Below are 72,089 nucleotides of genomic sequence, written 5' to 3' on the forward strand. Positions count from 1 at the left end.
TTGACCTTTTTCTCCTTGTATCAGTGACCCATTTCTCATTTCTGCATTTCCTGGGTGCCAGTTCTTTTCAGACTAGCCAAATGAATAAGATTTTGAGAAGAGGCCCCAGTCAATGGGGAAAAGACAGCCACCACCTGAGTTAGAATAAAAACCAAGTGCACGTCCAGCCTCTGTGTACTCGCTCTTCCCTAGCACATCCTCTTTTTTGTTTTTTTTTAATTAAGAAAAACATTTTTTATTCATTTTACATACCAAAGATCCCCCTCTTCCCTCCTCCTGCCCCTCCAGCCTCCCCCTCCCAACCCACTCTCCTTTCCCTCCTACAAGAAGGTAAGGCCTCCCATGGGGAAGTACATTTAGTAGAGGCAGGTCCAAGCCCCTCCCCCTGCTTCAAGGCTGTAGCACATCCTCTTGATCAAGAGTAAAGTTTACCTTGTCCAGACACTTCAGTTGGAATGATGGTCTCTTTCTTTGCGACCCTAAGCTTATTTTTAACAACTTATAACCTCCAGGGATCCTGGATTTAACCATTTAAACATATGTCATTAACCACAAAACTCTGTCTTAGAAAACCTGGTGGCTTCTTTCTTAAATTTTTCTTTTGCCTGGCCAAAGCATCATCATTTCTGGCTCAGCCAAACTCTAGTCAGTAAATTGAAGTGGATCTGAATACCCTCCAGTGCTGAGGCAGGACCAGCATAGGCAGGTGCACATGCAAGCAGAATTCTAGAGGGTATACAAAGCACAGTGGACACTGGTTAGGTATTATGGATTATCAGTTTCTGGAGGAGCCTGCCACCCACTTCAATCCATGTAATTCAGTTTATTAATTGGTTTCAGAGGAACTACCTGAAGGAAGATAGGTTCCATCAGTTTGGCTTATTCACCACTTTGGTCACTCCTTCCCACATATGTAGATGGCATCATGGATTGTGTGCTAAGTGTGGGAGTAAGCATCACTCCTGTCTCATCTGTGAGGCCATAGGTGATGGGAGGCTTGGCAGCTGTTTTAGTATAGAATGCTCAGCAGCAGCTTGGAAACAAGGCATCAGGCGTCATTCTACCGGAAAAAGGGAGAATTCAATGAGGACTTCTGGAGAAAATGAAGCTTATCACTGGCTCACTCTCTCCTCTGCTGAGCCTCTCAGAGTTTCTCCTTTTACTCCATTGTTACAAAAGCAGTGAGTCTCACTTACTTTCCCAATCATTTTACTTTTACTGTAGAGGGCCTGGAAGAGTTGAATGAAAGGAAGCAAAGACGTATTTTCCTAGGAAAACACCTTTAGGCAATTTAATGGGAAAGATAAGAATTAGTCAGAAAGAGTCCTGGATTGTTTTACAATACCTTTTTTAACTTCCCATTCATTTTGTCCTGATCATTTGCCCAGGAAGAAACCTAAAAGAAAAGTACAATACAACCCCTTGCTGTGGATAATCACACCTTAGGAGGGTGTGTGTCACAGGAATGAGGGGCCGAGAGGCTACTCGTCCCTTAGTACGAACTATAACTAATCTCCAAACAGAACACAAGTCAACATTGAAGAGACATCTCCAAGGAGAGTCCCAAGTCTGATGTGTGGGGAGTGGGTACAGGGATCACATTCCATGTGATGTGTCCTCCCCTACGCCTGTGTGTGAGGAATCACAGGCCAGGAATGCGATATGTCTTTTAGCAGATTCTAGAGTCATTCAGCACTGCAATTTCAGCTGTTGTCCTGGGGACATGCCCTTTCCTGTCAGCATTTGTCTACGACCCAGACAGTCCTGTCAGCATTCATATTTTCATCATTTATGGCCCCACAGAGTCTGTCTTAGCTAAGTGCTACTGTTGAGGTGATCTTTCACTTCTGCCCTGATACACTGGGGCAGAAACAGCGCAGAACATACTCTCTGGTTTCAGCTGAGTCAAGGCCAGGCTCCTTTGATCAGTCAATGGGAGACTTTAAAAATGCAGTGCTTTCATTTCCATGGCAGCAAAGCAGACACACACAAGGAGGAGCAGATAGCTGTGTTTGGGGCACAAATAACAGACCAGGTTTTCCTAAAAGTCCTGTTTATCTTGTCAATTCAAAGTCCAAACAGACCCACTAAAAACATGTAAATGGGTCTGTAAAACCTTCAGCCGCTGGGGCCAGGCTTTTCAGGGCAACAAGAACACATTAGCAAACTAAAAGCTGCTTTTGAAGACTCTAACAGTGGGTTTCAATGTGGAGCTTTCCTCTCTTCATTTTGTTTCTCTTTTTATTGAGGCTGCAATGAATGGAAATCATTACTTATTTGTTCTGTTTCCAATTCTCAGTTGAAACTGCAATCCTCCCACAGGCAGCAAAAAGCAAGGGAGCTCTCTCTGAGCCACTAACACTGGCTCTTTTCCTTTCGAGCTTTATCAGAACAAGCCATCATGTATTTGATAAAGTGATGCATATAACATTTTACATCAGTTTGTATTGTATATCCAGTAACACAAGATACAAAGCCTTTTAAGAGATTCTCCTCTTTGTTCCTCCAACCTGAACTATAAAATTACCATTCACAGGCTTAGCATTGTAGCGGCTTTGAAATCTAAGCTGAGTGTAAGGAGAGACTGCTCTGTTGCAAAGGCAGCTGTTTGGTTTGGTTTTGTTGTTGTTGTTTGTTTGTTTCATTTTACCTTTTTTTGTCTTTTGTCTGTTTGCTTGTTTTCAGGCAGGCTCTTGCTAAATTGCCCAGGCTGGCCTGGTATTCATTATGTAATTTAGTCAGATCTCAGACTTGCAGTCCTCTTACCTGACTATAAGGATACAGATGTTTACCATTACATCTGACTTTTTTCTTTTTAACCCTTTAAGCCTCTGATTCGTTTCAAGCCTTGCCCTAGCCAGGGAAATTGGTTTTTCTGTTTTCCTTCCAATTGGAGAAGAGAGCAATGCAAACTTTAAATGTTCGCTTTCTTCTTGAAAGTTCTATTAAACTCTCCCTATACAGCTGTAGAGGGCATCAGCTCAGAGAAAAGCACTAGAAAAACCGGAATTGTTAAACATACTGTAAGGATTATGTTCTTAATTATGTCACCAGCCTGTGATGGAGTCCCAGCCTAAAAAGCAGGCGTGCCCTGTCTGTGCTCTCTTTCTGCTTTCTCCTTCCGTATTCTCTTCACTCCTTGTGGTTTCTCTCTGTCTCTCTCTGTCTCTCTCTGTCTCTCTCTCTCTCTCTCTCTCTCTCTCTCTCTCTCTCTCTCTCTCTCTCCCAATAAAGCTCTAGAAAGGTAACCATGGCTCACGACTCTTCTGCCACCGTAGCATCCAGTAGTCAGCATGGCCGCTGTGGGCGGTGGCCAGCCACAAGCCCCACCGCTTAACCAACACATACTGGCTTTTTTCTTTAACAGAAGTAATCAACACCTGTTTTTCATTCAGAAGGCTGTGAAGAGATGAGTTAATACCTGGTAATTTTTGCTAGTCTGTAAAGCCAGCCCTCATTGAATCCCCCAGAATCCTGAGTGTTATTTTCTCAGTCAATATGACCCATCCTCATGAAAAAGGTTCCATTGTCGAGCAGCAGCAGTGGTGGCACAGGCCTTTAATCCCAGCACTTGAGAGGCAGAGCCAGGCAGATCTCTGTGAGTTCAAAGCCAGCCTGGTCTACATAGTGAGTTCCAGGAAAGGCGTAAAGCTATACAGAGAAACCCTGTCTGGGGGGAAAAAAGTTCCATGTATTTTGCAAAAGAGTATGCTATTATGCTTATTACAAACCCTTCCTCAATAGACCCTGACTTCTGAGCCCCTGTTTCTCTGTCAATAGAACCCATTCTAGTAGAAAAGTTCACAGGAGCTTTGCTAAAGAGATGCGCCTTGCAAGGGAGTTTCAATGTAGCCATGCCTAAAGCTTTGTTGTGATAATTGTCACGTGGAAATTTTTTCCAAAGTCTTACTGTGTTTAAATGTGCTATAAAATAAATGACTTGGTGTCAGACTCCAGAAGTTTTGACCCAGTCCCGGCTAACTGAAATCCAGCTGAACCTAGTCAAGCTTACCTAGCCTAGATTGGTTCCCTGCCAGCTGTGGCACTTACAGGGACTGCTGCATGAAGCTTTCACTGGCATGGAACTTTCTTTTTTCTTTTTCTTTTTCATTTTTTTGAGACAGGGTTTCTTTGTGTAGTCGTAGCTTTCTTGTAACTAACTCACTCTGTAGACCAGGCTGGCATCAAACTCACAGAGATCCTCCTGCCTCTGCCTCCTGAGTGCTGGGATTAAAGGTGTGTGTCACCACAGCCCAGTTGGCATGGAAGTTTCTATGTAGACAAGCCTAGCTTCAAACCCACAGAGATCTCTCTATTCTGTCTCCTGAATCAGGGGACTAAAGGTGTGCACCACCACATCCAGCAACTACACAGCCATTTAGGCACCAGGAATCTTTCATCTCCTGCCTCTCTTTATTTCTTTCCCTGCCAGGTAATTCAGTCAGCATATTTCAGTGATGTAGGGGCAGTCTTTTGAATCCATTGTGTCACTGGATTTCAAATCACCCCCACATTTAGTGAATTGCTCATTACACAGACTCATAGAACTCAGGACATGGCTTATTCTTTGTTGCAAGTCTGTGTACTGACAGCCAGCTCCCAAATCACAACACAGACAGTTATTAATTATTAAAGTTTGGCTGATAGCTTAGGCTTGTTTCTAACTAGCTCTTATAACTTAAATTAACCCATTTCTATTAATCTACATTCTTTTTTAAGATTTATTTATTTATGATGTATACAGTGCTCTGTCTGCATGTATCCCCGCAGGCCAGAAGAGGGCACCAGATCTTATTACAGATGGTTGTGAGCCACCATGTGGTTACTGGGAATTAAACCCAAGGCCTCTGGAAGAGCAGCCAATGCTCTTAATCTTCAAACCATCTCTCCAGCCCCTAATCTATATTCTTTTATGTGGCTTGGTTACCTTTACTTTGGAAAGTTCATGCTGCTTCTTCTGATCCCTGGCATCTCCTCTTGACTCTACCCTTCTTCCCAGCATCCTCTCTGCCCTGAAAATTCTGCCTAGTTATTGGCCATTCAGCCTTTTATTAAGCCAATCACAGTGACATATCTCTACACAGTGTAATCAAATATCTAGCAACATTTCCCCCTTTTTGTCTAAATAAAAAGAAAAGGGTTTTAACTCTGGCATAGTAAAACTATATACAATAAGAACAATTATCAGGTAAGAATTACATTTACAGTCTCTAGTCTATTTGTATTTGGCAATTTCAAAGAAAATACTCCATTGTTTTTCCTATCTTGGTGAGTCCAAAGTTTTGCACCTAATTTACCTTCTATCATAACTAAGGAAAAATATAACTATAACTATTTAGTCTTCAACTCCATCAAAGACCTCAGAAGGACATAATATTACCTGAATAAACAAAGTGCATTGCAAGCAACTTCCAAAAATATAGAAATGACAGAGATATCTGACTACCTGGACAGTAACCCAAAGTTCCTCTGCAACTTTGGGGCATCCAATCTTTGACCTACAAGCCTAGAATATCTGACAGACTTGGCTATGAAGCAGGAATTTTGAAGGACTGTCCCACCTTATCTTGGCAGAGTTCAGCAGTCTCTTCCCTGTGTGTCCTGCGAATGTCTGGCAGACATTTTCATGAAGCAGGAATTTTGAAGAACTGTCCTGCTTTATCTTGGCAAAGTTCAACAGTCTTTTTCCTTTGTGCCATGCTTGTCTGATACTGTCAGCAGTCAAGGCAAGAGCAGTTTCTAGCTCAAATGGCTAGCTTTGCCACCATAAAAGCAAACTCCATATGGAGTTTCTTCAACACACATCATCCTTTCTGCAGTAAATTTGTACTACCAGGAGCAGAGTTTCACTGTCATGAAAAGCATTATGTTATTAAAACATTTTTTTTTTTTGGTTTTTCAAGACAAGGTTTCTCTGTGTAGCTTTGCGCCTTTCCTGGATCTCACTCTGTAGACTAGGCTGGCCTCGAACTCACAAAGATCCACCTGCCTCTGCCTACCAAGTGCTGGGATTAAAGGCGTGCACCACCACTGCCGAGCTTAAAACATTTTAAATGCTATATTTTATAGGTCTTTGAAGTGTTTGAAGATCACCTATCTAAAATATATTTCTGTATGACCTTGAAAGCATACCTAACATGACCCTAAGTTTGATTTTTTGTTTGTTTGTTTGGTAAGTTGTTTTTGGTTTTGGTATTTTTTTTTTTCTTTTTGGTTTTTTGAGACAGGGTTTCTCTGTGTAGCTTTGGAGCCTATCCTGGAACTCATTCTGTAAACAAGGTTGGCCTCAAACTCACAGAGGTCTGCCTGCCTCTGCCTCCCAAGTACTGGGATTAAAGGCGTGAGCCACCATGCCCAGCCAAACTTGATTGTTATAGATGACTAACTATTAACCTGTGTTTCTTTATTATCCTAAATAGCTTTCAAGGACTAAAACTTTACAATACATTTTTTAATTAGCTGTATAGTTACAACACCTTAAGCAAGAATAGAAACATATATGCAGTATAACAAAAATAACCTTAAATTTGTATCAATATACAAAAATGCAAACCAATGTAAAATATTTGAGACTAGTGGTTGTTCAAAAGTAGACTCAACAATCTACCCTTTTATCCCATTATTTCTATATTATAATCCCTTTTTTCCTTCAGAAAGAGATCTTTGAATCTACTCTCCTTTGTTTAGCTTTCTCCCTGACCATCACCAATACCAATTTATAATTAACTCCCCTAAATGATGACAAATATCCATAACCCACGGAATGACCAAAAACCATCCACCCTATCTCTTGAGAATGTGGGTGCTGTGTTCTCTAGACTGCTTCCTGTTGTCTGGGGGCACTAGCATCTTTGGGGAACTCTGAGAAAATTAGAATAATGGTCAAGTCCTGTCTAGAATAGTAGTCTGTGAGGCTGGACCATCTTAGCCAGCAGCCTTCCTTGAAGCTGTTCTGGATGTAGAACTCTGAGGAAACCACAACACAGGCATTCTGAGAGACTGGATCATCTGGGCCACCCATTTTTCATTGGTGTCTGTCCCCCTTGCTCTGAAAACACATAAACTTTCAAAGGTAACATACATATCTGCATTAACACTAGTAAGGATTGTGCATTGTACACAAGCCAGCCAAAGGTACTTTTTGTTTTATGTTTGAACAGGTAAAATATACATCATCTGTCTTGTAGTTTTTCTAGGTTTATTTCTTTACATCTGTAATCAAGATTTTCAGGGGGTCTCCCATGATCAAATCTGATCTCTATCAACCTTGACTGAATCCACAGACTTTAATTTTCTGTGGAAACAAAAGCATAACCTCTTCCCCAACTTAATGTATTTTTGACTTGCATTTTGAAGTTAAGACATTTTAAAGTATCTAGGATGGTTTAATTCAGCAGTTTCTGTTACAATCCCATGTCTCCTAGCAGCTGCTGTTAGCTCATCAACATTCAAAAAATTCAAAGATAACACAATACCATGCAGGATCCAGACTCTTTGAGTATTTCCCATCTCTACATGGCTTATTTTTTTAATTATTTATAAACTATTTACTTTTTTCTATGACTGTCTACATCCATTTTCTTTTCTTCCTTAAGCCTATGCACATTTTTAAACACACTGTAACCTGTTTAGAGTTTATTTCCATCTGAACCTGCTTTACTGCACATCTGTTACCTTTTCTGTCTGCATGAGCAAAATCTTAACTCACAGTGCTCTTTGGTGGCTCAAGCCCAGAGGCAGTGGCCAGGAGGTGTGTCTCTGTACCACAGCCCACATGAGAGGCTGCAGGACTAGGAAGCTTCTTTTGGCTCTATTTTTTGTGCGTTTGGAACCTTATTTTTTAAGCTTCCTTGGGTCTTATGTGGAAATATGTGCCTCCACATTGGAAACCATTTGTTGTGAGTCTTCTTTGTTCCACTAGCCAGCTCCCAAATCATGACACAGAGACTTCATCTTTTTTTTTGGTTTTTTGAGACAGGGTTTTTCTGTGTAGCCCTGGCTGTCCTGGAACTCACTCTTGTAGCCCAAGCTGTCCTCGAACTCACAGAGATCCGACTGGCTCTGCCTCCTGAGTGCTGGGATTAAAGGCATGTGCCACCAATGCCCAGCTGAGACTTCTTATGAATTATGAAAGCTCAGCCAATAGCTTAGGTTTGTTTCTAACTATTTCTTATAACTTAAATTAACCTGTATCTTTTAATCTACATTCTTTTATGTGGCTTGGTCACCTTTACTTTGTAAAGTCCATACTGCTTGTTCTGTGTACATGGTATCTCCTCTTGACTTCACCCTTCTTCTTCCCAGCATCTTCTCTGCCCCCCAAATCCTCCCTAGCTACTGGCCATTCAGTTTTTTATTAAACCAACCACAGTGTCATGTCTTTACACAGTGTAATCAAATATCTTGCAACAATTCTTTTTATATTACTTTATTCTTTCTTTAAAGACTTTACTTTAGTATTTTTGAACTATTATTTTTTTTCTATGACTGTCTATACCCATTTTCTTTCTTTAGCATCTATGTTCATTTTTAAACATACTATATCTGTTCAGAGGTTTTCCCAGTCTGAATCTGACTTTACTAAGCACCTACAGCATTTTCTGACTAAGCGGTCACTGTGTGGCTCTGACAGCTGGCTCTGCCCTCCCTTGGTTCCCTGAGGGCTTAGCCTCATGTTAGCAGTCCCAGGCAGGAACTGTGTTTACCATCCCAGCTCCGGAAATTTGCTGAGTCCAAGTAATAGGCAGTTTTTAACTAGCGCTCTGCTTAAAAGACTCATATCTGTTTTTTTTCTTTTTTAAAAAAAAAATTTTTTTTCAGCTTTCTCAGGCCCTATATAGAAATTCAAGCCCCATGTTGAGCTCCATTTGTAGATGAATTTTTCTTTAGGCTGCCAGTTCACAAATAATGACACATAGAGCTATTAATTATGAAAGCTTGGCCTTAGCCTAGGCTTGTACCACTAGCTCTTTAGCTTAAATTAACCCATTTATTTTAATCTGTGTTCTGTCATGTGGCTTGTTATGTCATCTCTCTGTACTACCCATGCTGCTTCCTTCACATCTGGCTGACGACTCTGCCTTCTTCCCAGAGTTCTCTCTGTGTCCAGAAATCCAACTTATGCCTATACCTTCTGCCTAGCTATTGATCACCCAGATGTAGATGTAACAGTCTTATTAAATAAGAAACACAGAGCCAAATGCAGAGTTAAAAGCCCAAGAGGTCAGAGCAGTAGCTAAGAGCAGAGACTAAAAACCTTTCTTACCCCTCACTGCCGCTGCTGTCCTTCCCCTGAGAATGAGGCCTACTTCTTGTGTGTCTTTATATTGACTTTCTGTTCTGCCTTCTCATTGGTTGTAAACCCAACCACATGACCTCCTCATCACTGTCTGTCTATACAGACCTCTAGGTCTCTGTGGTTGGTATTGAGATTAAAGGTGTGTGTCTCCATGCTGACTGTATCCTTGAACACACAGAGATGTGCCTAGCTCTGCCTCCCAAGTGCTGGGATTAAAGGCGTGCACCACCACCACCCAGCTTCTGCTATGGCTTGCTATTACCTCTGACCCCCAGGCAACTTTATTTATTAACATACAAATAAAATCACATTTCAGCACAAATAAAATATCACCATACTCAGCTTTTTATTACACCAATCTCAGCAACACAGTTCACACAGTGTACAAATATCCTACAACAATCCAACAGTTTTTTTTACAGTTATATAGTAGCTATTTTATCAGAGCCATTACCACACAACTTGTTTTTAGCTGGTATTGCCCATCATCAGTCCAGATGTCCTGTTCTTTAATAGGTTCTTCAGGAAGGACTTATAAAAACAACAGTTCTTGAGTTCTTGCATGTTAAGAACAGTTTGTCCAAGTCCTTTACAGTTGAAAGGTAGTTTTGCTTGATATAAATCCCTTGGCTCACATTTCACTTCCTGATATAGCCTGTGACTTCAGTGTATTCTGGTACCAAGAGTTCCTGTCAAACCTGATGATGGTCTATTTTCTAACAATTGATGAGAATAGAACTTCTTGCTGTTCACTATAGATAGATATTCTTATTCTCAGGTACATGGTATCTCAAATATTTCTTATGTCCCATACACCTCTCCAGCCAACCACTCCCTCCCCTCAACACACACTTGAATTTATCCTACAGCTGATATTCAGTTCATTTTTTGTTGTTCTTTTTCCTTCTGCATTTCAGTTTGGACAGTTTCTACTACTACATCAAGTTCTCTAAGCTTTGCATCTGTAAAATTGAATCTGTTGTTAATACTATTCAAGTCATTGCATTTTTTTCTTTCTATTTGAGCCTTTCAAAATCTCTTTTGAACTTGTGGGATGGAGTTATAGTGGCTGTTCTAATATTCCTGATTATTAATACTATGTAGCCCAGGTTGATCTCAAACTCACATAGCCTTAAACTCAGCCTCTGCTTTCTGTGTTCTGGACCACCACTCCTGGCTTGGCTATTGGTATGTGTGTACATGTGCGTGTGCATGTATATGCATGTGTGTGTTTGTGTGTGTGTGTGTGTGTGTGTGTGTGTGTGTGTGTGTTTTGAAACTCAGGGCCTCATTCATATCAGATAAGCACTTTACCACTGAGCTACATTTCTCACTCTATGCTTGCTTATTTTTGACTGGGTGTGAGCCACAGTGAATTTTACCACACTTGGGAAAAATACTCAAGTACATTTGGTCTGCGATTAATTTTGTCCCCAGTATTGAGGTAAAAGCCTTCTAAATTCTAAGTGCTATACTCAATTCCCTGTTAAGAAGGCTTTCTATTCGTCAGGCGGTGGTGGCACATGCCTTTAATCCCAGCACTCGGGAGGCAGAGCCAGGCGGATCTCTGTGAGTTCGAGGCCAGCCTGAGCTACCAAGTGAGTTCCAGGAAAGGCGCAAAGCTACACAGAGAAACCCTGTCTCAAACACCCCCCCCCCCAAAAAAAAGGCTTTCTCTTCTAGTCATAGGGAACAGAAACTGTTTCCAACCCTTAATGAACTGACTACTCTGCCTGATGATTTCTGGTAGTTCTTTGTCCAGATGGAGCTCGTGAGCTGAGGAAGACTCAGCTGAAGATTCAAGGGAACCTGCTGCAGAGCTGTCTCCATGGAGCTCTGTGTGGTGCCCTGCTCTGTGTGTGCCAGCTGCCTCACTCTCCTGGCACTCCCTTAACTCAGGAACAGCACTGGGATCCTCTCATTTCACTTGTTCTTCACTGTTCAATGTCCAATGTTCCACAGACCATTGATTCATATTTTTATCATTTTCATAATAGAGAGTAAATCTCCTCCCAGTTAGTTTTCTCAACTAAAAGCAGAAGGAAGTCTGGAGTACTATTTCAACATGTGATTGCAAATGTTTTTGTTGTACTTATTTGCTTTTGTACCCCAGAGAATGGAACCCCACATCTCACATATGCTAGGGAAATGTTCTACCATTGAACCTACATGTCCAGCCTCTTTTTTGTTCATAACTTCAGAAATTTTTAAGAAGTATAGTTCTCTTCCCATAGTCTTTGTTTGTTTTTCAAGGTTTCCTAAGATATATGAATTGTAACTTTTATTTTTAACTTTGATATTTGTAATTTGCTTTCAAACCTTTCTTTTCTGTACTAAGGATTGATTCCAGAGGCCCACACATGCTAAGCAATTGCTTTAGCAGTATCCCCAGCCCTTCTTTTTTATGTATAGTATGTGTACATGTTCATGCGTGTGCTGAATCGTTTCTCCAGCCTCTCTCCACCTTATTCTTTGAGATAGGAACTCTCACTGAACCTAAAGCTCATTGATTTGGCAAGACTGGCTGACTAGCAAATTTTAAGAGTCCTCTTGTCTATGCCTCCCCAGCTCTAGGATTATAGGCATCATGTAATACCACTTTTTACTCGGGTACGGAAAATCAATGCACATCCTCATGCTTGCACAGTGGGCACTTTACCAACTGAGCCATCTCCCCAGCCCCTTCTTCCTCGTTTTTAAAGCATATTTCTCACTGGGGTTTGGTGGCACACATCTTTAATTCCAGTACTTGAGATGCAGAGGCAGGTGGATCTCTGAGTTCCAGGACAGCCAGGGTCACACAGAAAAATCCTGTCTCAAAGTAAGTAAGTAAGTAAGTAAGTAAGTAAATAAATAAATAAATAAATAAATAAATAAATAAATAAATAAAATAAATAAATAAAAATAAAAGAAAACATACTTCTCCTTTTACCTTTCTAGTTCTCTTTTCGAGTCTTATTAGATACCTCAGGCTGGCCTTGAACTCACTTGGCAGCCCAAGCTGGCCTCAAACTTGCAATCCACCTACTTGAAGTGCTACCTTCTGTTTTTCTTAAGCCACCACATATTATGCTTATTTACTTCATGCCATTTGAAGTTTAGTCTACTCTTCTTAAATTTTTTCTTTAATTTCCAAATATGTACCATTATTTCTGAGTTTTTCTGGTAGTTCTTAAGTTTTTCCTTCATTGTCTTGAATAATTTTCATATTGTCTCTTAGCTTGTTCCAAAGAGCTGGCTGCAGTTTGATCTTTTATGAGCTAGTGTTCCTGGCATGCTTCATTGTCTATAATAATGGACTCTTATCCCTTACTCTCCCATTCTTATAGCTGCATGGGACAGCCCCTGTATATTTATGTTGCTCTTCTCTATATTAAATTAATGTTCCTGAACTTTCTGAAGAAGGTGGGGTTCAGGGTAGATTTTCAAATGCCAGAGCTCCCTCTTCTGTTGTTTTTGCATAGTGCTAAAAATTATGCAACTTGATTTCTGAGGTGTTTTTTTTTCCCTCTGTTCCACCATTTTGAAATAGACATTCTTTTCCTCCTGAGGTAATTTGAATAACCCAATATTGGTAACCCCAATAGAGATCCATGTCTTAACCCCTAGGCCAATACCATCATTTGACCAAAAGAAGATTTTTCCATTGTGATTGCATTAAGCATTTTGAGACGGAGAAATTATCCTGCATTATCCAGCTGGGCCTTAAATACACATCACAGGAAAGAAGCAGAAATAGGTGGAATAAATGGAAGAAAAGAAAATGTGACTACAGAGTGTAATGGGTCTTTCTTTAAACTGCCAACTCCTTAATAATGACACAGAGAGTTCTTATTAAGTATGAAAGCTTGGCCTTAGCTTAGGCTTGTTCCCAGCTAGCTCTTATAACTTAAACTAACACATTTATATTAATCTATATTCTGCCATGTGGCTCATTACTTCTCCTCAGTACCTTATGTCTGACTTCCTTTGTGTCTGGCTAGTGAAATTCCTGCACTTCAGATTCTTTCCCAGAGTTCCTATCTCTCCCTAGAAGTCCTGCCTATCCTCTCCTGCCTTGCTGTTGGCCATTCAGCTCTTTTTATTAAACCAGTCACAAGGTGCCTTAGGCAGGTGAGGTTAAACAGGAAACACATCTTCACACAGTGAACAAAATGATTATCCCAACAACAGAGATAAACTTTAGAGTTATGTGGTCACAAGCCAAAGAAAGCCAATAACCAGCAGAAGCTAAACAAAGCAAGAATGTCCTTAAAGCTCCTAGGGACCATGGCCTGGTCAATATTCTAATCTTGGCTGATTGGTACTGGTTTTGGATTTATGGACTCTAGTTATGAAAAAGTAAATTTCTGTTTTGTGTTTGTTTGTTTCTCCATGCTGAGGATTGACTGAATCGCCTCCTGCATGCTAGGCAAGCATTACATCCCCAGCCTTAAATTTATGATATATTGTTTAGACAGGGTCATACAATGTAACCCTAGCTAGCCTGGAACTTCCTAGGTAGACCAGGTTGGCCTTGAACTCATAGAGACTCATGTCTGTCTTTGCCTTCTGAGTGCTAGGATTACAGACATGCACTACCAGGCTCACTTTTCAAATTTCTGTTTTAAGTGGTTTGTTTTTAAAATAGGAAACTAACACAGATACCAGAAGAGAGTGTTATTGTGACAGACACCTAAAATTCAGCCTTGGAACAGGGAGAAGCTGGAAGCCTGTTGAGAGACATGACTTTTAAAATTTTAGATTGCCTAAAACAAACTGTTAGTAGAAGCATAGATATCGAAGCCATTTTGAGAGAAGAATGTGGTAGAAAAAGCCAATAGATCATGTTAGATAATTCATATATTAGAAGAAAGCTGGTATAAATATGACCATTACAGATGCTGATAAAGAGGGCCCAGAAGAAAATGAGGAACAAGTTATTAGGAACCATAGAAGGTTTTTTTTTTGTTTTGTTTTGTTTTTTTTTTTTTTGTTTTTTTTGTTTTTTTTTGTTTTTTTTGTTTTTTTGTTTTGTTTTGTTTTTTTTTGGTTTTTCGAGACAGGGTTTCTCTGTGTAGCTTTGCGCCTTTTCCTGGATCTCGCTCTGTAGACCAGGCTGGCCTCGAACTCACAAAGATCCACCTGCCTCTGCCTCCCGAGTGCTGGGATTAAAGGCGTGCGCCACCACCGCCCGCCTGGTAAAGTTCTTTCTTAACATGTACAAAACCCTGGGTTCAATTCCCAGTACTGCACAAAACTAGGTGTAGTGGCATACACCTGTAATCTCAACCCTTGTGAGGTAAAGGAAGGGAGATCAGGAGGTCAAGGCCATCCTAGACTACAGAGCAAGTCTAAACCCAGCTTGGGTTATAGGAAACCTTATCTCAAAAACAAAACAAACACAACTCCAATGTAATCAAAACAAAAGTCTCCCCCAATAATTACCCCCAAAATAAATCCAAGACCCAAAGCATCCAACAGCTGAGCATGGTGGCCAAGGCAGAAGGATCAGAAATTCAAGTATAGCTTCAACTACCAAGGGAGCTAGAGGCCAACCTGCTACATAAAACCTTGTCTCAAAAAAGTAATCCCCTAAAACCCAGACTAACTCTAAGCCCCTCCCCCCAAAAGCCCAAATAAACAAAAAAGAGGCCATGAATTTGAAGGAGAGCAAGCAGGGGTATATTTGGGAGGGTTTGGAGAAAGGAAAGGGAAGGAAGAAAAGTTGTAGTTAAATTACAGTCTCAAACAGTTTTTAAAAATCCAAGGTCAAAAGCATCCAACAGCCAGGTATGGTAAGGCATGCTTGTAATTCCAGCCAACAGAGGCTAAGGCAGAAGGATAATGGTGAGTTCAAAGCCATTCTAGGCCATATACAAGACTGTCTCAGGTTAGGTATGTACCTCAGCTGGTAGAGTGCTTGCCTAGCATGTGTAAAGCCACAGGCTATGCTTTAGCCCCCAAGGCCCTGCTGACAAAAATTCACAACTGCCTCTGACTTCAGCTCTAGCAGATCTGACATCTTCTTCTGGCATTGTGGGTACCTGCACATATGTGGCAGACACAGACACATACATTAAAAATAGATGTTTTAAAAACTACCTATCAATTCTGGTAGCTTCTTTGCACGGTTTCTTTAGTTTCTTAATTGTTCAATCATATCAAATATAGATAATATTCTCTTATCTGGTATTTGATATGTTTATTTCCTTTTTTTAAAGATTTATTTATTTATTATGTATACAGAAGAGGGTGCCAGATCTCATTACAGATGGTTGTGAGCCGCCATGTGGGTGCTGGGAATTTAACTCAGGACCTCTGGAAGAGCAATCAGTGCTCTTAACCTCTGAGCCATCTCTCCAGCCTGATTATTTTTTTTAAAGATTTATTTTTATTTTTATGTGCATGAGTATTTTGCCTGTCTGAATGTATGTGCACCACATGTTTTCCTGGTGCCCACAAAGATTAGATTGCTTGGAGCTAGAGTTGTGGGTGGCTGTGAGACACCATGTGGATGCTGGAACCGAACCTGGATCCTCTGAAAGAGCAGTAAGTGCTTCTAACCACTGAGTCATCTCTCCAGCCTCATTGTTTGTGTTTATTTTTATTTTTGAGGCAGGGTCTCTCTACATAGTCCTGTCTGTCCTGGAACTCACTATGTAGACCAGGCTGGAGTCAAACTCAGAGGTCTGCCTGCCTCTGCCAGGTTTATTTCTTCTTTTGTTATTGTATTAGTTCAATGGCATCTTAGAAATCTTCAAGCATTTCAAAACCAAATATAAAAGGCTTTATGAAAGTAAGGAAGGGCCGGGCAGTGGTGGCACACACCTTTAATCCCAGCACTTGGGAGGCAGAGCCAGGCAGATCTCTGTGAGTTCGAGGCCAGCCTGGTCTACAAAGCGAGATCCAGGACAGGCACCAAAACTACACAGACAAACCCTGTCTCAAAAAAAAAAAAAGAAAAAGAAAAAAGAAAGTAGAGTAGGGAAGGAAATCAGGTGTGGCCAGCCAGAACTACATAGTGAGACTCTGGTTCAAAAAAGGTAGTTAGCATGCAGAGATAAACCAAATATGTAGGAAGAAACTATATAAACAAGGGAAATGAATAGTGAATTCTGACAGGAAGTTATCCCTCTAAAATATATTCAGTTTTAAAGGGGTTTTGTTCTTGCAAATTTGTTTATTATTTATTTTTATTTCTTCTTATTATTTATTTATTTGGTTGTTCAAGACAGGATTTCTCTATGTAGCCTTGACTGTCGTGGAACTCACTCTGTAGACCAGGCTGGCCTTGAACTCACAGAGCTCTGCCTGCCTCTGCCTCCCGAGTGCTAGGGTTAAAAGTGTGCACCACCAGCAAATTTATTTTCTGTAAGCTCTCTGAAGTTTCAAATCATTCTCTCACATTTCAAAATGAATGTTTCTCTAAACCACAGCAAAATAAAACTATTATGATTCTATAAATGATACTACATTTATAGCTTTTCTTTCCAGTCAGTCTCTCCCTACCTAAGTCTTGACTGTTTTTATTTGCTTCAGCAAAAACAGTTCGATGTTACATGTCACACCATACACCAGACTAAATTCTAATTAGATTAAAGGTTTTAATTAAACATTGAGAAAATATTAAGACTATTTTTCTTTTCTTTTCTTTTCTTTTCTTTTTTTTTGGGGGGGGGGGTTTCGAGACAGGGTTTCTCTGTGTAGCTTTGCGCCTTTTCCTGGAACTCACTTGGTAGCCCAGGCTGGCCTCGAACTCACAGAGATCCGCCTGGCTCTGCCTCCCGAGTGCTGGGATTAAAGGCGTGCACCACCAACGCCCGGCAAGACTATTTTTCTTTTTAAAAAGTTGTCCCAAGGTTTGTTGAAAAAATTACAGAACAGCCAAAAAGATTAAAATGGCTTCGCATGGTGTTTTGAAATTCATCCCTACTGTAGGTTGAATGACTTGCATGTTGGACAAACTGCTGAAGTCCAGAAGCTTTAGTGTTTCCTTGGTGTCAGGATATATCTCAGTGATCTCCCAATCCAGGGCTGAGACCTCAGGAACATAATTATCTCTCCTCTTCTCCTGCAACTTGATAGAGCTTTCTTTCACAGAAATCTGCTTCAGATGTATAACATGCTAGCTTGTTGGGGAAGTTTTTTGCTGGGGATAATGGCAATGTCCTTGCATACTCACTTCTTGGTGTGGAAGTCCTTAACCAAGCCCATATAGTAGTATGTTGTGAAATTATCTTTTTGCACACTGTGAAGATGTGTCTTTGCCAAGGCACATTCTTATTGGTTTAATAAAAAGCTAAATGGCCATTAGCTAGGCAGGAGGTATAGGTGGGCCAGCCAGACACAGAGGACACTGGGAAGAAGAAAGGCAGGGTCACCAGGAGACGCAGAGGGAGCAAGACATGCTGGAGGACAGGTAAAGCCACGAGCCATGTGGCAATATGTAGATTAATAGAAATGGGTTAAATTTAAGTTGTAAGAGCTAGTTAGTAACAAGTCTAAGCTATGGCCAAGCTTTTATAATTAATAATAAGTCTCCCTGTCATTACTGAGGAGCCGGCAGTACCAACGAAAAGGTCCAAGTACAGTAGTAGTACTTCTAGATGATGATCATGGCCACCTTCACCACTTCGGTATGAATTAAGCCCCATGTTGTTGGGTCCTAGTAAAAGAGGCAAGACTATTTTTCTAATACTACCTGGCATCTCTGCATGCATAGTGTATATGTCTTGTTTGCAACTATAATCTTTGGACCAGATCTTTTCTGCTCAATTTTGCATGTGGACATGTTGGCCATTAAGTAAATATGTGTGGGGGACTGGTGGTACAAAATTAATATATCTCAAATTTCCCTTACCTCTTGTTTCTATCCTATGCTGATGATGCCAAAGTTAGAATAACTAAAATATTTTCAAGGCTTACAGGTATATCATGACCTTGGATTATGGCATACCAATCAACAGATTTCCCTGCGTCTCATTCCAGACCTCTGAAGCCCAAGCCATGCCTGTTAAGTCTCCAGTTCATAATCCTTTTCTATGTCTCTCTCTTTTTTTTCTTTTTTTCTATGTCTCTCTTGTTTCTCCCTTGCCTAGGGATAAAAAGAAGGTTGAAACTGTATGCTCAGTTAAGATGGTCATGGAGTGGTTGAGACAAGTTCTCACTATGTAACCCTGGTTGATTTGGTCCTCTCAAGTCTGTGGTACATTTATTTAGTAATTAAACTTCAAACTATCCAAAGCAGAAATTGACTGACACAAGGAAAATATGTCTTATCAACAATAAGGAATATATATCTGAAGCCCAACACGGGCGGCACATGCCTTTGATCTCAGTACTTGGGAGGCAGAGGTAGGTAGATCTCCCAGTTTGAGGCCAGCCTGGTCTACAGAGCAAGTTCCTGGACAGACAGGGCTACACAGAGAAACCCTGTCTCAAAAAAATAAAAGAATGTTTATCTGTACCTCATAATTAATAAGCAAACAGAAATCATTTTTTGTGGTGCTAGAGATTGAATTTAATATTTTGCACATGCTATGCAGTGCTGTACCACTGAGCTACACACCTAGGCCTTCAGCTGTTTGACATGGAGTCTTGCTATGTTGCCCAGCTGGCTTCCATATGTAATCCTGACTGTACCTGTATACTCCCAAAGCTGGCAAGATAAACTCAAGTTAAACAGCTCAACTAACACATGTACATAATGTTGAACCCAACAACTGAAAGCAGCCTTTTCAAATAAAACAAGAAATAGTTTTGAAAACTGGCCCTGTACTTGAGACCTCAAAGGAGTTTCATCAAAGTTCATATTCAGTATAATTCAAAAGAACTTTCAGTCCACAAACCAGGTTAAAAATAACTCTCATAGGATTAACTTTTCCTTTTTTTTTTTTTTCTTTCGAGACAAGGTCTTGCACTATTGTCCAGGCTGGCCTGAAACTTGTGATCCTCAGCCTCCGGAGCACTGAGAACAAAATTTATGTTTTATTTGTTTTGGAAATGAAACATTGCGTTAGGAACTGTAACATTCCTGGTACTCCCTCTACATTCCTTCTTTGGGACATTAATTCTGAGAACAGAGACTCAATAGACTGAACAAGGCTAAATCAGGAATAGCCATCATGGGCAGCGTTTTCACCTCTGGAATCAAAGACCACTGAACACATCTGCGTTTAACTGCTTTTGACTTTTCCTCTCCACCTTCCAGAAAGTACCAATTCCCTCGTCTTTTGAATCTTGGAAAATGTCTACAAGTTTTGCCCTGGGCTGCTGAATAATTCACACACACTCCATGACTTCCTCCACAGATCCTTGGTCCCCAGTGTAGAATCATCTGCAAAGGTGAAACACCCGCTGCCAGGGACTTTAGTTTCCTGGCCTAAGTCTGAGACTATGACACCTCCTCCTTTCTCCTGCCCCATTTCCCACACCCAGCAACTACAAAAGTTCCGTTACTGCCCGGATGCTAGTCGTTTCCGGCAGAAAACCCAACCTATTTGTGGCTCCAGTCAGTGTCAGAGCTTGTGACAGTGGCGCCGCCAGGTGGGCTCTGAGGGCTGTCACAGGAGCTGTGGGTGTCACAGGAGGCGTGGGTGGCGTCAGATAGGACTGGAAGTGCTGGGGGGAGGGCTGTCTAGGGCCTCCGCCCTGAGGCCTGACTGAGCCACCTCATGCCGCCCGCCATCTCCCGCACCCGAGAAACCCTACTAGGGAAGATGAGGTGCCCCGGGCGGAATGACCATCCTCCCAAGATGTCGGTTCCGGTAGAGACTCTCCCAAGGCACCAACCACCTGGTTTGACGAAAGTCACCGAAGAACCTTGGAAAGCCTGCCTCTTCTCGGACTGGCATGCCCACATAGACTCAGGGTACGTGCACCTGGTGTTATTGTTGGCGAACGATGACTTGCTCACTGACACTGCGTATATACCCAGCGAGTCCAAGGACTCAAAGGCCGCTGCAAGTAGCTTGAGGGACCTGAGTAAGTTTAACGGATTTACTGCTAGTTAAGCACTGATGTAAGATCTTTACACAGGGGTGTTGGGACATGGATTTCAAGTTTCTCAGAGGTACAGTGAGTTGACTGGGGTTTGTGGGGAAGTGATGCAATCATTTAGTGTCTGGGATGAAAGATGGGAAGGAACCCTGGAGTAAGTGACCCAAAGTCTTTAGGGTGTTGGGTATCTGTGAGCATGAGGAAGGAATCACTGCTGGGTGAGTGATAAGTCTGTGACATGTGGTCTTGGGTTCATTTTGTGTGTTTTGAAGTCTATGGAATCAGATCTGCGTCATGTAGGAGTCAGTAACAAGTGAACAAGTTTCTGAAATACTATTTAAAAATTTGTTTTAACTTGGCTGGTCCTTATGTATCTTGCCTTAATTTCTGCCCTTGATTATATCTGCCCTTTCATTATTTCTTTGGTTTTTTTCTTAATATTTTATTCTTACTTATATATTTAGAAGTGCTAAGGATTGAACCCATAGCCTTGAACATACTAGTTAGGTGCTCTCTCTTAGCAGTGTCTTGTTCTTACTTTTACTCTTTGCTTTTGTAGATTTTTGAGACAGTCTTTTTGGCCCAAATGGCTTGTAACTCTGTATAGTCCAATCTGACCTCCAACTTGGGATCCTTTGTCTCAATACCCCGAATGCTGGGATTACAGACATGTGTCCCACAACTGGCTTATGTTGCAAGTTGTCGTTATTGTTATTGTTATTGTTTGTGATGTATGTGTGAATGCTTGCATGCATGCCACTTTACATTTTGCTCCTCATCAGGGAGGCTGGCAGCATCTCTTTGACTCCACCTTTCTGTTCCCCTAATTCTCCTCTCTGCTAGTCCCACCTATACTTCCTGCCTGGCTACTGGCCAATCAGTGTTTTATTTATCAATCAATCATAGCAACATATATTTACAACATACAGGACATCCCACAACAATAATTTGTTCTTCTGATATATATATATTCCCTCTAAAGAATAAATTGACTTTGAAGATACTTTTAAGTTTTAAAATAAATAGAGCTAGTGATACTGTTATTTTTTTGGCATTTTCTTTAACATTCTTGAATATTATTTTATTTTATCTATTTAATGTTTTTTTTTTATACAGGGCTTCTCTGTGTAACAGCCCTGGCTGTCTTAGAACTTGCTTTGTAGACCATGCTGGCCTTGAACTCAAGAAATCCACCTACTTCTGCCTCCCAAGTGCTGGGATTAAAGATGTGTGCCACCACACCTGGCCAGGTTTTTTTAAGTGTGTGTGTGTGTGTGTGTGTGTGTGTGTGTGTGTGTGTGTGTGTGTGTATTATGGTAAGACACATAGAAGTCTGAGGACAACTTGCAGAAGTTGAGAGTAAAGATCATTATCCAGATTCTTTGGTCAAATTTTCTGCCAGATGGGACCCTAATGTGGGGTTTGAAAAAAATAGCTTTGAACACAGATGATATGGTATATATAGTCCAGCAAAACTGCAAGACTAGGGTGTATTCAAGGGTTGGAGGATTTCCAGAGGAATTTTGATTAGTAGGAACTTGGCTGGACATTTCAAAATTATTTGGCAGAGCATCTTATCTTATCAGGGAACATTCAAGGTGTGAGTAAAACTCCATAGAGTAGGGAGCATGTCAAATTCCAGAAACAGGTTAAAGCATGGCCAACTTGAATTTTGCAGCAAACAGAAGAACTTTCTTTGACTTTTTGGCAAAATGTCTTCCATCCTTAAGATGGAGTCAGAATGATCCATCACTCTCCTTCTACCATATGGATTCTGGTTATTGAACTATCAACTGGCTTGGTGACAAGTGTATTTACCCAGTGAGATGTCACGGGTCTTCTCACCTCCTTTTTCTTGAGACAAAGTTTTTCTACATATACTGTGATGGCTATTCTTGGTTGTCAACTTGACTACATCTGAAACTAAAACCCCAAAATGTAGGACACACCTATGAGGGATTTTTTCTTTAATTCGAAGTAGGAAGATCCACTTGTAATCTGGATCTTTGAGGTAGGAAGACATGCCTTTAATCTAGATCTTTAATTCAGATCATTAATCCAGATCTAAACTGGGCCACACCTTCTGCTGGAAGCTTATATAAGGACATGGAAGAAGAAAGATTTTGCTCTTTGCCTGCTTGCCCAAACCTTGCTAGAAAGTCCATTTCTTCATTGGCGTTAGAGCCTACTTCTTCAGGATTCCATTGTATACTGAAGACCTGCTGAGACTTCTACCCTCATGGACTGAGCAACTACTGGATCCTTAGACTTTCCATCCACATCCAGCTGTTGTTGGATTAGCTGGACCACAGTCTGTAAGTCATTCTAATAAATCCCCTTTCTGTATTTATGTAGAGATTCATTTTTTAAGTTCTGTTAGTTTAGAAAACCCTGACTAATACATATACATACATACATATATACATACATGCATACATGGTTGTTCTGTGTAGGTAAAGGTAGCCTCAAAGTCATGATTCTCCTGCCTCAGTGTCTCGAGTGCTAGGATTATAGATATATACTACAATACCTGGCCAACATTTCTTTTTTTTTCTGAACATAAAAACAAGTTATAATTTAAAAGTCCAGGGTTATTTTAAACAGTAAAATATTTTCTCTGTAGAAAATAGTATAAATGATAACATTTCCCAATAAGCCCTTTTAAGCCAGATAGCTGTATTATACATATAAATACTGATTAGATTCTGGGATACAGAAGAGACCTATCTTCATCTGTTCAGAGAGCTATGTTTTACTTAAGTTGTGTAAGTGCTATTCCTTCACCGTTTGATTTATAGCAGACATTTTTCTATAAATTAATCCATAATCTAAGAAGATTTTAGTCTCCCCTCCTGAAAGTACGGCCAGCATTTTCTTTCATCAGCTTGATATAGTACAAATTCTTTTCCTAATAGTGAAACAACATTTCTTCTTTTAAATATGATAAAACTGAGGGCTGAAGAGATTGTCCAGACTTTAGGTAAAGTGATTGCTTGAAAGTGTGATGACCTGAGTTTAGATCCCCAAATCCCATGTAAATAGATGGTTGGGAAGTTGGGTGTGGTGAACAAGCCTTTAATCCCAGCATGTGGGAGGCAGAAGCAGGGATATTTCTGTGAGTTCAAGGCCAGTCTGGTCTACATAGTGAGTTGCAGGCCAGCCAGTGCTACATAGTAAGACCCTGTCTCAAAAAGCAAACCAAAACCAATCTGCCAACCAAAATAAACAAAACAACCTCCTCAAACAAACCACAGTACATACTTTTGTTCTATTTCCATGGAGAAAATCTATTGATTTTGTAATTTTATTTCTTAATCAATCTAATTATCAAATTCTAATATGAAAGCTAGTTGCTTTTTATAGTTTGTGGCTTTTCCTGGACATTATATCACATTCTGTTAAAAGTGATACTCAGTCTTCTTTTCAAATGTTTATTCTAATTATGTCATGTTCTATTGCATTAGCTATTAGTGTTCAGAGCAATGTCGAGTAGTACTTGTAATGTCAAGTAGCACTTGTAAGAGAATATTACTATTTATTGCTGATGTTAATGAAAATAATGAACATTTTTATTTGAAAGTTAAAGGTAATTGTTTATTCATTTATTGATTTATTCATTCAACAAACATCTATTGAATATCTGCCACATGCCAAGACACCAGGTTTGAAACACTGTTCAGCCACTTACTAGCACTATTGAGTTCACCTATCATAAAATTTGTCTATCATATATCATGGAGAGGTTTTACCCTTTTCACAAATTTTTGAGTGCATTATACCAATGTTACCTATAGATAAAGTATTGTCTTGTGTAGCTGGAGAGTTTCTCTCCAGCTCCTGCCAAGCCCTGGCAGTCTCGCAGCCCACTTATAAAATAAACACACAGACGCTTATATTATTTAAACTGTTTGGCCTAATGGCTCAGGCTTCTTGCTATCTAGTTCCTATATCTCAAATTAACCCATATCTATTAGTCTATAAGTTGCCATGTGGCTCGTAGCTTACTGGTACCTTACATCTCGCTTTACATGGCGGCGGTTGGCAGCATCTCCCTGCCTCAGCATTCCACTTCCCAGAATTCTCTCTCTTTGTCCTGCCTATACTTTGTGGTGGTATTTTGTTCCCCAAAATATTGTGTACCCTAATAAACTTATCTGGGGTCAGAGAACAGAAAAGCCACTAGATACTTAGGATAGGCAGTGGTAGCACATGCCTTTAATCCTAGCATTCCAGAGGCAGAGATCCATGTGTTCAAGGATACAGCCAAGCGTGGTGACTCACACCTTTAATCCCAGAAAGCAAGCCTTTACTCCCAGGGAGTGGTGGTAGAAAACAGAAAGGTATATAAGGCGTGAGAACCAGAATCTAGAAGCTTTTAGCTGGTTAAGCTTCAGGCTTTCCAGCAGCAGTTCAGCTGAGAGCCATTGGGATGAGGACACAGAGGCTTCCAGTCTGAGGAAACAAGACCAGCTGAGAGGAATTTGCACTTAGCATTGGATTGTTGGGAGCTCCTTTCAGGTTGTTTTGAGCATATAGAAATTAACTGGCAGCCGGGCGGTGGTGGCGCACGCCTTTAATCCCAGCACTCGGGAGGCAGAGGCAGGCGGATCTCTGTGAGTTCGAGGCCTGCCTGGTCTCCAAAGCGAGTTCCAGGAAAGGCGCAAAGCTACACAGAGAAACCCTGTCTCGAAAAAAAAAAAATTAACTGGCTAAACTGTAATGGAGAAAAATAAAAATGCCCGAGGCCAAGGGAAGATGCTTCAGTCCTTCGAGGCTGAACCCCCCTGCAGCCATGAAAGACTAGATTCATTCTTAAGATGCCTCTGAATCTTCATTCCATGGATCTGCGTGAACCCATACACCTGTGTCGTGACCACACAGCTATACAAAGTAATCTCCTTGTCCTCTAGAAATTAGTAAAATGCATAAAGAAAAAGAACAAACAAATAAATCAATAAAAATAGACAGTTTTGGAATGGGCCTCCCACAATGGACAAGGTAGTGTTTTCAGCAAGTGGTGTTAGATCATCTCAAATTATAACCAATCTATAAATAAATTCATATTTCTATTTCTCTACATATTATGTCCTCTTCTCCCAAAAAGGATGAGCATTGAACTCAGAGCCAGGCTGTATGGACAGGGCTCCAGTAACAATACCACACACCAAAAACCCTTCCTAGATTTGCTTTTTTTTTTAACAATACAACTTCAAAAAATTATGTATTATCATTAGAGAAGTATGCAGATGTGTGTGATGTCAGAAGACAATTTTATGTAGTTGGTTCTCTCCTTCCATACTTAAATGGATTCAGAGGATCAAACTTAGGTCTTTAGAGTTGCACAGAAAGTACTTTTACCACTAAGACATCTTGCCAACACATTAGTAAAACATTTACAAGAAAGCATTAAACATCTTTATGACTTTGCTATAGATAAAGATTTTCAGAAAAGACATGAATACCAACCACAAAAGGAAAATAATAAAAGACTATGGTATACTTTTGCACAATTCTTTGCATTGTTATGTACACTTGATAGGAAACGATTATGTAAAAAATCGTATTTGTCACCTCCTATAGTTCATGTTGACCTTTTAAAACTTGCTTGTTTAACACATGTCCTTTTTTGTAATATTGAGGCTTGAACCTAGAACATTGTATATGCTATGCAAGTGCTCTACCATTGAGCTACATCCCCAGCTCCCATTTATCAAATTTTCAAATACACTAAAATAGTAACTGTAATCCTTCTATACATAGAAATCTACAGTTATGCATAACTACAGGCGTGTACCCTTTGACCCACAGCTCACCATTTCCTTCCTTTTACTGCCCCTTAGTCTCTACACAGCAAAAGAAAGAATGAATAAAATTAAAAATCAGCCTATGGATCAGGAAAAAGATTATAAGCCAAATATCTGATAATGGGTAAAATCCAGACTATATAAGCAACTCATGAAATACAGTATCAGAAAACCAAATAACCTGAGTGTAAAACATGTAAAAGATCTGAATTCACATTTTTCCAAAGAAGATGCAAATATGATCAAGAGGTACGTGAAAGGGTTTTTTTTGGTTTGGTTGTTTGGTTTTTTGTTTGTTTGTTTGTTTGTTTGTTTGTTTTTTGAGACAGGGTTTCTCTGTGTAGTTTTGGTGCCTGTCCTAAATCTCGCTCTGTAGACCCGGCTAGCCTTGAACTCACAGAGATCTGCTTGGCTCTGCCTCCCAAGTGCTGGGATTAAAGGTGTGCATCGCCACCGCCCAGCCGAAAGGGTATTTTTATGGTGAAAAAAAATATGGCCGGGCAGTGGTGGCGCACGCCTTTAATCCCAGCACTCGGGAGGCAGAGGCAGGTGGATCTCTATGAGTTCGAGGCCAGCCTGGGCTACCAAGTGAGTTCCAGGAAAGGCGCAAAGCTACACAGAGAAACCCTGTCTCAAAAAAACCAAAAAAAAAAAAAATATGTATTTAGAATTAGCCAGCTGAATTCAGTTTGGACGATCCCAATTTTGTTGGCAACATCCAGAGCATCATAAACAGGAGCCAACTGAATACGTGCCTTCTCCTCTGCATCAGGTCTTATAAGGATATTGACTTTGGCCACACCAGTGTCATAGAGTTTCTTCACAGCCTATTTGATCTGGTGCTTGTTGCCCTTGGCATCCACAATGAATGCGTTGATTCTATCTTCCTCACGGCTGACTCAGTAGTCAGGGAGAATTGGATGATGGCATAGTGGTCAAGCTTGTTTCTCTTGGGTGCAATCTTTCAAGGGTATTTGGGCTGCCTCTGGAGCGGCAAGGTCTTGGGCAGCCAGAAGATGGGTGACATGCAGATCATTTTGTGGCCATGGATACTTTTTGGCACTGCCTTGTTGGCATTCAAGACTTTCACATTGGCTTCGGCTTGGTGAGGGGCAGAAGCTTTCTTCTTAGCTTTTGGTACCATCTGGGCTAATTGATTATAAAAAGGTATTTAATGTCACTATTTATCTGGGAAGTACAAACCAAAAGTTTGTACTTTTGTGAGACACTATCTCACACTTGTTAGGATAGCAGTTATAAAAATGATTAGGAGAAAATAACAAATGTTGGTGAAAGTGTGAAGAAAAGAGAACATTTGTACATGCTGTTGGAATTTGGTACATAATGCAAAATAAAGAAAAACTGGGCATGGTGAACATTCCTGTAATCTCAGCACTTAAGAAGTGGAGGCAAACTCAGGCATGGTGGCACACAACTTTAACCCCAACACTTGGGAGACAGAGGCAGGCAGTTCTCTGTGAGTTTGAGGCCACCCTGGTCTACAAAGCAAGTTCCAGTACAGCAAGGGTTACAGAGAAACCTGTCTCCAAAAAAAATTTTTTTAAAAGAGGAGGAGGAAACCAGGCGGTGGTGGCGCACGTCTTTAATCCCAGCACTCGGGAGGCAGAGCCAGGCGGATCTCTGTGAGTTCGAGGCCAGCCTGAGCTACCAAGTGAGTCCCAGGAAAGGTGCAAAGCTCCACAGAGAAACCCTGTCTCGAAAAAAAAAAGGAGGAGGAGGAAAGAAGAGGAGGAGGAGGGAAAAGCTGGAGAGATGGCTCATTGGTAAGAGCACATACTGCTTTTCCAGAGGACCAGAGTTTGATTCCCAGAAACCACATTGGAGTGATTCACAACCAACTGTAACTAATTCCAGCTCCAAGGGATCTGACTCCTGTAGCCTTTGTGGGCATGTGCACACACATACACATGCTCACACAATAGACACACATAATTAGAAATAATACAAAACTGTTTTTTAAAAGTGGAAGGAAGAAGACTGGGAGTCTGAGGCCAGATGGAGCTATAGAGTGAGATGAGAACCTTGCTTACAAAAAGAAAAAAAAAGAGGAAAGAAAAGGAAGGCAAAGCAAAAGAAGAAAACAAATCCAAGGAATATGGAATAAGTTAAAAACTAGAAATACCTGCCAGGTGGTGGTGGCACACACCTTTAATCCCAGTACTCTGGAGGCAGAGGCAGGTGGATCTCTGTGAGTTTGAAGCCAGCCTGGTCTACACAGTGAGTTCCAGGACAGCCAGCACTACACAGAGAAACTCTGTCTTGAAAAACCTAAATAAATAGAAATACCTTTATATATATATATATATATATATATATATATATATATATATATAATTCCAAAGGAAATGAATCAATATATTGAAGATACTGGTGCTATCCTGTTTATCTTGGCACTATTTACAATAGCTAAGATATAGAATCAACCTGAGTATACACTACCAAATGGATAAAGAAAATCTGAGGTGTGTACCAAGTGATATGAAATAGTATTTGTGCCTGCCAAGTCTGTGTCAGGTTTAATTCATTTCTTTTTTGTTGTTGTTGTTTTTGTTTTTTATTTTTTATTTTTCAAGATAGGGTCGCTCTGTGTAACAGTCCTGGCTGTCCCAGAACTTGTTTTGTAAACTAGGCTGGCCTCAAACTCACAGAGATCTGCCTGCCTCTGCCTCCCAAGTGCCAGGATTAAAGGAATGCGCCACCGCTGCACAGCAGGTTTAACTCATTTTATGCATTCACATGGTTATCAGAATCCTCAGGAAAATAATATATTAAAAAATTAATTATGGAGTCTGGAGAGATGGCCCAGTGGTTAAGAGCACTGGCTGCTCCTCCAGAGAGTCTGAGTTCAATTACCAGCAACCACATGGTGGCTTACAACCATCTGTAATGGGATCTGATTCCCTCTTCTGGTGTGCTTCAGGTCATTCACATACATAAAATAAATATTAATAAAATAATACAAAAATTAATTATGAACAAGTCCAGCGAGGAGCCTATTTCTTACTGTATTTGTCTAATCAGGAGGGAGAAACCACACATTATTTTGAATGAAGAAAATTTAACAAAGATTTTTAGATATAGTGAGATTGCTGTAACAAAATATTAGCTAATAAAGAACCCTAAACAATAAAGAAATAGTAGACACAAGGCATAGTCAATTTCTCTAGGGCCATGTGTCAGTCAATTATCTATTAATGGACTAATATACTTCCCTAGGAGTAACATAAAGGAAAGAAGCATATTTATATGAAAGTTTTAGGGACTGAAAGTCCAAGATCAGGCTATCCCATAGATTCAACTTTTGGTGAGGGTTTCTTCGGCTCAGTTGCCATATGGCAGATGGCATCAAGGTAGGAAAATATTTGTGAGGGAGCTATCACATGGTAAATAGGAAGTGGTAAACTGGGAGAAACCAAGAAGTGATCATTCTTGCTCTTTTATAATAATCGTCTTGTGAGGACCATCCAGGGTTCCATGAGAACTACTTTAATGCCTTTCAGGATAGGTCCCCCAAGTGATCTGGTCACCTCCCACTAGGCTCCAGTTCTTTAAGGCCTACCACTTTGTAGCCTGGTGTAATGGTGCATACTTATTGTCTTAGTTGGAGTTTCTATTGCTGTGAAGAGACATCATGACCATGCAACTCTTATAAAGGAAAACATTTAATTGGGGCTGGCTTACAGTTTTAGAGGTTTAGTCCATTATCATCATGCCAAGACATGGGAGTGTGCAACAGACATGGTACTGGAGAAGGAGCTGAGAGTTCTACATCTTGATTTATAGGCAGCGGAAGGAGTCTGTGTTCCATTGGCCAGACTTGAGCTTATAAGACCTCAAAGCCCACCTCCACAGTGACACACTTCCTTCAACAAGGCCACCCTTATTCCACAAGGCCACACCTCTTAATAATGCCATTCTCTATAGGCAAAGCATTCAAATATGAGTCTGTGGGGGCCATACCTATTCAAACCACCACTCCTATAATCTCAGTACTGAGGAGTCTAAGGCAAAGGAATCATAAATGTGAGATGAGCTATATATATCAAGAGCCTCTCTCAAAAAAAATTAATGGTCTGTAACCTCAATACCATCATGCTGAGGGCCAAGCTCAAAAATACAATTCATTGGAGGATACCCTTAAACCACAGCATGCTGGACAGGGTACCCAGGGAAAAGCCTCTATTTCCTGGGGTGAAATCTAAACCTTGTTGGGCAGAGCCATGGCTCACGAGTAGCAAAAGAATTTCTGTGGTGCTATACTATCAGAACTTGCTGGAAATCTGCCCTCAGGTTCCAGAGAAAGCTCTTTATGGAGCAGTATTACACTAGAATTATTTTATTACAAATCATCTGAGAGGCACATCATAGTAAGGTGTTAGTTAGGTAGTGCTGGCTGCAGCATGATATAGAAGCTTGCTACTAGAAAAAATACTAACACCATACATACCAGCTAGGTAACTGGGAAGTCATATGAGCTGCAGTAGCTGGGTACTGGAGAAGTCACCCATGTTTGTAAAAGCTGAGCTTAACAGAGGAGCCACCCACATCACAAGACTACAATGCCAGGGATGCTATGGAAGCCAGACAGTAGGAGACTGCAGGATCTGAATGCTAGACAAGGTGTCCAGATTAGAAGAACCTGCTGAGTGAGTCACCCAAGAGCAAGGAATGACTGCAGTGTCTCCCACTGACAAAGCTTTAACACTGTGCCTTTAATCCCAGCACTCGGGAGGCAGAGCCAGGCGGATCTCTGTGAGTTCAAGGCCAGCCTGGGCTACCAAGTGAGTTCTAGGAAAGGCGCAAAGCTACACAGAGAAACCCTGTCTCGAAAAACCAAATATATATATATATATATATATATATATATATATATATATATATATATATAATGTATTGAATTTAGTAAAATGTAGGTATGTATTTTATTCTCTTTCAGAAGGATTTTTAAAGAATGTATTTAGAATTAAAGGAGTATATATATTTGGAAAAGGAAGAAAACTGCCTGAAATAGTTCTTTCTGTTGCAACACTCAACTGTGCCAAATCATATGCCAGTACGAGAGGTATAATGTCTGCTTTATAAATTTATACCCAATATTACCTACTTAGAAATATGTGGGTTGGGGATTTAGCTCAGTGGTAGAGCACTTGCCTAGCAAGCACAAGGCCCTGGGTTCGATCCTCAGCTCAAAAAAAAAGAAATATGCTGAATATTGAGGATAAAACATTTGAATATGTATATAGGAGCTAACAACAAAGTAAATATAGATATATACCCTCTACTGTATGGGAATTATGAGATGAATAGGTCCAGTTCATAAGTTAACCCTTGTTCTAGTAGGTCATTAAGGAACCATGTTTCAAGTTATTGTTCTGCCATTTCCTAGAGCATTGTTGTAGGCTGTACCATTAGTGTTGGGTCAGTCCAATGGGAACCAATAAAAGGGAAGAGTAGAGATTTGCCTACTGTATGAAGGTCTGTGTGGTGATTTAAAAGAAAATGGCCCCCAAAGGGAGTAGCAATATTAGGAAATTTGGCTTTGTTGGAGTAGGTGTGGTCTTATTGGAGGAAGTGTGTCACTGAGGAGACAGACTTTGAGGGTTCATATATGCTCAAGCCACGCCCAGTGAGACAGTCTACTTCCTGTTGCCTGCATATCAACATGTAGCAGCTCCTCTCCACCATCATGTCTGCCTGCATGCCACCATGCTCCCCACTATAATGGGGAGCTACTAAACCTCTGGAAATGTAAGCCACCCCAATTAGATATTTTTCCTTTATAAGAGTTGCCATGGTCATGGTGTTTCTTCATAGCAATAGAAACCTTAACTAAGACCGTCTGCCTGGAATAAATAGTATGTGCCACTCTGTTCACACTCCATGATTGAAAAAAAAAGTGATTGGGCAGTGGTGGCGCACACCTTTAATCCCAACACTTGGGAGGCAGAGGCAGGTGGATCTCTGTGAGTTTGAGGCCAGCCTGATCTACAGAGCGAGTTCCAGGACAGGCTCCAAAGCTACACAGAGAAACTCTGTCTTGAAAAAAGAAAAAAAAAAGTGAAACTCTTAAGTGTAGACCCAACTACATTCTGTTAGCATGAAAGAAGAGGAGAAAATATCTTGACACAAGGTTTGCAGATTCTGCCTTGCCTGCCTTTCCCTCTCTCCCCTTATTAGCATCTTGATCTTCAGCATATTATATAACTACTCTGCCCCAGTTTTCTCATCTACAAACTACAATTGATATTGACCTCCACTTCATAGGGCCCTCACTTAGCACAGTGTCTATTGTATCATATGTGAAATTAAATAATTTGCATATATTAAATGTCCCATAAAAATTGTATTATATTATTGGCATTATTACTATTAATACTATTATTATCATATTGTCTCTTCTATTTCTCTGTGCTCGTCATATCTGACTACATGGACTCCTGTCCTAATTATTCTTTGTCATTTTTACTTTTTAGTTGAGGATATTAGGGAAACAACAGAATTTTTGGAGACGTTTAATTCAGTGGAATTAAATAGTGGTGAAGGATTTGATCAGTCTACAGGAAAAGATTCATTGTGTTCCATTATAGAAGAAATGTATCAAGATAATGACCAGCTAGAAAAGATACCAGAAAAATTGGTTTAATTCTTTAAGTCATCATGTTAAGGAACTGATTAAGGACAGAGGCTGTGAATGTTAAAATATTGAGAAAAAAAAAGAATGCATGAAACTACCAAGCTTGTCCCTTCAGTTAAAAGGTTCCATAATTGTGACAAATTTGCAAAGTTTGGAGCATACATTAAACTTATATAATCCTAATGGAAGAAACCAACAAACTCTTGATTATTACTAAAACTCTTATGCATGTTTATAATGAAAAAGAGAAAGTGGGCCAGAAAAAAAGTACAAAGTTTGTAGAGAAAAGCAGCACTAGGAAGCTTAAGGTTACAGCCAAGGCTTGTACCGAAAGAGAGGCTGAAACTATTGAGAAGATTAGTCCTCCTGGTCTTCAGTGGAACAATGGAAAGGGTGTCCTCGACGAAAGACCCTACCCACCTAAACTCCAGCTTGTGAAAGGAGAAAACCTTAAAAGTTTGCTTCTAGAAAGTAGTTGCTTCAACATACAAAAACTACTGCTAATGTGGTCAAAGAGGGGGAGGGTCCATCCCAAGCTGGCAGCTGAACTAGGCAGTGCTGTCTATGTGGTACTTTGTACTATGTGGCTTTTGAGACCTAAAAGATGCAAGAGTGAATGAGTCATGCTTTCTTCCTCTACTGTTTCAGAGTTACTGGGGCCAAGCAACAGGTGGCAAGGAATCTCTGTGTGGCCCTGAAAGGGCAGGAGGCCTTTTGAAACCATGTGTGAAGCTGTGAACCTAAAGCCTGCATTGCGGTGGAGAGCTCAAGATGCTGAAGATACCAGAACCATGAGACATCTGCCAAGGACAGCTGTGTACAAGGAGTGGAACCAGCACAAGAGGGAGATGTAAATTGCAGGCAGCAAAGCTGGAGAGAGCTAGGTTATCTAACCCTTTGCACCTAAAGTTCCAGACATTAAACATGGAGCTATAGGAGTTGGTGTTTGCCCTATTGGGTTTTAGTCTTGCTTTGGTCAAGTATCTCCACAATCTGGCCCCCATTCCTCCTTTAAAGAACAGGACTATAGAAGGACACAAGGTTACTTTGGCGAGTGACAACAATGTCTACTATATTGGCTAAGATGATGTCTCACAAATGTATCTACGTAAAAAAAAAAAAGAACAGGACTATATAGTCTGCCATTTTATGTTGGAAATATATACTTGCTTTTTATTTTACAGGGAGGTACAGTTAAGAGATTGCCTTGAGTCTCAGAAGAAACTTTGCTTTTAAATAATGATTGCACTGTAAAAGACTAGAGAGACTTTTATAGTAGGACTAAGTGCATTTTGCATTATGATATGGCCATGAGACTATAGGGACAAGGAAGTGGAATGTGGTGGTTTAAATGAGAAATGTTCCCCCATGGACTCAGGTATTTGAATAATTGGTCCCCAATTGATGGTGCTGTTTGAGGGGATGTTATGAAATCTTTATATGGTGTGACCTTGGTGGAGGATGTATGTCCCTGGGGGCAGGCTTTGAGAACTTAAAGCTTCACCTGACATCCGGTTCACTCTCTGCTTTGTGTTTGCAGATGAGAATGTGATCTCTCAGCTTCCTGCTCTGGCCAATTGCTGACATGCCTTTCTCACCAGTATGGATGATCCCTCTAGAACCATAAGCTCAAATAAACTCTTCCTTCTATAAGCTTCTCCTGGTCACTGTATTTTATATGCCAACAAAAACTGACTAGCACACCTGGAAACCACAGTCAAGTCCACAACAGCTATGCCATAGTTGGAAAGAGGAGTGCCTGGTGCTGCAACCACTGTACAGGGGAAGTATGTTTAAAAGACTATGGCTTGAGCAAGAAGGCAAGCAATGCCAAGTACTCTTCAGTCAATTTGAAATACAAGTTTCAACCTCCCCACAGCTGAGATGCAGTTATGTGCACAGGGAGACCCTTTAATTTTTTTAAGTACTGGGGGTGGGACAGAGGGCTTCATGTGTGCTAGTTGGGAACTCTACCATAGAATTGCTTTTTAAAGAACTGATATATATATATATATATATATATATATATATATATATATATATATATATAATCAGTTTATATATCATATATATAAACACATATGTATACTTTCTCTTAGACATTTTCACAATATTCATAAGAGAAAAGGCATTCTAACATACAGTTGTGTTTTGGCATCTGAATATACATGAAGTACTGGGAATGGAAGCCAGTACCTTACACTTGCTAGGCAAGTACCCTACCACTAAATTACACCTTCAGCACTGAAATATTTTGATGAAATTATCATATATAGAGAGAGGGCATATATCATTAAGCATACAGCTTAACATATTCTTGTAGGTGATATCACACCTAGCAAGTGATCTTGGGTAGTATGAGAAAGCAGGCTGAACAAGCCATTGGGAGCAAGCCATTAAGCAGAGTTCCTCCATGGCCTCTACTTCAATTCTTGTTCCTGGTTTGAGTTCTTGCCTTGGCTTCCTCTGATGATGTACTGTAGCCTGTAAGTCAAATAAATCCTTTCCTCCCCATGTTGCTTTTGGTCATAGTATTTTATCACAGCAATAGAAAGTAAACTAACAACCATCCCAATGTTTGATTTTATTAGTCTTTTTTTTCTTGAATGACTAGGGATGAAACCCAGGGCCTCATGCATGCTATGTGTTTCACCACTTAACTACAGCTCTAGCTGATATCAGTCTTTAATTGTAGCTATTGTAGTACATACAGTGATACTATAATGTTGATTTACATTATCCTAATGATTGTGGGTCTCTTCTGAACTTCTTTGACAAACCATTGTTCAGATCTTTTATCTGTTATTATTTTGTTTCTTCTTTTCTCGTTGCACACCAAAGTTTCTTTACATACTTTTTGTTCATTGGTGATTTTGTTGTTGTTGTTTTTGAGATAGGATTTCCTAGTGTTTCTCTGGCTGTCCTGGAACTCACTATGTAGACCAGGCTGGCCTCAAACTCAGAGATCAGCCTAACTCTGCCCCTAGAGTGCTGGATTAAAGGTGTGCACTACCAGGCCTGGATCTTTATATACTTTCAAAGTAAGTCCATTATCCAACCTATTGTCCTGCTTCTTTTCACTACTCTTCTTTCTTTCTTTCGTTTTTCTTTTTCTTTTTCTTTTTCTTTTTCTTTTTTTTTTTTTTTTTTTTTTTGAGGCAGGGCCTGACTCTGTAGCCATGGTTATCCTGAAACTCTCTATGTAGACCAAGAGAGCTTCAAACTCACGGAGATCTGCCTCCCAAATCCTGAGATTAAAGGGCTGCACCACCACACCCAGCCTTTTATTAATCTTTCTATTTGTTCTTTTATGGGCTGCTCTTCGGTGGTTTGTATAAGAAATCTTTGTCCAACAAAGATCACAATGATTTCTCTTTTTTCAAACTTTAAAAAAAATTACTAATTTTTTCACACAATGTATTTTGATCATATTCTTTATTCTTCCCCAACTCCTTCCAGATATCTTCCAACTCCTAACCCAACCAACTTTGTGGTGCTATTTTATGTTAATAAATAAAGTTGCCTGGGGTCAGAGCTATTAGAGCCATAGCAAGTGCGTGGCAGTGGTGGTGTATGCCTTTAAGGACCTGGAGGGCGGTACATACAGGCAGTGACGAGGCAGTCACATGATTGGGTTTACAACCAATCAGAAGCCAGAACAGAGAGAATATAGAGACAGACACACAGGAAGGAGGGCTCCTCTTTCGGAGAGCTCTCTTGGCTGAGGAGGATCCCTGAATCACAACTTCATGTACTTTCTCTTTTAAAAAGCAAATAATAATGATAATAATAAACAAAAATATCAAAAAACTATAAAACACACAAAAAATGAAAATCAAAATAATCTGAATTTAAAAAGAAAACAAAATCAATAAGACAAAAAAATACACCCCCCAAAAGAACTAAAAGTACATAATAAAACATAAGGTCCATTTTGTGTTGGACAACTACTCAAAGACTTACCCAACACTGCTTGGGTGACCAAGAACCTGAGACTAGATAGCCAAGGGACCTAGGGTAAAACCAAATACTATTGGTCTAAAAAAGAAAAAAAGTAGTGATGTAATGACATTCTGCTATACTAACAGATGTACCTGGTTCAGCCATCATCAGAGAGGTTTCCTCCTTCTGCGGATGGGAACAAACATAGAGATGCACAGCCAGACATTACACAGAGAGTGAGGGACCTTGGAACACTCAGGCCTAATTGGGATGTGTCCATCAAATCTCTCCACTCAGGGTTCAGGGAACCCCATGGAAAAGGAGGCAGAAAGATCCCTGATTCTTGGTGGGTGGGTTTGACAAAGACACCCATTTAGTGCTGAGTGCTCCAAAAACTCCCACTCTCTGCACATTGTCCAGTTGTGGATCTCTTGGTTAAATACCACCTACTGCAAGAAAAAGCCTCCCTGAAAAGGGTTGAACGATGCTCAGATCCATGGGTATAGAAATATATCAGTAGAGTTATTTTGTTGCTATGTTCCATTAACAGAATAGTAGAATTTCCCCTAGGTTCATAATCTATCTATTCTCAGATTCTTGGCCACTTGAAGGTGTCAGGTATGAGTTCCTTCTCACAGAGTAGGCCTTAAATCCAATTAAAAAGTGGGTGATATAATATTTGTGCCACTATTGAAACAGAATATCTTGTAGGCAGGATTCCATTGTAGGTCACAGGATTTTCTTCTGTCTTCTCTTTTGGAATTTTAAAGTTTTAGGTTTTCTATCTAGGTCTATGAACCATTTTGAATTAATATTTTAATATGATATAAAGTATGTTTGTGGTTTGTTTCTAAAATATTTATTTAAAATTAAATGATTTCTCACATTTTGACTTTTGTCAAAAATCACTTGTTCTAAGTTAGACATGGTGTTACAAGCCCATAATCTTAACACTATAGAAACTGAAGTAGGAGGAACATGAGTTTGAGGCCAGTCTGGGCTACATAGCAAGATTCTTTAAAAGTCACTTGTCCAGAAGGAAGAAAGCAGAAAGGCAGGCATTCAGGAGACTCAACCTTTCCTAAGGGACTGATGGTGTAGACAGCTAGGGTAAAGCATCCAATTAATGGGAAATCTCACTATCAAGACAGCAATTGGATTAGCAAAGTTGAAAAGCTCTCCCTTGACAATGCTGCTTTCCCTTTTCTGGCATATTCTGGAATCCCAGCAGTTTCTTTCTGTTTTTGTGAGGATGAGCACTACTTTGGATACCTATGATCAATTGATTGACAAAGTTCCTCAGCTGAACAAAATGGTTCGTGCAGCAGCTGAAGTGGCTGGTCAGTTCATTATTAAACTTACCCATGAAATTGAACTGAAGCTGGACTATGAAATGTATAACAACAAAATACTGGCATTTGTGAAGGATCTGAACCAGTTCAGAGCAGATATCAGGGTGATGGGTTTGAGTCTACAGTGGCTGTATTCTGCTCATGGAGACTTCTTCCGTGCTACATCTAGACTAACGACTGATTTCCACAATGGTGAGAAAATAAACAGATTTGTCATGAGGGAAATCAATGACCGTATTATGAAAGTGGAATATCACTTCCTGTCACCCTATGCCTCTCCAAGAGAGTTTCCTTTCCAACACATCTTCTGGGGCTCTGGCTCTCACACTCTCCCAGCTTTAGTGGAGAACCTGAAGCTTCATCAGAGAAATATTAGCGCTTTTAATGAAACACTCTTCAGAAACCAGTTGGCCCTAGCTACTTGGACTATTCAGGGAGTTGCAAATGCCCTCTCTGGTGACATTTGGGATATTGACAATGAGTTTTAAAGAGCAGGGTAGTCTGTTTCTAGACTTGTACTGGTTGTGCTAAATTTTCATTAGAGCTCTAATCTAATGATAGAATTCTACCCAATCTTGATACTAAATGTCTTTAGGCAGCAGTTTTTAGTGCAGGGTTGGACCTACACTTCAAGTTCCAGTGGATAACACTTTCCATGTTATGATAGCGTCTCAGATTATCTTTAGAATTTTGAGTCCTTTGTAATAACTTCCTCTTTGCATTATGGTCATGAAAATGTCGGAACCAGTTGTGTGAACATTGCTCTAGTCCTGAGGGCATCTGCTAGTATCTTTTGAGGTGGGAGGAAGAGGGATGCTGAGGGTCAACGGGGTAGCTGGGTGTGAGTCCCCATCTCAATGATCCTCACTGGGATTCTCCAGATGAGCTGTGTGCCCTTAAGGATTATCTGGTTTCCATTTCCTAAATTAGACAGTTACTTTCAGAAGAGATGGGGTGTGTCTGCCAGGGAGTTGACCTAGGTTCTTCTGCTGATGAGAGAAGTTTGTCTGCTTACTGCAGGAATAGGCCTTACTGGTTAACCTTACGTTATTTGTGATGAGGAAATCAGAAGCCAAAGACTTCACATTTTCTCTCCTGGCATCTGCCCAGTAGTGTTTAGTTCTTTGTTTTGTTTTGTTTTGTTTCCCCAACATTTTCTGAAAAAGAACAAGTTTTAGACTCAGTTTGTCAGACTTTAAAGAACACACTGCCAAATTTTGGCCAAAGTGTTAGTCTTTGGGAGAAGCTTTCTATCATTTTGGCACTGAGATATTTATTGTTTATTTATCAGTGACAGAGTTCACTATAAATAGTGTTTTTTTTTAATAGATGATAATTATTGGAAGCAGTGCCTTCCATAATTATGACAGTTATACTGTTGTTTTCTTTTAATAAAGCAGCATCTGCTAATAAGACCCAACAGATACTGGAAGTTTTGCACTTATGGTCAGCACTTGCGGATTTAGGAGAAAGTCACAAGCCAGCAGGTTATAAGAAAAGAACTAGAAGAGAATTGGATGTAAGAGGGATTTCTAATCCAGTCAGACTTTTAACTGTCCAGAAAAAAAAAAAGATAGTTCTCCTAGGTGCAGTGGGTTGTGGCCAAGTTAAAGATAACTGCCATTTAAAGGCTGTGGTAGTACTTACATATGCAAATTTTTACAGCTCAGTTTATTCAAGATGTAACTCAAACTCAATTTTGCAAAATTTCCAGTACCTTTTTCACAAACTTAACTCACATTATTGGGAGCAGTGTCTTCCATAATGTATAAAGAACAAGGTAGTTTTTGCCTACCACAGTGTCTACATCGGAGACAGTGATCTCCATATGTTACACTAAGGGTGCACATAATTATCGGGAACAGTGTTTCCCATAATTTTCTTCATGCAATGACATCTTCAAAGCTTGAAGATCGTTAGTATCTAACATGAATTCCCAACTTATTGTAACTCCTTAATTTTAGTTTCAGAAACATTTGTGTCATTAAGCATTTGGTGGGTAAATTCAACTGCTGTACAACAAAATCATTATTTCCAAGATCCCTTTTCCCCCCCAATTTAATGTGGGTGTTTTGTTATCTCTGGTTTCTCAAGGTTTTCTGTTTATGGAATAGAAGTATACATTTGTAATGTATGCTGCTGATAAATGAATTGAACTATCTCTCTTTATTTGCATGTTATTTCCTAAATGTAGTTCAAGCAGGTTTGAATCCATTTTGGCTTAAAGTAAGGGAATTTTGGAAGGTAGGGAGTAGGAAATAAAGGGTGTTGGGAAACAAAAAAAAAAAGTCGCTTGTCCAGAGATAGAATTTCTAGAATGGTGGAATTAGGACCTCATCAAATTCTTTCCTCCTAAGACTAAAAAAACTATATAAACATTTGTTCAAAACAAGCATTTTGGAACACTGGAAATTCACCAAAGGCACAACTAATTAGAAAGTGTTTATTGATTGGAAAAATAAAAAGCATTAGTAAGAATTGACATTTAAACTTGAAACTGCCTTCCATTCTCTGTTCAATGGCATGAAAGCTGTTAGCTTCCCATCACCATGACAACAGCATCAGGAAGAAAGCTTTATTTTGGCTCATGGTTTCCAACCATGGTTGTTTGCCCTGTGTTTAGACCTGTGGTGAAGCAGTACACTACTGTGACATGAGTATATGAAGGAGGCTACTGACCTCATGGCAGCCATGAAGCAAAGAGAGTAATGGAGCTGGGGACTCAATATTTCCTTCAAAGGCATGCTCACAATGGTCCAAATTCTTTCTACTAGTCCCTACCTCCTAAAGGCTCCACCTCCTCCATATATCACCACAAACCTAGTACCAAGCCATCCAAAATCAAGCCACAAGGAAGGTCATGAAGCCTCAATGAAACTAGAGGGAGCTGACCAGACTTGGAGTGCCAAAAATAATAGTAATATTAGTACCAAGTATTTGAAAAGAGTAACATTACAGCTTCCTGAGACTGCAAAGCTTAATTAATCAACAGACCAGAGGAAAAAATCAGTAAAGAGCCGGGCAGTGGTGGTGCACGCCTTTAATCCCAGCACTCAGGAGGCAGAGCCAGGTGGATCTCTGTGACTTTGAGGCCAACCTGGTCTACAGAGCGAGATCCAGAACAGGCACCAAAGCTACACAGAGAAATCCTGTCTCAAAAAACAAAAACAAAAACAAAAAAAACAGTAGAGAGAAAAAGCAATAATAAGCATTGATAAGTTCCCTTATCTCTTAGGGGATGTGGTAGGTTTTGTTTATAATCACAAAATATTGAAGAAGGCCTGTTAGTGACTCACCTAGTGATAAGTTTCAGGACTTGTCTTAGTTAGGTTTACTATTGCTGTGATAAAACAAAATGACCAATGCAACTTGGAGAGGAAAGGGTTTATTTGGCTTACACTTCCACATCACTGTTCATCATTGAAGGAAGCCAGGACAGGAACTCAAACAGGGTAGGAACCTGGAGGCAGGAGCTAATGCAGAAGCCATGGAGGAGTGCTGCTTACTGGCTTGCTCCCTATGGCTTCCTCAGCCTGCTTTCTTATAGAACCAAGGACCACTAGCTAAGGGATAGCACCACCCACCATGGGCTGGGCCTTTGCTCATTGATTGGTAATTGAGAAAATGCCTTACAGCTGGATCTCATCATAGGCTCCTCCTTCATTTTTGTCAAAATAATATTTTGTCAAAATAATAGATCTGAGAAAGATTTGTAAAAACAACCAGCATGGAGCTGATATTTCCCATGAGCATTGGGGGTGCTGGCTAGACCATAACTCCACCTCCATTTCTCAAGGTAGGCCATGGTATCCCAACTCAAGCTGCTCAACATCCCCCAGAATACACTGCTGGTCTAGGAAAGGGTCCCTGGAGTTAGCCTCCTTGGGTCCTCAGCTTAGGAATATAGGGCTTGCTTTGTGGGTGGGTGGCAGAGGTCTCATGTGGTTTGAAGGAAATCTACTTCTGAAGAAAAATAAAACTGCAGTTGGGTTTGTTACTGTGGTGTGCTTTCTTATACAGTCCAGGACCATCTGCCCAGGAGTGGCTCAACCCACAGTGAGCAGGCCCCTCCCTCATCAACCATCAATCAAGAAAATGCAAGACAGGCCTACCCACAGGCATTTTCTCAATTGAGGTTCCCTCTTCCAAAGTGACTCTAGCTTATTTAAAAAAAAAAAAAAAACTAGCCGGGTGGTGGTGGCGCACGCCTTTAATCCCAGCACTCGGGAGGCAGAGCCAGGCGGATCTCTGTGAGTTCGAGGCCAGCCTGGGCTACCAAGTGAGTTCCAGGAAAGGCGCAAAGCTACACAGAGAAACCCTGTCTCGAAAAACAAAACAAAAACAAAAAACAAAAAACAAACAAAAAAACTACCCAGGACAGGGGGTAAGAGAACAAACTCAAATGAGTGGAAGGGAAAAACAGAATGAAAGGAAACAAGAAGGAAGAAAAGGCTACAAAGTTCAAGGAAGTTAGGTTAGTGGAGGGAAAGAACAGAAAGAAAGTAAAGGATGAGAAGGGAAAGGATGGAGAGTTGGAAGCAGAGAAAAGAAGAGAAGGGAAGAACATTAACAGAAGATGGAGTAAGTGAAGAGAGTGTGGGCAAATGAAAGGGATGGAAAGGAAAGTAGAATAGTTAAGGAAAGAAAGAAAGGTGAAGAACCAGGACAGGGGAGCATTGGAAAGTGGGAAGGAAAGGATAGCAGTGGAGTGGGGGAAAGAGATGGAGTGGAAAGGGAAGAGAAAGGTATAGAAAGGGAGTTTAGGAAAGAAAAGCACAGGAGAGTAAAAACAAAAGAGAAGGGCTGGAAAGATGGCTCAGAGGTTAAGAGCACTGGCTGTTCTTCCAGAGGTCCTGAGTTCAATTCCCAGCAACCACATGGTGGCTCACAACCATCTGTAATGAGATCTGGTGCCCTCTTCTGGCCTGCAGGAATGCAGGCAGAACACTGTATGCATAATAAATAAATTTTTTTTTTTAAAAAAAGAGAGGTAGAGAGAGGAAGAGAAGAAAACTAAAGAATTAGAAGTGGAGGTAAGTGAAGAGGGTTAACTGGAATAATGGAAAATAGTATAAATAAAAGAAAAGAAGTAAATAAAAATGAAGGGAAGGCTATAAAAGCAAAGAAAGTAAGTGGATGGGAGGGAAGGGCATCGAAGGGATGAGGGAAGGAAGAAGTGGGAAGAATGTACAGGAAAGAAAAGGAAGACAAGAGAAAGAAAAGGATGGGGAGGGAAGACAAAGAAAAGGAGGATGCAAGGAAAAGAGTCAAAGGCCGAGAAAAGAGGGAAAGGAAGTTAGTAAAAGAGAACTTGAAAGTGTCAGTAAATGAAGGGAAGCGACAGGGGGGAGAAGGGTGGAGGGAAGGCTGGGGAAAGAAAGTGCGAGGAAGCCTAGAAAAAAGACGGACTGAGAGGGGTCACGGAGGAGGGAGTGCACTTTATGAGAAAGGAATGGTGCGGAAGGGAAGAGAAGGAAAGGGAAGTTAAGAGAAATGTGGGGAATGAAAGGAAGAGAATAGAGGAAAGAAGTGAAAGGGAAATGAATGGAGAGAAAGGAAGAGGATAACTGAAATGAATGGAAGGCAGAACAGAATGAAAATATAGAAGGACATTAAAACTAAGTAAAGGATATAAAGGCAAATAAAGTGAGTAAATGGGAAGCAGGATATAATGAAGGGTTGGGAAGAAGGAAAAAAGACAGGAGTAGACAGGAAGGGAAGGGGGAGACCAAGGAATCAGGGAAGGGCAAGGTTAGCATCCAAGAAAGTAGAAAGGTAGTAAAGGAAATGGAATGAAAGTCAAGAACAGGAATGGAAGAGGAATGTGGGAACCAGAAAAGGTGAAGTGCAAGAAAGGAAATGGGACAGACAAGGAAGGCAAAGAAATAAAGAGAAGGATGTGGGAGAAAGGGGAGGAAAGAGGGAAAGAGGGAAGGGAAGGAAAGACAGGGTTGGAAGCTATAGGACAGGACTGGAAGGAAAGAGAATGGAAGAAAAGGGGAAGTGGAGGACATGAAGAAAGGCTTCTCAAGGGAAGAGAAGGGGAAGGAAGCCCATCTTTCAGTGTTCCATGACTTACAGCCCTTGGGTTCTTGGTTTTGTGGGGGGTTTGGTTTTTGTTTGTTTGTTTGGTTGGTTGGTTGGTTGGTTTGCTTTGGTTTTGGTTTTTTGAGACAGGGTTTCTCTGTGTAGCAGTCCTGGCTGTCCTGAAACTAGTTCTATAGACTAGGCTGGCCTTGAATTCACAGAGATTCACCTGCCTCTGCCTCCTAAATGTTGGGATCAAAGATGTGTGCCACCACTGCCCGGTCCAGTTTTGTGTTGTTTTTTAAGATTTGTTTTACTTATTATCACATATGTCCATGGAGGGATCTGAACTCTTGTCCTCTAAGTATGTGCTTTTAACCACTGTGCCATCTCTCCAGCCTTGGTTTTCTTTTTCTAAAATCAATTATTTCTTGCCTTTTATATTTTGTATGTGTATGGATATTTGGTCTGCATATGGGTCTGCGCATCACATGTGTGCCTGGTGGGTGCTTGCTGAGGCCATCAAAGGTGGTCCAGTCCTCTGGGACCGGAGTTACAGGTTGTTGTTAGATCTGAATGAAAATCCCAAGCAACCCAAAAGGACAGGTCCATGTAGCTAGAGTTTTCCTGCCTGGCCCATGGTCAGGGCAAATCTCTCTCACCCGCCAGTCCCACAGCCGCTCAGACCCAACCAAGTAAACACAGAGACTTATATTGGTTACAAACTGTATGGCCGTGGCAGGCTTCTTGCTAACTGTTCTTACAGCTTAAATTAATCCGTTTCTATTAATCTATACCTTGCCACATGTCTCATGGCTTACCGGCATCTTCACATGTGGCTTGTCATAGCGGCGGCTGGCAGTGTCTCTCTGACTCAGCCTTCCACTTCCCAAGCTTTATTCTCCTCCTTGTCCCGCCTACACTTCCTGCCTAGCCAATGGCCAATCAGTATCTTATTCATTGACTAATTAGCAACACATTTGCCATACAGAACATCCCACAGCAGGTCCACTAACTAGGTCCAAAAGGACAGTCTTTGCTTAGCTCATACCAGGCTGATTACAGGATTGCTGGCAGATACTTTATGCATTCCTCGGGAACCTATGATTCAGGTTACTGTCTGTCAGGAAGAGTCACTTCCCTCTGTTCCCTTAGATGAGGCTTCTGGCTCCCTATTGACATGTACCTATGGTGCATGTCAAAGCTGATGCTAGCTAGCCTCTGGTCCCTATTCACACACATTCACACATCTCAAAGACTACTTCAGCATCCTGGCTCTTCACATCTCCTCCTGTACCCTAATAATCTCCCAGGCAGCTCCAGTTCATGGACTTGCCCCACTCCTCAGCTACTCATCCTTTTTTTTTTTCTTTAATGCCGAATTCTGTTTATTGAAGGAGGGAAGAGGTCTTAAATACAGGCTTACAGCACAATGGGAGAACTCCAGAGGGCAGAAGTTCGCTACTGAAGTTTTACAATCTTGCATCTAAGCTGTTAACGCCCATTATGCAGGATACAAAGACAAGGAACTTCCCTTAAGCATTCAGGAGGGTAGAACCCCGCAGGAAATTAGCATAGGGAAGATATCAAGGTCAAGGTCAGCAAGCAAGGCAACAGCTACCCAAAACGGGGGCCAGGGACCTACAGGTCCCACTTTTACTAATAAATGAGCTTCTGACTTAGGTTGCGTGGGATGTCAGCAGGTCATCTAGGTTATTTCCAGGTTCTGGCTATTACAAATAGTGCTGCTGTGAACATAGTTGAGCGTGTATCTTTGTGGTATGAATCAGCATTCCTTGGGTATATGCCCAAGAGTGGTATGGCTGGGTCTTGAGGTAGTTCAATTGATTCCTAATTTTCTGAGAAACTACCATACTGATTTCCACAGTGGTTATACAAGCTTGCACTCCCACCAACAGTGGAGGAGTGTTCCCTTTGCTCCACATCCTCTCCAACATTGACTGTCATTAGTGTTTTTGATCATAGCCATTCTGACAGGTGTAAGGTGGTATCTCAGAGTCGTTTTGATTTGCATTTCTCTGATGATTAAGGATGTTGAGCATTTCTTTAAATGTCTTTCAGCCATTTTATTCTTGTTTTGTGAATTCTCTGTTTAGCTCTTTAGCCCATTTTTTAATTGGATTGTTCAGTATTTTGATGTCTAGTTTCCTCAGTTCTTTATATGTTTTGGAGATCAATCCTCTGTCAGATGTGGGGTTGGTAAAGATCTTTTCCCATTCTGTAGACTGTCTTTTTGTCTTATTGACTGTGTCTTTTGCCCTGCAAAAGCTTCTCAGTTTCCAGAGGTCCCATTTATTAATTGTTGTGCTCAGGGTCTGTGCTGTTGGTGGTATATTTAGGAAGTGGTCTCTGGTGCCAATGCATTCAAGAGTACGTCCTACTTTCTCTTCTATTAAGTTTAGTGTAACTGGATTTATGTTGAGGTCTTTGATCCACTTGGACTTCAGTTTTGTACATGGTGACAGAAATGGATCTATTTGTAATCTTTTACATATTGACATCCAGTTATGCCAACGCCATTTGTTGAAGATACTTTCTTTTTTCCATGGTATAGTTTTGGCTTGTCAAACATCAGGTGTTCATATGTGCATAGATTAATGTCAGGGTCTTCAATTCGGTCCGTATGTGGGTTTTTATACCAGTACCAAGCTGTTTTTGTTACTATAGCTCTATAGTAGAGCTTGAGGTCAGGGATGGTGATGCCTCCAGAGGTTGCTTTATCATACAGGATTCTTTTAGCTATCCTGGGTCTTTTGTTTTTCCATATGAAGTTGAGTATTTTTCTTTCCAAGTCTGTGAAGAATTGTGTTGAGATTTTGATGGGGATTGCATTGAATCTGTAGATTGCTTTTGGTAAGATTGCCATTTTTACTATGTTAATCCTACCTATCCATGAGCATGGGAGATCCTTCCATTTTCTGATATCTTCTTCAATTTCTTTCTTTAGAGATTTAAAGTTCTTATCAAAAAGGTCCTTCACTTGTTTAATTAGTGTTATACCAAGGTATTTTATATCATTTGTGGCTATTGTAAACGGTGATGTATCCCTGATTTCCTTCTCAGCCTGTTTGTCAATTGTATATAGGAGGGCTACTGATTTTTTTGAGTTGATCTTGTATCCTGCTATGTTGCTGAAGGTATTTATAAGCTGTATCATATCCGTGGTTGAATCTTTGGGGTCACTCAAGTATACTACCATGTCATCTGCAAATAGGGAAAGCTTGACTTCTTCCTTTCCAACGTGTATCCTCTTAATCTCCTTATGTTGTCATATTGCTCTGGCTAGAATTTCAAGTACTATATTGAATAAGTATGGGGAGAGTGGACAGCTTTGTCTTGTTCCCGATTTTAGTGGTATCGCTTTGAGTTTCTCTCCATTTAATTTGATGTTGGCTGTTGGCTTGCTGTAAATTGCCTTTATTATGTTTAGGAATGTTCCTTATATTCCTGATCTCTCTAAGACCTTTATCATGAAGGGGTGTTGGATTTTGTCAAAGGCTTTTTCAGCATCTAATGAGATGATCATGTGTTTTTTTCTTTCAGTTTGTTTATATGGTGTATTACATTGACAGATTTTCATATGTTGAACCACCCTTGCATCCCTGGGATGAATCCTACTTGGTCGTGATGGATAATTGTTTTGACGTATTCTTGGATTCGGTTTGCCAATATTTTGTTGAGTATTTTTGCATCAATGTTCATGAGGGAGATTGGTCTGTAATTCTCTTTCTTTGTTGTGTCTTTGTGTGGTTTGGGTATCAGGGTAATTGTAGCCTCATCAAAAGAGTTTGGTAGTGTTCCTTCTGTTTCTATTGTGTGAAACAATTTGAAGAGTATTGGTATTAGTTCTTCTTTGAAAGTCTGGTAGAATTCTGCATTGAAACCATCTGGTCCTGGGCTTTTTTTGGTTGGGAGACTTTCGATGACTGTTTCTATTTCTTTAGGGGTTATTGGTCTATTTAAATGGTTTATCTGGTCTTGATTTAATTTTGGTATGTGGTATCTATCCAGAAAATTGTCCATTTCTTCTAGATTTTCCATTTTTGTGGAGTACACGTTTTTGAAGTATGATCTGATGATTCTCTGGATTTCCTCATTGTCTGTTGTTATGTCTCCCTTTTCATTTCTGATTTTGTTAATTTGGGTGCTCTCTCTTTGCCTTTTGGTTAATTTGGCTAGGGGTTTGTCTATCTTGTTGATTTTTTCAAAGACCAACTCTTTGTTTCATTAATTTTTTGTATTGTTCTCTTGGTTTCTATTTCATTGGTTTCAGCCCTCAATTTGATTATTTCCTGGTGTCTATTTCTCCTGGGTGAGTTTGTTTCTTTTTGTTCTAGAGCTTTCAGTTGTGCTGTTAATTCATTGGTATGGGATTTCTCCATCTTCTTTATGTGTGCATTTAGAGCTATGAATTTTCCTCTTAACACTGCTTTCATAGTGTCCCATAAGTTTGGGTATGTTGTACTTTCATTTTCATTGAATTCTAGAAAATCTTTAATTTCTTTCTTTATTTCTTCCTTAACCCATTGATGTTTCAGGTGGGCATTATTCAGTTTCCATGAGATTGTAGGCTTTCTATAATTTTTGTTGTTGTTGAAATCTAACTTTAAGGCATGGTAGTCCGATAAGATACAGGAGGTTATTCCAAATTTTTTGTATCTGTTGAGATTTGTTTTGTGACCAAGCATGTGGTCAATTTTTGAGAAGGTTCCATGGGGTGCTGAGAAGAAGGTATATTCTTTTGTGTTAGGATGGAATGTTCTGTAGATATCTATTAAGTTCATTTGAGTCATAACATCTGTTAGGTCCTTTATTTCTTTGTTAAGTTTCAGTCTGGTAGATCTGTCTTTTCATGAGAGTGGTGTGTTGAAATCTCCCACTACTAATGTGTGGGGTTTGATGTGCGTTTTAAATTTTAGTAATATTTCTTTTATGAATGTGGGTGCTTTTGTATTTGGGGCATAAATGTTCAGAATTGAGACTTCATCTTGGTGGATTTTTCCTGTGATAAATATGTAATGTCCATCCTTATCTCTTTTGATTGATTTTAGTTTGAAGTCTATTTTATTAGATATTAGGATAGCTACACCAGCTTGTTTCTTAGGTTCATTTGCTTGGAAAGCCTTTTCCCAGCCCTTTACTCTGAGGTAGTGTCTGTCTTTTAAGTTAAGGTGTGTTTCTTGTATGCAGCAGATTATGGTGATATTTTATTTGTACTGAAATGTGATTTTATTTGTATGTTAATAAATAAAGTTGCCTGGGGATCAGAGCTATTAGAGCCATAGCAAAAGCTGGGTGTTGGTGGTGCACGCCTTTAATCTCAGCACTTGGTAGGCAGAGCTAGGTAGATCTCTGTGTGTTCAAGGATACAGCCAGCATTGGAGACACACGCCTTTAATCTCAATACCAACCATAGAAGACCTGGAGGTCTGTACAGACAGACAGTGACGAGGCAGTCATGTGGTTGGGTTTACAACCAATGAAAAGTCAGAACAGAAACAGACAGGAAGTAGGTCTCTTTTTCAGAGAGGTCTCTTGGCTGAAGAGGCTAGCTGCAGCAGGCGGGTAAGGCTCTTAGCTCTGATCTCTTGGCTTTCTTCTTTGCATTGGCTCTGTGTTTCTTATTTAATAAGACGGTTGGTTACATCTACAGCAGATGGATGGATCCTGTTTTCTTATCCATTCTGTTAGTCTGTGTCTTTTATAGGTGAGTTGAGACCATTGATATTGATGGATATTAATGACCAGTGATTGTTAATTCCTGTTATTTTTTGTGGTTGTGTTGTGTTGTCTTTCTTTGGTGTTTGTTGGTGTGGGATTATCTATTGCCTGAGTTTTCATGGGTGTGTTTAGCTTCTTTGGGTTAGATTTTTCCTTCTAGTGCTTTCTGTAGGGCTGGGTTTGTGGACAGGTATTGATTAAATATGGTTTTATCATGGAATATTTTGTTTACTCCGCCTATTGTGATTGTTTTGCTGGGTATAATATCTGGATTGGCATCCGTGGTCTCTTAGTGTCTGCATAACATTTGTCCAGGACCTTCTAGCTTTCATAGTCTCTATTGAGAAGTCTGGTGTTATTCTGATGGGTTTGCCTTTATATGTTACTTGGTCTTTTTCCTTTGCGGCTCTTAATATTTTTTCTTTGTTCTGTGTATTTAGTGTTTTGGTTATTATGTGGCGAGGGGACTTTTTTTTTTGGATCCAGCCTATTTGGTGTTCTGTAAGCTTCTTGTATCTTCATAGGTATTTCTTTCTTTAGGTTAGGAAAGTTTTCTTCTATGATTTTGTTGAATATATTTTCTGTGCCTTTGAGTTGGTATTCTTCTCCGTCTATCCCTATTATTCTTAAGTTTGGTCTTTTCATGGTATCCCAAATTTCTTGGAGGTTTTGTGTTATGACTTTTTTGTTTTTAGTGTTTTCTTTGACTGACGAATCTATTTTCTCTATTGTGTCTTCAACGTCAGAGATTCTCTGTTCCATCTCTTGCATTCGGTTGGTTATGCTTGTTTCTGTAGTTCCTGTTCATTTAGTCAGGATTTCTATTTCCAGCATTCCCTCAGCTTGTGTTTTCTTTATTGTCTCAATTTCAACTTTCAGATCTTTAATTGTTTCCTTCATCTGTTTAATTACTTTTTCTTGGCTTTCTTTGATTTCTTCCAATTTTTTGTTTGTTTTTTTCTTCCATTTCTTTAAGGGAATTTTTATTTCCTCTTTAAGGGAGTTTTTCATTTCCTCCTTAAGGGAATTTTTTATTTCCTCTTTAATGGAGTTTTTCATTTCCTCTTTAAGGGAATTTATTTCCTCTTTAAGGGAATTTTTTATTTCTTCTTTAAGGGCCTCTATCATCTTCTTAAAGTCATTTTTAGGATTGATTTCTTCTGTTTCTTCTGTCTTGGTATGTTCAGGTCTTGCAGGTGTAGAATCACTAGGTTCTGATGTTGTCATATAGGTCTTTATGTTGTTGTCTGTATTTTTGCACGGGCGTCTACTCATCTCTTCCTCTGCTTGGTGCAGGCAGCGTCTGTGTCTGAAGGTGCCTCTCTTGTTCTAATTTTTAGTCTTGGTTCACTAGGAGTTCTTGGTTAAATTGGTGCTGTTGGGCTCTGTTTCTTCGGGAGCAGCTTAGTCCAATCAGTATTAATGGGTTCTGTCTTTGGGAGCAGTTGTTCCCAGTTGGTGCAGGGTGTGCTTATGGTTTCAGTGGTTGTTAGGTTCGTAGGGGTTAGGTTTTTTTTTTTTTTGTTTTTGTTTTTGTTTTGTTTTTGTTTTTGTTTTTGTTTTTGTTTTTTGGTGGGGGAGCAGGGAAAGGTAGCTGTCTGGTCTCTGGGACTCCGATGGGTAGGGCCTAGGGGCTAGGGACCTGATCTGTTGGTCTGGAGATGGGAGCTTACCTGTTCTTAGTCAGTGAAGTGTATACTTAACAATTCTGGTGATCTGGTTCGGTGGCTGGGCGGCGCCTTCTTCTGTGTTCTCCGGTCACGTTTTGTTCATTCGTCAACTCCTCAGCTGATCTTGTTTCCTCAGACTTCAAACTGTAGGGTTCTGAATCCTCTTCCAGATGGATTTCAGCTGAGCAGGGTAGTCTCACCAACACCTCCAAGTTGTTGGGTTTTGCAGGATCAGCAGCTGGGCCCTGGTTTGTCTCAGACAGAGTGTTCAGATCCATTCTGGTTCCGTCCCACGGAGATGGCTCCTTCCCCGGGTGTTGGGATTAAAGGTGTCCCTGTTCCAAGCTCTTGATTAAGAGCTTGTTTTCACTAACTCTTCAGCAGGTAATAGCTCAGTTTCTGGTCTTTATTGCTACTGTGTTTCGGCTGCTGCCCGCCACTGCGCCTGCCTGCCTCTGCGGGCCGCTGCCGCGCCTGCCTCCTCATCCTTCTTATAACCCACATGATTTTTCCACAACTCCCATCTCTCTATACCACCCCACATAGCCTTGGAAGTTTGAGATAAACTTTTCCTTTTCCACTTACAGAGTGGCCATTTTAGTGGTGTCTTTACGGTGGCCCTCAGAGTTGTGAGCCACTATGTGAGTGCTGGGGATCAAACCCAGGTCCTGTGGAAGAGCAATCAGTCTTTTCATCCCCTGAGCAATCTTTCCAGGCCCTGTTTTCCTTTGAGATTCAGTTCTATGTTGTTTCAAACTCATCTCCACATCAACCTTTTGCTTAGTGCTCTTAAGTATCCTGACTACATTTGTTTGGAGGGTCATTATATTTTTCAGTTCCAAATTTCCCTTGTTTCTTAAAATTTGTATCTTATGTTTGCCGATGTCTTCTTTGTTGAAACTTTTTATCATTTATTTCAAGTTTGTTCATATTTGCATTCTGGGACAATTTTATAATTTATGTTTCCACATTTAAAAATAATTCTAAATAATTGTGGTGTCCACATGTATTGTATATTCCATTTAATGTGGAGTCTTTCTGATTTGTAGTAAGATGCAGTGATATTCTTTTTTATTATCATTGCTTTAAAGAACATATTAAATATTGGGGTTTTATGGAATTTTCATACATAAATACCATTTTGTTCATGTTACCTCCAAAGCACCTTCCCTCTGTGCTGCCTGGTCCCCTTTCTTCCCTCAAATAGTCCCCCTCCTGCTTTCGTGTTACACACACACACACACACACACACACACACACACACACACACTTTTTTTAAGATCGTGAAACTTCTAAAGAGGCCATAACAGTCATTGTATATGAAAAATAGTGAGTAGGACTACAAAACAATCAGGCATTAAAAGAACAACCAAAACACAAAACAAAAAAATTCCCCCAAACAAAGACAAGCAAAAGTCAGGAATACCATAATTCCAGTACAGGACCATCAGAATCTAGGCATCATAATAGAGACCAAAGCCACTCTTCGGGTGACTAGAGAGGGTTCCACAGAGTGATGGAGCTGATCAAGCATCAGCAGACATCTCTATGAGGACTCATGAGGGTCAAAAGCATCATGCTGAGGTGGCTAATGTGACATCATTTGAAACCATGACGAGATGTTGTTGTTATTGTTTTATTTTGTTTTTACCATGGTGAGGTCTAATGAAGGCTGGGGTTCCTGAGGTTAATATACTGCTCTAGGGGACAAGTAAACATCAGCATATGCAGAGATATATGGGTAAAAGGGCTAATAGTGTGATAAAGACTGTTTTATGTGTATGTGTGCAGCATGTGTCTAGGTGAGCATGTGTATGGAGGCCAGAGGTCAACCTCTGATGTCAGTCCTCAATTTTTTTTATTAAGAAAATTTTTTTCATTCATTTTACACACCAATCAAAGATCCCCCTCTCCCCTCTTCCCACCCCCTCCCCCTCCCCCTCCCATCCCACCCAACACCCCCACACACACACAAGAAGGCAGGAGCCTCCCATGGGGAGGCACATCCAGTAGAGGCAAGTCCAAGCCCTTCCCCCTGCCTCAAGGCTGCAACAAGGCATCCTATCATAGGTAGTGGGCTCCAAAAAGCCTTCTCATACACCAGGGATGGATTCTGATCCTACTGCAAGGGGGCCCTCCAAGCAGATCAAGCTACACAACTGTCTCTCCATGCAGAGGGCCTAGTCCAGTTCCATGTAGGCTCCACAGCCATTGATCCAACTTTCATGAGTTCCCACTAGTTTGGTTTGGTCATCTCTGCAGGTTTTCCAATCATGATCCTGATGCACTTGCTCACAGAACCCCTCTTCTCTCTTTTTGACTGGACTCCTGGATCTCTACCTGGTGTTTGGTTGTAGATCTGTGCATCTGCTTCCATAAGTCATTGAAGAAAAGTTCTGTGATGTCAGTCCTCAATTTAAAAAAATTTTATTTCGTGTGTGTGTGTGTGTGTGTGTGTGTGTGTGTGTGTGTGTGTGTTGCTTGTTAATGAGTGCACCTGTGCCATGGTGCATCTATGGAGCTCAGAGTACAATTTGCATGAGTTGGTTCTCTCCTACCATGTGGGTCTTAGGGATCAAACCCAGCATTAATATTACAAGTACACACCACCAGGCTGGTCTTTTATATGAGTGTTAGGGATCAAACTCAGGTTCTTCTCATGCTTTTGAGGCAAGCATTTTATCAATGGAGCTATCTCCTCAGTCCTAAGACAAACTACATTTAGTAGTAGCTAATAGCTAACCAGCAAAGAAAGATTAAAGGTTAATGTGGAGTAGGTAGACACTGGGCTAAGTTTTCATGAAGATCAAACACTGTACCTATATATAAGTTTAGCAGACATAGCAGAAACACTAATATACAATGGAAGATGTTTTAATTAAGAAACATGAAAGTTGGGTGGTGGTGGCGCTTGCCTTTAATCCCAGCACTTGGGAAGCAGAGGCATACCGATCTCTGAGTTAAGGCCAGCCTGGTCTACCGAGCTAGGTCCAGAACAGAAAAGGCTACACAGAGAAACCCTGTCTCAAAGAGAAAGAGAGGGGGGAGAACTAAGGAAGGAAACCGAGAGATGGTGGCACACGCCTTTAATCCCACTTTAATTTCAGCACTCAGGAGGCAGGGGCAACATTGTCTATAGACAGCCAGGGCTACAGAGTAACCCTGTCTCAAAAAACCAAAAAGGAAAAAAGGAAGGAAGGAAGGAAGGAAGGAAGGAAGGAAGGAAGGAAGGAAAAGAAAAAAGAAGGAAGGAAAGAAACATGAGACAGATATTTTAACTAAGAAATATGAGGCAGTTGACATGTTGAGCCTAATAGGCAGTGGTAGGCTGTGAAGTACAGAGCATGCTCAGTGCTAGGGCACTACTACATTTGTGATTGGGCTTATAAGAGTTAAAGAACCTATAATTCATGGCTATTAGGTTATCAGCAAGGTGAGGCTAATGTGGACTCTGCTACTGGGAGAGCTTGTAGAGGTCAAAATCTCTGCTTTGAACATGGGGGTAAACCTCAGTTGGTAGAGTGCTATAACCGAGTGTGCACAAAGTCCTGAGTTTGATCTCCAGAACACATGAAAACTGGGTGTGGTGGCACATGCCTGTAATCCCAGCAGTTATGGGGTAGAGGCAAGAAGAACAGAAGTTCAAGGTTGTCCTCAGCAAGTTTGAGGCCAGCCTAGGCAACAGGAGACCCTATCTCAAAAAAGAAAGTTGGGGAGCCAGCAACAATATGGCTCATAAGATAAAGGTGCTTGTTGCCAAGCCTGCCAAGCCTGAGTTCAATCCCTGGGAGGGGAGAAGAAGCTCGTTGTCCCCAACCATCACATGTGTGTTGTGGCTTACACTCTCCAACACAGTAAATAAATATAACACATTGTGGGGGCCTTTGGGATGTTAAAAACACCCTATAGTTTCAAGGCATGGTGGCACATACCTGTAATTCCAGAATTCGGGAAGTAAAGGAAGAAGGACCTCAACTATACAGTAAGCTCAGGCCCAGCATGGACTATATGAAACTAAAAATTAAAAAAACAAAGGCAGGGCAAAAAAGATGGCTCGGTGGATGAAGATGCTTTACCCTGACAACCTGTGCTCAATTCCCAGGACCTAGGTGGCAGGAGATCTGATTCCCCAAAATTGTCCTTTGACCTCCACACATGTTCTGGCACATGCACATAAGTGCACACTAAATAAATAAATAAATAAATGTAATAATTTAAACACAGAACCCCAACTGTACAGTTTGCTAATGGAGGATCAGCATCAACCATAATGGAAACTAATATGGGTAAGTAGATTCTACTGGGGCCTAAACAAGCCAATGACACTGTCTCTATGGTTAATGAGGAGGGACTTAGGTAACTGGAGAGCAGCATACTCGGAGCCAATGTGCTATACTGAAAACACAGTGGACAAATAGCAGTGGCATGACATGTAGGGTGCAAACACTGTGGGGCAACTCAACAGTTCAAAAATATGAGACCAGTAGCCAACCAGAAAAGCTGAAGGTTGCCATGTGGCCCACAGCCACCACATTTCTCAACAAAACAAAAATTAAATTGCTCAGGATAGTCACACGGGCAAACAGCATTAAAGCATTTAGAGATATATCTCTGCAGATACTATCATGACTGGTAGGTAGCACAAACAATGTAATGATGATTGCCTGGGACCATCCCATCCTGAAGATCCATGAAATTTTAATGATCCTTGGGGTAGGATCCATGTGGCAAGGTCAGTTATAATCAGGAAGAGAGTGACAGATTATAACCAGGGACAAGGAACGCCTCAAAACATAGGAGAGGACTTGGAATACACTAGCTCAAAATTGTAAAACCTGAGGACAAACTTCATGCAGCAACAACCTTCAGTTGTTAGCTAGTATACCTGTAGAACGGAGTAGCAAACACAAGAGCCTTAATGAACATATAGATATAGGGGTCGGGGTGAGGTGAGGAGGGGGCGTCGATGGAACGAGAAAGAAGGAAAAGGAGCCATGGCCTCCCAGTTAGGAGGCAAGATGGGAAGTGAGGGGTGGTAGCCCGACCCCCACCCCTTGGGCCCGGGGAGAGGCGAGGATGGACTTACAGACATGGAGCTCTGGAGCAGCAGCCACAGCCACCACCACCGCCAGAGGACTCATCCCTGAGCCCCAGTGCGGCCCCCTGGGTGAGCCCTGTTGCAGCGGGCTGTGCTCTGTTGCAGTTGGCTGTGATGTGAGCAGTCAGAGGCCGTCTCCAGAAGAGTTTACAAAAGAAAATGTCTTTGTCTGGCCTAGATAACAACAAACTAGAGGCTCAGGAGATAATATGCAGACCTGGTTGAGGATTCTTGTTTAGGATTCTGCTTTGAGGCACACCGGGCTGTCAAATGTGGCTACTTCTTTCTGGATGATGTGGATCCTGAGAGCATGAAGGATTTTGAGATCATGGACCAGACTAGTTTAGACGTTTTGGACAGGTTTTCAAGCAGTAAAAGAGCAAGGAGTGTGTTTGCCCCAACTGCAGCCGCAGTATTGCTGCTTCCCGCTTTGCCCCCACTCCACACACACCTAGAGAAGTGCCTGGGAATGAGCGGGTCATGACAGCAACCAAAACACCAACCGTCAGATTGCCAATAGCAACAATATGAACACATTTGAGAGTGACCAAGAAGACAATGATAACATCAATGACAATGGCTGGTCCTATAACTCAGAGAAGAAAGCCAAGGAGAGAAGATCAGACAAGAACCCTAAATCCCTTCAAAGATCAAGTCTTTAAAACACAAAACTGGGTTCTCTGTACTTCTGCATCAAACACCCTTCCCCTTCTTTTTCTCCTTCAGGGGAACTTAGCAACTCGGCTCCTTTTAAGTACAGCAACTCAACTTGGATCACCTACAAGACCTTGGGGCCAGAAGAGCTGCAGAGCCTACTCACAGTGCAGTGAGTCTTTGGCTGAGTGTCTTAGGGTTTCTATTGCTGTGAAATGACACTATGGCCACAGCAACTCTTATAATGGAAAGTATTTAATTTGAGTGGCTTGCTTACAGTTCAGGGGTTCAGTCCATTATCATCATGACGAGGAGCATGGCAGCATGCAGGCAGATGTGGTGCCTTAGATGTGGTATCTTAGAGGCTTATATCTTGCAAGCAACAGAAAGTTGACTGAGACACTGTCCTGAGCATAGGAAACCTCAAAGCTCGACCCCCAGTGACACACTTCCTCCAACAAGGCCATACCCACTCCAACAAAGCCACACCTCCTAATAGTGCCACTCCCTATGAGACTATGGGGGCCTATTACATTGAAACTACCACACTGAGAGAGCCCTCTCTCCCAACCCTCACCCAGGCAGCATAGCCTGGCATATGGACAGCTGCTGGGGGTTTGGGCTTGGGAAGCTTGGTAAGCCAAGCAGGCAAAGGATCCAGTTATGTGCCCCTGGGGGGTGTCAGGGTCCTCTGCAATGAAGCATGACCCCTCGGCATGCAGAACACAGACCTGGACATATTATGCCTTGGACATAAGTTTGATGGGGAGGTGTTTTTCCTGTTTATTGAGTGAGTTACTGGATGTCCAGTGAGGCTAGGGGCCTGACCTGGGCACTGTGCCAGGCCACTGCCTGCTCCCCACCCCAGGAACTGGACTGAGTCCTGCTGAGGGGCATTGTGGCTACCCAGGTGGCTTTTGTTTGGAAGCTGAGGCCAGAGGGGGCCTCCCCTGGCTGCCCTCAGCAATGTGAATGGGTCCGGTGCTTGGAGCTGAGGGGCAGGGCTGGTGTGTCCTGTCTGTGTGCAGAGTCCTATCAGATGTCCCCAGTCCCCGGAGTCAGCAGGCAGAGTGCTGTCTGCTGAGGTGGGCGTCCAGAACTGCCTCATGGGGCAGCCCTTCCCTCAGTCCCCATGGGCCTCCTTGGCAGCAGAAGCTGTTCTTTTGTTGTTGGGGGTCAGGAAAGGGCCTCCAGCCTCTACAGCTTCAAGGAATGGGAAGGGGAGGGTAGGAAGAGGGAGCCTGTATCAGAGCGGCCCCCTGCCCTCCCTGCCCCAGGGCTGTGAGGACAGCCAGGTGAGAGGGACGGTGCTGCTCTATTTGAAATGTTTCTTACCTCATTCCCTGCCCCAGGAAGGGGCCCAGCCTCATCCTCCTGGGGTGACCCCATGTTCTCCCCGCCCCCATCCTGCCCCCCAGCCCTGCCCTGCTGGGGCAGCCTGAGTTCCCAGCTGCTGCTTGCCGCCCCTTCCCCTTGACCAGCTTTGGTTCCTCTCAGCGCTCCTGCCTCTAAAGCCTGCCCCGTTCCCTCTCTTGCCGCTTTTAAGTTATTTATTCTGTACTTGTGGTTTGGGGCTCTGAGGAAAACCCTAATCTTGTGCCTCTCTCCCTTTGCTAGGAGTGGGGTGGGATGAGAAGGTAGTCTCTGCCCTCGGTTGTCAACGGAGGTTGGCTGGGTGCGGTTGCCCCTCTGTGGGACTGTCATGCCAGGGCACCCACCTACCTGGCTTACATCCTGAAGAGATGTACTGTCCCACCTCCCAAGTAAGTGGTATGCCTTGGAATTGAGCTGGAGGACCTGGGCATGGACTGGAGTACAGCTGACTGACAGGAACGGGGTTGATCCTGAGCCAGGTTTTCCGGCACTTGCTATACATGTCCTCTCTCTTCCCAGGAGGAGGCACTTGCACATTGGGTAGCTAGTACCCAGGACTGGTTGGACTGATTTGGGTTAGAAACCCTAGAGGGTTAAGGGAACAACAGAGTTAGGGTTGAAGTACACTGTCTGGTACCCTAGTCTCCCCTGGGGTTTTTCTGATTGTGGCTGATACTTATTATTTTTTATTTTTTATTTTTATTTATTTATTTATTTATTTATTTATTTATTTATTTATTTATTTATTTATTTATTTATTTATTTATTTATTTATTTTTTTGGTTTTTCGAGACAGGGTTTCTCTGTGTAGCTTTGCGCCTTTCCTGGAACTCACTTGGTAGCCCAGGCTGGCCTCGAACTCACAGAGATCCGCCTGGCTCTGCCTCCCGAGTGCTGGGATTAAAGGCGTGCGCCACCACCACCCGGCAACTTATTATTTTTTAAAAAGTCAAACCAATTGTGGCAGGAGTTAGAATAAATCCTAGAACCTGGAAAAAATGAACATATATCTCTAAAATGGACCAAATCAGGGGTTAGAGAGATGTCTCAGTGCTTAAGAGTACTAGTTGCTCTTCCAGAGGACCCAAGTTCAATCCCTTGCGCTCACATAGTAGCTCACAACTGTCTGCAACTCCAGTCCCAAGGGATGTGATGCCTTCTTTTGGCCTCTGTAAGTAGCATGCAGCCATGTGATGCACAGGCACACATGCAAGCAAAACACTGATACACATAAAATTTAAAACAAATTTTAAGCTGGGTGGTGGTGGTGCACACCTTTAATCCCAGCACTCAGGAGGCAGAGACAGGCGGATCTCTGTGAGTTCGAGGCCAGCCTGGGCTACAGAGTGAGTTCCAGGAAAGGCACAAAGCTATACAGAGAAACCCTGTCTTGAAAAACAAAAACAAAAACAAACAAAAAAACTCAAAAAAACAAATTTTAATTAATCAGATTACTTCCTTTGAAGAAAATCCAAATTTAAACCATGAGGTAGCTACTAAGGCTCACAACTAACCACTCATAAAGAGTCCTGTCCCTATAGGACTCAACAGCAGCAAGCTGGAATGTAAGAAGCCTCACAAGGTTTGGGGATACTGAAATGGACAGATCTAGATTGAGATATAATATGAGAAGATAATATGAAAATATTTGGAATAAAAAGAAAAGTGAACTAGATACTTCTTGACATTTGGGGGGTGGTATGTGACAGACAGATGCCAAGGATAGCAAAAGACAAAACTGGAACAATCAGGACTCCTGTATCTAAACAGAAAGCACCAAAATTCATAGGACTATTTCTATTTGAGAACTGAAAACAACACATAGCTCATTGAACTATCATACTAAGACCTATATATAAAATTATAAGGAAGTTACAGGACATCCTCTGAGGAAAAGAGCAGGAACAGGCAGTAAAAAACTAAAGATTATGCCCATACCTAGCAAAACCTGCATTACTCAATACCTAATGCTGTGTCAAGATTAGAAATCATGATTAGCCAGGCAGTGGTGATGCAAGCCTGTAATCCCAGCATTCGGGAGGCCAACCTGGTCTACAAAGCAAATTCTAGGACAGCCAGAACTGTTACACAGAGAAACCCTATCTTGAAAAAACATAACAAAAAAAAAGAAAGAAATCATGATTATGACATCCAGTTATTATGGATGCGGACCATTGAGCCCACCTGACATAATTTTGTTCCACTAGAATTTTGGACAACTAAATTTCCATATGCAGCAAAAATATGCCATCTTAAATGTATATTTGGCTAACTTATGAGACTTTAAAAAATATACATATAAAACTTGTGAATTTATTAGTCAAATTCTGGCAGGGGAGAAAGACAAATATGTCTATGTTTCTGGTGTAGCACTCATGACAGTATGAGAGTAAAGTCTGTATAATAATTTTTCAAGAGGAAAATGATCCCGGGTTAAATGTAGAAAATAATGAAGAGAATTAAGATAGTGATTATGTATGCAAAACCAAAGGAATATTGCTCACATAAAAATGGTTTTATGGGTCAGAGAGGTGGATCAGCAGGTAAAAGCATTTGCTGTACAATCCTGGAAGCCTGAGTCTAATTCCCAGAATCCACACACAAGTGGAAGAAGAAAACAGACTCTACAAAGTTGTCCTGATCTCCATGTGAGTTTTATAGCACATGTACCCACTTACCCATAAACACACACACACACACACACACACACACACACACACACACACACAATTTTAAAAATGGTTTGTGCACACAGATACCATATTACATCGTGCTATTTTGAAATATCTATGAACGTTTATACATAGACATGTAAATGAACAAACTTGTTAAAAATTTAGAGGACTGATAATAAGTAATGATGGCTGTGGAAAATGGAAACTTTCTCACACTGCCCTTTACATTGTAATATATACAACTTAAGGCAGGAAAAGTCCAATAATTAATAAAGCTGAAAACCTTCTGCATCAATTAGAGCCCAAGCAGGAAACATTATCAGTTGTTTTAACACAGATAACCTACTTCAAAAAATTTACTGGCTATGAAATTGTTAGCCACACAAACATATGAGAACATTTAGGATATCGGGGAAGTAGCAACTGCAGAAAGCCACTGGGCAAGAGCAGTAATGTCATGGGGATGAGTGGTACAGAGTTCCCTTTGTAGGTTCGTGATCTCATAAATAAAAGAATTTTAAAAGACACAGAAAGAGCTCAAGGACAATTTATTGGAGTCTGAGAAAAAAACACAGCAAACAAGCTGGAGATCTCAGCAGCTGACAGGAGACTGAAAGAGGGAAAGGAGAAAACTACACTTTCAACAGAGCACAAGGGGAACACACTGCAGAGAACAAAGAGAGTGACCAGGGTCACATACAACATTACCCTAGGTTGAAGCCCCGGTAAGAGAATATGTTAGAGATTTGTGCCCTTCCCTTCTGCTTTGAAAACAAGGATCCTAAAACAATGGACCCCCAAGAACCCCATACTGAGAGAAGGGAAAAACTAAAAGGCACTGATGTGCAAACACCAGAGAAGAAACCTGCCTTTGGGGGAGAGATTTCCTATTGTTTTGATGGCTTATCTCGGTTAACATATGCATAGCTTCTGGATTTTCTTTCATTTCTTCTACAAAACTACAGTGATGCTACAGGAAGGGTGGAAGGAGTCTTTCTTGCTATGGGATTTGCTCAAACATTTAATAAATCCATTTCCTTTACCAGTCTCTAATGTCTTTTTAAATACATGGAAACCAAGGCAGCAGGTTTAAGGGCCAAACTGCCCAGCAAACCTTTGTTCTTTGTAGTTTTTATTGAAGGGGCACAAAACTGTCATCTTTTCAAGATGACATGGGCCTTGGGCATGAAGGCAGAGCTCTACCCTTTGGGGCCAACCATGGAGAAAATGTTTAACCTTAATATCACTTGGGTTAACCTTATAATCAGCTAAGAGTTGCTTTGGGTGACCTAGAATTCACGGTATTTCTAAAATAATAATAATAACTACATGTATTTTGCCAGTTTACCTTCTAGTTTTGTTAGTTTGGGCCAAAGAAGCAATAACTAATATCTATTGCTGTCTGATTACATTTTGATTTCATTAGCTTTGGAACAGTTTAGAGCCCCTGCCTGTCACTGGTTCATCTTTAACATTGCAATTCATTACAAGCAGCTTATGGACTGTTATCCCTCATTGAAAGGCCAGTGATAGTTGATTTTTTTTTTATAAATATGGAAAGCCAGTGCTTGAAAATTAATGACAAATACCTTAGAGATTTTTCTATTATAGTCTCTGAGTTTAAGTACAGCCTGGTCTATATCATGAGTTCCAGACCAAGCAGAGCTACATAGTGAGACCCTGTCTCAAAACAACAAATGTTTTAGATTCCTTATCTATCAGGCAATTATTGAACTGACCAGGCCGTTTGTATCAGAGGCAGCTAACATGTTCTTATGTCTGAAATGGTTCCCGGAAGTAGATGCTGCAGAGGATCCTTTCTCTTTCTGCTTAGCATCCATTATCAGTAACAAAGGATGAAATCAGAATTATTTAAAAGTAGAAGGAACATGCTTGTGATACCAAGACAAGGGAGATAGCTACAGGATGATCCTGAGTTCTAAGCCAGCCTGTGCTATAAAATGAGACCCTATCTTTAATTAAAAATAATAATTAGAAGGGTATGGGAGGGGTCCTACATAGCTAGGGCTCACAGGTTTAAGGTGGTGACATCATTCAGCTGATGCTTATCTCAAGAAGATGCAATACCACAAGGCTGGTTCTTTCAGAGTTGAGCATCCGATAAAACATCCTGTTGAGCAACAGGAACTCCTCTGTCCCTGTGTAGAAGTGATTCTGGGAAAACATTTGGATGAACAAGGAGCTCATGGGAAGGGGAAAAGATGAAGTCCCTTTGTCTTTAGCCCAAAGTATATATCTAGTATCTTTTTATCCTTTTTCCTTTTTTTTTCCAAGACAGGGTTTCTTCATGTAGCCCTGGCTGTCCTAGGCTTTGTAGACCAGCATGGCCTCAAACTCAGAGATCTACCTGCCTTTGCCTCCTGAGTGCTGGGGTTAAAGGCATGTGCCACCACAGCCTGGCTGTATCCAGAATCTTTTTAGCTAAGTTCCAACAGGTAGCAGCTGACAAGGCAGAATATGTTTCAGAGTAACAAAGCACACTGTAGAAGGGTGGACTTACAGTAAGAACAGAATAGCTTAATAACTGGCACAAGACCTAAAGTTACCAACCGGGACAGATCTTAGGAAGGTAACGTCAATTGAAAACAAGCCAACTGCTAGGCATTTAACTACAATGTGACACCATTTCTGTAAAAAATTAACAAGACAATATAGTATTATACATTGCAGGCTCCATACTATATCAAAAAAATCTCACAGTAGATTCAAATTTTAAATGTTTGAGGAAGTATACATAAATATTACCACCTTAAAACAGACAATAGCTTAAACATAAATCTTTAGTGCAAGAAAAGAGTTAACAAAATTGAAAAACCAGCTGAGTAATCTGAGAGAAGATATTTTAACACATGAATGAGGACTTTATATGCTTACATGTTAAACAACAACACCAACAACAACATTTAAACCAGAGAGTAAAAGATAAAGTTCTCATTAGGAAACAGTGAACAAAGGATATAAGCAATCAGTACAGATTTAAAAAAATATTTAAATGGCTAATCATCACACAATATGTTCAACTTCATCACTAAATTGAGAAATACAAATGAAAAAAAGCCAGACAGACTGTTTTGCCCACCTGTTGTCAAAGCACTCAGAAGACTATGGCAAAAGTTCAAGGCCAGCCTGGGCTACAAAGTGTCTCAAAAAAAAACAAGCAATAATGAGCTATTCCCTAAAGGGATCAGATACATTTTTATACCGGTCTAAGTACCACACAGTGGCAAATGTGCTTTGCATGTTCTGCTTGATTAGATGCCCCTAGGGGCTTGACCCAGTGTTGGGAGTGAGGGACTCTTCAAGGAGAAGCTTTCTCCAATGCACAAAGCAAGGATTGGCCCAAGTGAGTTCTCTGGTGTTCTGTGAGGTGGGCTTTCCGACAGAAGCCCTTTCCACATTCCTGACATTCAAAAGGCCTCTCTCCTGTGTGAATTCTCTGATGCTCAATGAGGCGCACTTTCACATAAAAAGCATTTCCACACTCACTACATTCATAAGGCTTCTCACCAGTGTGAGTCCTCTTGTGTTGACGAAGGGATTTCTTCATGCTAAAGATCTTCCCACAGTCACTACATTCATAGGGTTTCTCTCCTGAATGAATACGCTGATGCTCAATGAGACGAGCTTTCACATAGAAAGCATTTCCACATTTATTACATTCATAGGGCTTCTCTCCGGTATGGATTCTCTGATGGATTCCCAGAGATGAGTGTACCCTGAAGGCTTTCCCACATTCATTACAATGATAGGGTTTTTCACCTGTGTGAGTTCTTTGATGATTATTTAGAGTCATTTTCATTCGGAAGAATTTCCCACATTGTCCACACTCATAGGGTTTCTCACCTGTGTGAATTCTTTGATGTTGGTTTAGGGATTTCTTTGCTCGGAAGTTTTTCCCACAGTCCCCACATTCATAGGGTTTCTCCCCTGTGTGAGTTCTCAGGTGCTGGGTGAGAGATATCTTGACACGAAATGTCTTACCACATTCATTGCATTTATAAGGCCTCTCACCAGTGTGGGTTCTCTGGTGGATTGTGAGGGTTGCCTTCTCAGAAAAGGTTTTCCCACATTCAGTACATTCATAGGGTCTCTCTCCTGTGTGTGTTCTGCAATGTAGAATGAGTTGTGACTTCCTGCCAAAAGATTTTCTACATTCATGACATTCAAAGGGCTTTTCTCCCGTGTGAGTTTTCTGATGAGCAATGAGGTATGACCTTGCACTGAAAGTCTTTGTACATTCACCACACTCATAGGGCCTCTCCCCTGTATGTGTTCTCAGATGTTCAACAAGGTTAGATTTCCTGCAGTATACTTTTCCACATTCATAACATTCAAAGTTTTTATCTCTGGTATGAGTCCTTTTATGTTGAACAAAACCTGTTTCTTCATGGAAGTCTTCCTCACATCTGTTATAATCAACATTTTGATTCAAAGTTTGAATACTCCGATACTGAAAAATGTTGTTCTCCAGCACAAGGGCATTACCCCCAATTGAACTGTTGCCACATAGCAGAGACAGAGGTCCTTTAAAAACAAGATGTGTGTCATTCATTCATGTAAAATCCCCAAATGGCTTCCCCTGTCATAATATAAAATACTTAACATAGTCTTATAATGCTATAATTTGCAGCTAGACACAGTAATTCAAACCAGTAATCTCAGTAATTGGAGACTGAAGCAGGAGGATCACAAGTTTCAGGACAACTTGGGCTGTACGGTGAGACCTGTCTCAGAAAAACAAAAAAAAGAAAAAAAAAAGAAAAGAAAAGAAAAAAGAAATCCACCTACAATTTGCCCCCTTGCTAATGCACAGACCTCTTCACTAGTCCCAGGATACATTTCTCAGGTAAAGATCAACATTCACAATTTTCTGCCTAGAACACACCAAATCTACATAGCTCTGTCTCTCATTTCACTGACATTTGTACACTAATGTTGACCTCACCAAAAACCTTTCCATGGATATAGTCCCTAAAAGTGCACATCAATGGCTGTCTATATTAATTTGGACTGCTTTTCTTTTCATCATCCAAAACACTACATATTTGTTTGTTTCTGGATGCCTTCTCTCACTAGATTGCAAGCTCCAAGAGAATAGAGATATTATTTATTCACTGCTGGATCCCAGTACCTAGAATGTGACCAGCATACATTTGACAGTCCTTTAAGTTTTGGTAGATAATTAAGTGAATATATGAACAGATGCCTGATATCAGAAGACATCAACAGCAATTAAGAAATGGAAGAATAGGGCTGGAGAGATGGCTCAGCCGTTAAACGCTAGGCTCACAACCAAAAATATAAGAAATGGAAGAATAAATTTCTAACATGAGGCAGAGATCAGTAAGTGCAACAGATAACATTATAAACATCAAAATACACTAGTACTAAGATGTGAGCATAATATTGGGGTAGATAATTTCGTTTAGTAATTTAATTTACTGAAGCATGTAAACTTTCTGTCCTTATTTCAAAGAGCCCAAGGCTCTAAAATGATTCCTGAAAAATATTATATAGGATGCCCTTTGACCTAAATTCCTGGGGTCTGGCTTCCCATGTGTTCAGTGTTTCTGGTTCTTGCTCACTCACCTGAGTAATCACGGCCTGAAGATTCCTCTTCTAATATCCACAGTTCTTCTCCCCTCTCCAACTTAAAGATCATGTCTGGTTTGGCCACGCAGAGGCCTGTTAATGGGAAATGGCACAGGACATGGGTCAAGAAGTTTGAGCTTTAGGGCATCTGATGGAGGAGGAAGGTACATCTTTCATGAGCTGCACAAGGAAGGGGCCCATTTAAACCTTACATTTGGGGACATGAGAACACATTCTTCCTGGAGCCCTAAACTGATCATTCAGCTGTAACTCTTAAATCTAAAACTAATATATCACTAAACTGCAGTGGTGGCATACATGACAGGAACCATATGCTCCCAGGGGTTACCCAGACACACTCATCCTCACCCACAGATGCCAAGTGACTGTAGGTCTCCAGCATCACATCCTTGTGCATGTTCCTCTGGGTAGAGTCCAGTCTGTGCCACTCTTGTTGGGTGAAATCCACAGCCACATCCTCAAATGACACAGATCCCTGTAATGACAGTCTACAGTGATCAGAGCAGGGGCAAGTTAGGGAGAACACATAGGTACTAATCTTCTCAGTGCAGCCCCATTGGGAGCTGAATGGAAAGAGCCATTCTGGATACCTTGGTCCATGTCTTACTTGATACTGTACTCTAGGGAGGAACCCTGAAAAGCTCTGGCACCATGTTAACTTACTAATTATTACACTGACAGTAGCACCTAGTACTTAGGAGGAAGAGATGGGAAGATCAGTGCCATCCTTAGCTACATAGCAGGTTTCAGGTAAGCCTGGGCTACAGGAAACCTTCTCTGAAAGAAAACAAAATAAAACAAAACACACACACACACACACACACACACACACACACACACACACACACGTATTAGGGCTATGTCTTGAACTTGGAGCCTTACATGTCATAGGACTATTATTTTATTTGTACAAACTTACTTGGTATTATGTGATAATTTGACATACACACACTGTATGTGTGTATGTATGTATGTATGTATGTATGTATGTATGTATGTATAAAAAAAGGTTGGCAAGATTGCTCAGTGGGTAAGATCCTTTGCCACCAAACCTAATAAACTGAATTCATTCCTTGAACCCACACAGAAGAAGGAGAGAACCAACTCTCACAGGTCATCCTCTTGACTTCTACATATTCACCATGGCAACACACATAAACGCACACTAAAAATTAGGTATATAAAGTAAGCTTCCAAGTATGGTGGCACACTCCTATAATCCTAGAACTCAAGAGGCAGAGGCAGAAGGATTGTGAGTTTGAGGCCAGTGTGGGATATACATAGTAAGTTCCAGGTCAGCTTGGGCGGTATAGCAAGACTCAGATTCAAAAAAAGAAAAAGAAGCTGGGCGGTGGTGGCACACACCTTTAATCCCAGCATTTAGGAGGCAGAAGCAGGCAGATCTCTATGAGTTCAAGGCCAGCCTGGTTTACAGAGCAAGATCCAGGACAGACACCAAAACTACACAGAGAAACCCTGTCTTGGAAAAAAAAAAAGAGAGAGAGAGAGAAATTGAAAAGGACTGAGGATGTAGCTCAATGCTAAAATGCTTGCCTAGAATGTAGAAGGTCCTAGGTTTGCTCTCCAGCTGTGTAAGATAAATCACATATGTATATATATATTATATGAAGAAAGAATATGAGCTTGAGGCCAGCCTGAGCTACATAATTCTAGGCTGACTTGTACTATACAGAGACTAAAAGAAAATATTGAGTGTGGTCTCCCACACCTATAATTCCACCACTTGTAAGGTAAAAGCAAAAGGATCAAGAGTTCAAGTTCAACTACATAGAGACCCTATCTCAAAACAATAATAATACCCTGGGGACTATGAAGTTAGATCACAAGACAGGAAGGTTTGAACACAGAATGTGAATTCATCAAACTACATACACTACAGTATGACAAGAAAAGTATGCTATGGGTCTAGGATGTGGCTTGTTTAAATGCACAAAGCCATGGGTTCTATGCCCAGTGCTCCATAAAACTAGGTGTGGTGATGCATATCTGTAATCCTAACATATCTGTAATCCTCGGGAGGCAGAGGCAAGAAAATTAGAAGTCCAAAGTTGTTCTCAGCTAAATATTAAGTTTGAGAACTGCAAAAAAATTTAAAAAAAGATTACCATCTAATTGTGTTTGGGTACTGGCTATGTTATCTTCCATTGTACATACTCTTCTCTCTACCTTTCCCAGCCTCTATTAATCACTATTGTACATTCCAATTAACCTTTATAACATCCACATGTAAGAGAATATGTAGAATTCCCACATCTAGCTTATTTACTTAACATAATGTCCTTCAGTTCCATCCACTTTACTGCAAATGATAGGTATATTCCTTTTTTTTTCTTTTTTTTTTTTCTTTTTCTTTTGGTTTTTTGAGACAGGGTTTCTCTGTGTATCTTTTCGCCTTCCCTGGAAATCACTCTGTAGCCCAGGCTGGCCTCGAACTCACAGAGATCCGCCTGGCTCTGCCTCCCGAGTGCTGGGATTAAAGGGGTGAGCCACCACCGCCTGGCCGGTATATTCCTCTTATGTCTCCTCGGTACTCTAGCTCAAGTAGTCTACTGTTCCCTTGCAGTGTACAATAGAAACAACTAAGATGTTCTTTAACCAATGAATGGCTAAAATGTGTTCTATCCACACCATGGAATATTACTTAGAATAAGAATGAACACCCGGTGGTGGTGGTAGCGTATGCCTTTGTGAGTTGGAGGCCAGCCTGGTCTATAGAATGAGATCCAGGAAAGGCGCAAAGCTACACAGAGAAACTCTGTCTCGAAAAAACAAAACAAAACAAAAAAAACCAAAAAAAAAGAATGAACAATCTACTGTGTCACATACAGCAATCTGTATGAAGTTATAGAGAATTATTCAGAGCAAAAAGAATGAATCCCCAAAAAGCACATAGTGCATGATCTGATTATATAACAGTCTTGAAATAATGCATCTGTACTATATTAGAGAACATATTAATGGTTGTCAGGGATTAAGAGACAGGAAGTAGTCTTGGCTTTTTTTAAAATAAATAGATAAATACTTTATTATATATATACATATATATACATATATATATATACATATATATACACCCTTTTTTTTCTTTTTTTAGTTTCTCAAGACAGGGTTTCTCTGTGTACCCGCCATGGCTGTCCTAGAACTCACTTTGTAGACCAGGATGGCCACAAACTCATGGAGATCCACCTGCTTCTGCCTCCTGAGAGCTAGGATTATAGGTGTGCACCACCACCACCCAGTGGTCTTGGCTTTTAAAGATAAAATAAGAGATACAGGTGCAGTTCAGTAATAGAGTACTTGCATAAACTTCACATAGATTCCTTCCCCCAGCATGGGAAAAAAAGGAGAGATCTTTGTGGCCATAGAAATGTTCTGTATGTGAGAATCCAAGAAATGATCTACAAAGGTTTCACAGGATTACTACTAGGGGAAACTGAGTAAACCACACACTGCAACTGAATCTATAATTACTTCGAAAGAAACACATACCCTGATATGGTGGCACACACTTGTGATTCCAGCACGTTGGAGACTGAGGCAAAAGGAATGCCATGAGTTCAAGGCCAGCCAAGGCTACATAACAAGATCCTGTCTCAAAAACCCCAAACAGAGTATTCTCCTTTCTATCCCCTCCCACCCTTGGGAGTTCTTTTTCACTTTTCTTTAATAAATCTATGCTGAGCTCTGTAGCAAGCTTTTTTGTTTGACTATCTTTGGACCGCCAGCCCACAAATAATGACCCAGAAACTTATTATTAATTATGAAAGGGTGGCCTTTAGCTTAGGCTTGTCTCAACTAACTCTTACAACTTAAATTAACCCATTTATATTAATCTTCATTCTGTCACACGGTGTTATCTCTCATCTTGCACTTCCTGTTTCCTCTCTCTGTCTGCTAGCAACTCTACCTTTCTTCTTTCCAGAGTTCTCTCTCTGCCTGGAAGTCCCTCCTATAACTCCTGCCTAGCTATTAGCTGTTCAGCTTTTTATTACACCAATAACAGCAACACATTTTCATACAATGTACAAATATCCCACACATTTCCCCTTTGTCTAAATAAAAAGGAAAGGTTTTAACTCTAACATAGTAAAACTATATACAGTAAGAACAATTATCAGGTAAGAATTACATTCACAATGTCCAGTCCATTTGCATTTGGCAAATTCAGAGAAAATACTCCATTATCTATCCTATCTTGGTGAGTCCAAAGTTTTGTATCTAATTCACGTTCTATCATATCTTATATTACCAGCCTTAAAATATCCTTTTAGACATTATAACATTTTCTTAAACAACTTTAGCTTTTATGTCTCTCAATCTTTTTTTTTTTGTTTGTTTGTTTGTTTTTGTTTTTCGAGACAGGGTTTCTCTGTGTAGCTTTGTCGCCTGCCCTGGAACTCACTCTGTAGCCTAGGCTGGCCTCATAGAGATCTGCCTGTCTCTGCCTCCTGAGTACTGGGATTAAAGGCGTGCGCCACCACCACCCGGCATGTCTCTCAATCTTATACACTTTACATCTCTTGTGAGTTTTTTTTTTCTGAATTTGGTTAACAAGGAAAGCTATAACTATAACTATCTCATCTTCAACACCATCAGAGACCTGAGAAGGATATAATATTACCTGAGTAAACAGGAAGTGCAAACAAACGACTTCCAAAAATTGTAAGAAATGACAGAAACAGTTGGCTGCCTAGACAGTCATTCAAGTTTCCTCTGCAACATTGGGGCATCCATCTTCGACCTAAAGGCATCAAATATCTGACAGACTTTTCTATGAAGCAGGAATTTTGAAGAATTGTCCTACCTTGTCTTAGCAAAGTTTGGTAGTTGCCTTCTTTTGTGTCTTGCTTGTTTAATTTGGACAGCATACTGTCAGCAGTCAAGGCAAGGGCAGTTTCTTGCCCAGTGGCTAACTTTGTCACAAAGAAAGCAAACTCCATACGGAATTTCTTCAATGTCCATCATCCATTTTTTGAAGTAAACTGATGCTGCCAGGAGCAGTGTCTCATTGTCATGAAAAGCTTTATGTTATTAAAATATCTTAAATGCTATATTCTGTAGGTTTGAAGACCATCTATCTATGTAAAATATATGTTTGACCTTCAAAGCATGCCTAACATAACTATAAGTTTGTTATAGATAACTAACTACTAACCTGTGTTT

At 40.7% G+C, this 72,089-nt stretch overlaps 1 protein-coding gene, 1 long non-coding RNA gene and 2 pseudogenes across 2 annotated transcripts in view; 3 read left to right on the forward strand and 1 right to left on the reverse strand.

Moving 5' to 3' along the window:
* Window positions 1–19,785: 19,785 nt before the first annotated feature.
* LOC131899317 (uncharacterized) lies at window positions 19,786–34,390 on the forward strand. The gene is made up of 2 exons (XR_009376077.1): window positions 19,786–20,150; window positions 33,386–34,390. It is a non-coding gene; the product is annotated as an uncharacterized LOC131899317 (long non-coding RNA).
* A 3,214-nt stretch (window positions 34,391–37,604) lies between these two features.
* LOC131899636 (transferrin receptor protein 1-like) lies at window positions 37,605–38,519 on the forward strand (annotated as a pseudogene).
* An 18,027-nt stretch (window positions 38,520–56,546) lies between these two features.
* Window positions 56,547–57,398, forward strand: LOC131899637 (ataxin-7-like protein 3; annotated as a pseudogene).
* A 6,718-nt stretch (window positions 57,399–64,116) lies between these two features.
* Window positions 64,117–72,089, reverse strand: part of Znf157 (zinc finger protein 157) — a 10,817-nt gene continuing 2,844 nt past the window's right edge. Inside the window, exons 2-4 of the mRNA XM_059251136.1 lie at window positions 67,254–67,380; window positions 66,882–66,977; window positions 64,117–65,816 (exon numbers count right to left, since the gene is read on the reverse strand). Of these exons, the coding sequence (XP_059107119.1) occupies window positions 64,591–65,816; window positions 66,882–66,977; window positions 67,254–67,380 (1,449 nt within the window). The 3' untranslated portion in view covers window positions 64,117–64,590. The remainder of the gene's footprint in view (window positions 65,817–66,881; window positions 66,978–67,253; window positions 67,381–72,089) is intronic.

Source organism: Peromyscus eremicus, chromosome X (assembly GCF_949786415.1).
Source record: "Peromyscus eremicus chromosome X, PerEre_H2_v1, whole genome shotgun sequence".
In the NCBI taxonomy this organism is placed as follows: domain Eukaryota; kingdom Metazoa; phylum Chordata; class Mammalia; order Rodentia; family Cricetidae; genus Peromyscus; species Peromyscus eremicus.